The sequence below is a fragment of the Chlorocebus sabaeus genome, chromosome 8 (assembly GCF_047675955.1).
Source record: "Chlorocebus sabaeus isolate Y175 chromosome 8, mChlSab1.0.hap1, whole genome shotgun sequence".
In the NCBI taxonomy this organism is placed as follows: domain Eukaryota; kingdom Metazoa; phylum Chordata; class Mammalia; order Primates; family Cercopithecidae; genus Chlorocebus; species Chlorocebus sabaeus.
In genome coordinates, this window is record NC_132911.1 from 146,566,616 (window position 1) to 146,638,291 (window position 71,676).

General features: G+C 48.1%; 2 protein-coding genes across 3 annotated transcripts; both read right to left on the reverse strand.

Moving 5' to 3' along the window:
- Positions 1-8,551: 8,551 nt before the first annotated feature.
- CYP11B1 (cytochrome P450 family 11 subfamily B member 1) lies at positions 8,552-16,147 on the reverse strand. Of its 2 annotated transcripts, XM_073018439.1 has the most exons (9): positions 15,867-16,146; positions 15,325-15,480; positions 13,294-13,493; positions 12,941-13,144; positions 12,500-12,654; positions 11,964-12,130; positions 11,447-11,525; positions 11,170-11,367; positions 8,552-10,698 (listed from the first exon to the last, which is right to left on the reverse strand). In XM_073018439.1, the coding sequence occupies exons 1-9, from the start codon at positions 16,103-16,105 to the stop codon at positions 10,585-10,587; spliced, it is 1,512 nt and encodes a 503-aa protein (XP_072874540.1). In that variant the 5' UTR covers positions 16,106-16,146; the 3' UTR covers positions 8,552-10,584. The 2 variants fall into 2 exon arrangements, with proteins under 2 accessions (XP_072874540.1, XP_072874541.1); XM_073018440.1 differs by lacking the exon at positions 15,325-15,480 and having other exon boundaries at positions 15,867-16,147.
- Positions 16,148-44,741: 28,594 nt separating this feature from the next.
- CYP11B2 (cytochrome P450 family 11 subfamily B member 2) lies at positions 44,742-52,128 on the reverse strand. The gene is made up of 9 exons (XM_008001709.3): positions 51,856-52,128; positions 51,314-51,469; positions 49,224-49,423; positions 48,877-49,080; positions 48,435-48,589; positions 47,455-47,621; positions 46,975-47,053; positions 46,698-46,895; positions 44,742-46,263 (listed from the first exon to the last, which is right to left on the reverse strand). The coding sequence occupies exons 1-9, from the start codon at positions 52,092-52,094 to the stop codon at positions 46,150-46,152; spliced, it is 1,512 nt and encodes a 503-aa protein (XP_007999900.3). The 5' UTR covers positions 52,095-52,128; the 3' UTR covers positions 44,742-46,149.
- Between the last annotated feature and the right edge of the window lie 19,548 nt (positions 52,129-71,676).

Here is a 71,676-nt window from a genome sequence, read left to right on the forward strand (position 1 = left end):
CTATGATGGCAAGTATTGTCCTTTTGTCTCCATGTTTAGAACTCCTTTGAGTATTCATTGTAGTCTAGTGGTAACAAATTCCCTTAGCATTTGCTTGTCTGGAAAAGACCTTATTTCTCCTTCATTTATGAAGCTTAACTAGCCAGAGTTATACAATCCTTGGCTGGCATTTTTTTTTTTCATTAAGGAAGCTAAAAATAGGCCCCCAATCTCTTCTGGCTTATAGGATTTCTGCTGAGAATTCTGCTATTAGTCTTATGGATTTTTCTTTACAGGTGATTTGACCCATTTTTCTAGCTGCCCTTAAGAGTTTTTTTCTGGTATTGGCATTGGATAGTCTGATGACTATATGCCTTGGTGATGTTTGTCTTGTATAACATCTCACAAGTGTTCTCTTAATTTTTTGTATCTGGATGTCTACCTCTTTAGCAAGTTTAGGGAAATGTTCCTGAATTATTCCCTCAAATATGTCTTCCAGGTTGCTTAGCTTCTCTTGTCTTTCAGGAATGCCTATAAGCTGTAGGCTTGGTCACTTTACATAATCTCATATTTCTCAAGGGCATTGTTCATTTTTTATAATTCTTTTTTCTTTATTTTTGTCTGACTGGATTAATTCAAATGTCCTGTCTTCAAGCTTGGATATTCTTACTTCTGCTTGGTGTACTCTATTGTTAAAGCTTCCAAATGTACTTTGAAATTCCTTAAATGACCTTTCCTTTTCCACAAGTTCTGTTGGGTTTTTGTTTCTAAGATATTTACCTTTTTCTTCATTTCCTGGAAGGCTTTGGCTTTCATGGTTCCTTTCTGTTGGTTTTTAACCTTCTCTTGGATCTCATTGAGCATCCTTACAGCCTATACTTTGAATTCTTTACCTGTCATTTATGAGTTCTCATTTTGGTTGGGGTCCATTGATAAAGAGCTAGTGTGATCCTTTGGTCACAACATTCTGATTTTTCATGGTGCTAGAGTTCTTATGCTGGTTCCTTCTCATTTGGAGAAGCTGACACTTCTTATTTTTGAATTTATTTTCATTCTGATTTTTTTTCTGTATTATTCCTCCCAACTCTTGGGGGCGTGACTGTGGAGTGCATTGGGCAGGGTCTTTTGGCTTCCCTTCTGGTCTTTGGCTGACCAAGGTATCTCTGCACCTTGGTCAGCAGGTTTTATAGTGAGCTGTGCAGTTTGACCTGCAGGCCAGTAGGTGGTAGTTATGGGTAAGAATCAGCTGCAGCACAAGTGGATGGGTATGAACCAGACCTTTGTCTACTGTGAGGCACTCTCTGTTGTTTCAGGTGATGGGCCGGACAGTGGAGTGCCTGGCGCCCTGAACTATCTGTTCAGTGGATGGGGGACACAGCTAGGCAGAGGTGGATCCCCTGGCTTGCCCATAAATACCCCAATGACAAGCACAGGCACCTGGGGGATTGTACCAGCTGTATGTCCTAGATAGGCAGGAATGCAATCTGTTTCCCTATCATAGCCCTGTGCCAGGGCTCATGACTTTCAGTGCAGATGCACACTGTTGTCTATCTCCAGGCCACAGCTTAACAGCCACAGAAATGCCTGTCCCACGGCTCTCTGCGGGAGTGGTTTTGGGATAAAACCTCCACTCAGCCCGATACAGACAGCTTTGTGACTCACCTGTTCCCCAGGGTGGTAACTGCTGCTCTTCCACATAGAGATGGGCAGGCAGGTGGGGAGGGCCTCTGCCTTTCAGCCTGTGTGGGTGGGTTTCAGTTGCAGTGATGTCAGCTGGTTGGGTCAGCCCATCTCAGGCCCTGGGGGAGTGGTCAGGTACCAGCAGTGCCACAATAGGCTAGGTAATTATCTAATTCCTAGATCCCTAGATGGCCAGTGAATGGCGTATGCGAGTGCTGACAGGACTGGACCAGGATCTGGCCGGCCCAGAGTTCAGGTGCTGGACGTGAGAGGGAGGGGTAGACTGGTCCCTGGTCACTAGCCAAACTGTCAGGTGCGAGCAGGCAGAATGCTGAGGCAGTGAGCCTGAGGGCAGATAATAGGCCTGTGGGGGCTGTCAGAAGGGCGCCAAGCTGCAGCTGAGAAGGTCAAGCGAGAGCTGATGCTTGTGCTGTGGCTCTTTCACTAGGGAAGGCAGACCCCCCAAGCTGGGACACTGGAGACTGGCAACTGCAGAGTGCGTGACCCATCGCACTTCCCTCCCACAGAAGCGGTGCTGGATTTTGCTGTTTGGGGCATGTGCAGGTGCCTGGCCTCCCTGCTCCCTCCCTGGACCATGGGAGGCAGGGGTGGAGGCAGTTGTGGCAGTGACTACTGCATGATCCACAGGGCTTATCAGTGGTTTCTGGGGTTTGGGATCTCAGGAAAATGCTGAGCTATGGGGTGGCTGTGCTGGGACCCTGTTGCCAATGCAGGCACACCCCATTTGGTGGGGAGCGGAAGCCATGCAATGCATAGTCTGCCTGCTCCTCCATAGCACGGTTGCAGCATCTGTCTTTGGGGAATGCAAAAGTGCCCAGCCTCCCTCTCTGGCATGGCAGCAGCTGGTATTAAACTGTTCAGGGATCAAAAGCCTGTGGGAATCCACACAGGTTTGAGGGGTGCCTCTGTGCTGTCTCCAGGCAGCTCCCTGGAGGTCTGGGGGACTTGAGTGGGCTTTCCCATGTCTAGTATTTTAAAGGTCCATGGCAGAGGTGTGGACACCTGGGTCTCTCACTTGCCCACTACTTGCCCCACATTAGGGAGCCTCTCCCAACTCTGCCCTTGCCAGCTCGGAGGGTGCCATCTTCGCTCTCCTAGCCTGTCTGTGATTCCTGTCATTTCTCTGTTGAATTTCAGTGTTCTCTCTTAGATGATCTACTTGAAGTGTAAATGTTTACTCATGATTTTGATTCCTCTCTGGGAGAGAAGTGCCCAGTGGCTGATTGCAGTCAGTCATCTTTAAGCACTTTATATTTTGAGGACATTAGCACTTTATCTGTTATGTATTTTGCAAATATTTTCTACTAGTTCATCAGTTGTCTTTTGATTTGTTTACATTTTTGCCATGCAAGAGACTTTTTTGTGTTGTCAGATTTATCAAGCTTTTATTTATTGAAAAGCCTTTTCCTATACCCAAGTGTATTAATTTGTTTTCACACTGCTATAAAGAACTACCTGAGACTGGGTAATTTATAAAGAGGTTTAATTGACTTACAGTTCTGCGTGGCTGGGGAGGTCTCAGGAAACTTACAATCATGGTGAAAGGTGAAGGGGAAGCAAGGACCTTCTTCGCAAACCAGCAGGAGAGGGAGAGAAACAAGGTGGCAGCGCCAGACACTATCAACACCTGCATCTTGTGAGAACTCACTCACTGTCACGAGAACAGCATGGGAGAAACTGCTTTCATGATTTAATCACCTCCCACCAGGTCCCTCCCTTGACATATTTGGATTACAATTTGAAATAAGATTTGGATGGGACACAGCCAAACCATATCACCAAATGTATTAGTGAAAGTCCTCTAGAGAAACAGAAGCATTAGTTCCAATGGATCTCCCTCTCTCTCTCTCTCTCTCTCTCTCTAAATATATACTATTTGTGTGTGTGTGTGTTTGTGTGTGTGTGTGTTTGTACATGATTTGGGGGGCTGGTAAGTTCAAAATCTGTAGGCCCAGTCAGTAGGTTGGAACCTCTTGGGCAGGAGTTGATGCTGCAGTCTTGAGGTAGAATTTCTTCTTCTCCAGAAAACATTAATTTGGCTTTTAAGCCCTTTCAACTGATTGGATAAGATCCACCGCATTTTTTAGAATGATCCTAATCTTCTTTACTCAAAGTCAATTTACTGTTGATGTTAACCACATCTGAAAATACCTTCACAACACAGAGTGATATGGTGTGGCTGTTTTCCCATCCAAATCTCGCTTTCAGTTGTGATCCCCCCTGTTGGAGGCGGGGCCTGGTGGGAGGTGACTGGATCATGGGAGCAGAGTTCCCATGAATGGTTTGACACCATCACCCCTTGGTACTGGACAATGAGTGAGTTCTCATGAGATCTGGTTGCTTAAAAGTGTGTAGCACCTCTCCATGCTCTCTTACTCCTGCTCCAGCCATGTAAGACTTGCCTGCCTCCTTTTTACCTTTCGCCATGATTGTAAGTTTCCTGAGGCCCCTCCAGAAGCTGAGCAGAAGCTTCTATCCTTTCTGTACAGCCTGCAACACCATGAGGCAATTAAACCTCTTTTTAAAATAAATTACACAGTCTCGGGTATTTCTTTATAGGAAGGTAACAACAAACCAATACTCATAAATCATGTTTGATTGAGTTACTGGATACTGTATCCTACTTAAGTTAACATATACGATTATCATAGCCATTAGGACAGAAAAGTTGTATTGCTGATTTTGCCAGCTGAAAGCAAATTACTTCTGGTGGTCATTACTAATAGAAATTTAGAAAAAAAAGCATTTGTCAGTCAATACCTGCATAATAGTGTCTTAGTCTATTTTCTGTTGTTTATAACAGAATACCTGAAACTGGGTAATTTGTAAATAAAAAGAGATTTATTTTTCACAGTTATGGGGTCTGAGAAACTGTCAGCTCGAGGTGAATCTGGTGAGAGTCTTATTGCTGGTAGAGACTCTCTGAAGGGTCCCAGGGTGGCATAGGGCATCACACAGCGAGGGGCTAAGTGTGATTGTGTGTGCTAGCTCAGGTCTCTCTTCCTCTTCTTATAAAGTCACCAACTTCCCTTGCATGACAGCCCATTAATCCAGGAATAGATTAATATATTAATGGGGGCAAAACCCTTCATAGTCTAATCACCTCCCAAAGGCACCACAAATAAACACTGCCACTTCTGGGTTATGTTTCAACATGAATTCTGGAGGGGACATTGAAATCATAGCAACCAGGTACCAGGAGACATATTAATTTACTATAATAATGAAATGATATCGGGCACAGAAACTGCACTTGGAGTCACCATCTGGCTAGCTTTACCGTACTTTATTGTCATTCTAGAAGATCCGTCTGTCTTCTGCACAGTCCAAATAATCTAGTTGAATGGGAGTATGGTGGGAATCATCATCCCTCCACTCTTCAAGTCCTTGATAGTGACACCACCATTTGTAATTTTTTCTGCAAACGCAATATTGCTTTTTATTTACTGTTCTCCTGGGCAGAAGCAATTCTAGTAGCTTCCATTTGGCTCCTCCTACAGTAATAACCCTTGCTTCACAGGTCAAGAGACCCTTGTGGGATTTTGTTCAGGACCTGAGTATGTCTATTCCAATAATGCATTCTGAACTGAGGGAAATAAGCACTGGATGGGTTTCAGGACCCATTGGATCCACAGTGAGATGGACCTGAGCTAAAATTCCATTAATCATCTGAGTTCTATAATCCCTTTTATTTGGGCTCTCCTGACATTAGTGTCAGTTCAGAGCCTGTATTTAGAAATTCCTGAGAAGTCTGACAATTGCCCTTTCCCCAGTGCAAAGTCACTCTGGTAAAAGGCTGTGAGTCTCTTTGGGGCAGGATGTGGGAAAGAGTAACAGTAGAAATTATTGGCAGTGTCGTGGGGTCTTTCCTCAAGAGGAACTGGCCTACCCTTTCATTCAAGCGGTTCTGGGTATGTAAACTGGCTCAGTGTGGGAATTGATTCAGGGACCATGACTCTGCTTTTATGATTCTGGCTCAACTTCTGTCCACTTGACTCAGAACTCCTGTGCTTATACAGATCAAATAAGGATTTAGTGGACTCCATATCTATTTATTTGGCATCTAGGAACACCGTGATCAACTAGACAATGCCATTTGCCTCTGCCAGGCAGACTCTTCTGAGTGCAGCTTTGACCATGCTGTTCATTACTGCAGCCATACCAGCTTATCTGGTTATTAAGGCTTGCCACATGGCCCTGCTGCACCCCTCCCACTGCAATTATTTCCACTGCCTTGATGGATCCGAGTTAAGCGACAGCAGTTCTCACTATAATGCCTGATCTACAGAGAAGAGTGCCCACAGAGCTCTTCAAGGATAAAAAAAAATACTCCCTTCCCAAATTTATTTCTGACAGTCATGGTGAAAGATGTGTCCTTGGGCCTCCAGGGATTGGTGACCTCCGTGGATTGGCGCAGATCTTGTATGATCAGTCTGCTTTATCATTTCCATCTCCTTCAGGCTTTGGATATGTTCTTCTATGGTGAACTAAGATTGTCCTGGCATTCATTTCGTGTGGGCCATCTTTTGTTCATATTTCAGCCAACCAACCAAACTATTAGAGCCCATTTCTAACTCTCAAGCTATCCAGAAGCTCTGCTTGGATGGTCCATATCAATTAATTCAGCCTGAATCTAACTTTTCTTTTGTTCAACCATGATCCCACCCACTTAATATTCATTTCCATTTGTGTTCCCCTGATGCATCTGCATGTTTGGAAATGGCACATGGTTGTTTTAGAGTATAGCACAGCTCCTCCTGGGTCACACTTTTACCTCATCTTTTGGGGCCTGCTGGTACTTAAGTGAAGCTTTAGGTCTAGAAGGAAAGAGAGATGGTGGAGTAGGTTCTGAGACAAATCAACAGTGTCTTACAAGGCAGCTCCCTCAGGGACGCCGTTACAAGTTCTTCAGGCAAAGCAGATTTTCTGCAATCCTCAGGGACATGTTCCCCTGTGCTGCCTCAGGCTTGTGCTCTTCTCCACACAACACTCACACACCTTTACCTAGGAGAGTGAGAAGGCTGGAGCTGGGGAATTCTTTTCTAGCCAGAGGTGGACGTCTCCAAGGATAACTCTTAAGGAAGAAGAGAGCCCAACAGTCCCTCTCTATCAGTAAAAGGGCTGAGATATGTGAGCAGGGCTCTTTTCCAAAAAAGACTGTGCTCTTTTCCAAAAAAGACCCTGCCTGCTATGTTGGATATCTGGGTCCTGGCTCCTCCAAACCCTATTGCCAATCCTTTTTTTTTTTTTTTTTTTAGAAATTCCACTGCTGGATACATGTACAGGAAAACTTTCAGAATATGTGCAAGGAAAACTGCAAAATGCTATTGAAAGTGAAAGCACCCATACCAAAGAGTCCCCAGAGAGCTTCTTTATTTCTTTCCATCATGTGAGGACACAGTAAGAATGTCCTATCTGTGAATCACGAAATAGACCCTCCCCAGAGACCAAATCTGCCAGCACCTTGATCTTGGATGTCTCAGGCTCCAGATCTGGGAGCAACGAATCTCTGTTGTTTCCGAGCCACCCAGTCTGTGGTAGTTTGTTATAGCAACTTGAATAAACTAAGACAGAAGATTGGTACTGAAAAATGGGGGTGCTGCTGGGTAATTGGGTAGAGGCTAGAAGGGTTTTGAAGTGCATGCTGGAGAAAGCCTATGTCACCATGAGCAGGCCCTGAAGGATGCTTCTGGTAAGGGCTCAGAACAAGAGGAGGAGGGCTGTAGAGAAAGCCTCCATCTTCTTAGAGAATATCTAAGTGGTTAGCGACAGAATATTACTAGAAATATATATGATAAAAGCTATTCTTATGGGGTCTCAAACAGAAATAAGGAACATGTTATTAGAAACTGGAGGAAAGGTAGTCCTTGTTATAAAGTGGCAAAGAACTTGGCTGAATTGACTTTATGTCATAGTGTTTTATGTAGAGTAGAACTGGTGAGTAATTAAATAAGATATTTGGCTGAAGAAATTTCTAAGCCAAGTGTTTAAGGTGCAACTTGATGCTCTTGAATGTTTATAGTAAAATAGAAGAAGTGAAAAATAAATTGAAGATGGATTTTTTTTATAATCAAAAGGGAAGCAGAACTTAAAGATTTGGGAAATTGCCAGTCTGTCCATATTGCAAAATATGAGAAAGCATGTTCTGGAGAGAGCACCAAGGGTGTGGCCAAGGGACCATTTGATAAGATTATTATAGATCAACCAAGTGTTGTTCACCAAGACAATGGAAGAATGACCCTGGAGTCATTTTAGAAATAACTGGGGCTGCCACTCTCACCACACACCCAAAGCGCAAGAGTCTGGGGGGACAGAATACTTTTAAAGGATGGACTGCATTTTTCTGTAAAACCTTGGCACTCACTCCCTTGTGCTACCTCAAGACTCTGCTCCCCAGATGCTGGAGTTCTGCTCATTGACCACCCCAGGTGGGCTCCAGTGAGCTTATGTCTGTCATGTTGCCACAGTGGCTGCCCCTCCAGAGGGCACAGGTAGTAAACATTGGTGGTGTCAGCATAGGGTCATTTCTGCTGGAGTGAAGGTTGCATGAGCTGTGGGGTGTGGAAGCCTTCACCTGGATATCAAGGGATAGAGTGGCCCAGAACTTCAGGCACAAGACTGAGGCAGAGGGCTGCTCTGAAAGCCATGCCTAGTGGAGCCAGCGGAGCAGGACAACCTAGGATCCCAGGCAGGTGGAGCTACCCGTGCCTGATTCCAGTCTGGGAGACCTGCAGGAATGCAACTCCAATTCATGAGAGCTGCAATCCAGGCTGCACCCAGCAAAGCTGTGGGGGCAGAGCATCCTGAAGCCCCGGGAGAAACAATCCCTTCACCACTATGTTCAGAAGATGGAAAATCCAGTCAAAGGAGATTATTCTTGAGGCTTAAGGTTTAATGCTGTTGGTCACATTCAATGTTGGAGTTGCTTGAAACTTGTTACTCCTTTCTTCTTTCCTGTTTCTCCTTTCTGGAATGGAAATGTTTATCCTATGCCTCTCCAACCACTGTATTTTGGAAGCACGTAACATGTTTGATTTCATAGGTTCACAGCAAGAACAGTTGGACTCAGGATAAATTGTACCTTGGGTCTTATCCGTATTTGACTCAGATAACATTTAAATTACACTTTGGACTACAACTTTAAAGTTGATGCTAAAATGAGTTAAGATTATTTGGGGTTATGGGGGAGAAATGCATGTATTTTGTATATGAGAAGGATGTAGATTTTAGAGAACCAGAAGCAGAATAGTTTAATCTGAATTTTTGGGTCTGCCTCCAGAATCCATAGGCTGAAATCTAGTCACCAAGGTGATGGTAATAGCAGGGCAGGGCCATTGAGAGGGTAATGGAATGCAGGCAGTGGCCTCTTGAATGGAATTGGCATCCTTATAAAAGAGGTCTCCCGGAACTGTCTTGCCCTTTTCCACCATGTGAGGAAACAGCAAGAAGGTTTCACCTGTGAAACAAGAGGTGGGTCCTCACCAGACACAGAACCTGCTGATACCTTGATTTTAGCTTTCTAAGCCTTCAGAACCAAGAGAAATAGAATTCTAATATTTGTCAGCAACCCAGTCTATGGCATTTTCTTAGAGCAGCCTGAATACATTAACACCAAGAATTCTACCTAGGTGTGCTCCCAACTTGGGGCACTTCCTCTCCCTGTACTGGCTGAGTCCTGCAGGGCGTCCTGGAACTACAGATCACCACTGGAATGATGCCATAGGGGTTTCCCCTTTCATGGGGGAACAAACGCTCTGATCCTCATCAGCCACCAGGAGCTGGCTGCGGTTATCTTTACCCTGATGAAAATCCTTGGAGATAAAGACAGTCTGGCTGGGCGCGCACTCAACCTGGGCGCTTCCTCTCCCTGCACGGGAGCACTGTGGAGTGGCCCGTTCAGGAGGGGTCAGCTCTCTCTGCTGGGTTAGGAGCACATGAGGCCCGAGGCAGGTTCATGTTGGGAACTGCAGCCTCCCTGTGCCCACCGCAGGTCGTGGCACGTGGCATGGCTCCATGTCAACCAGAGGAATGAGTGAATAAAAGGCATCTGAGTCCTTGTTGGCCCAATTCTGTCTCTCCTGTTGCCAGAAACATTTCTGGAACCACACCCAAGATTCCCACCCCACATGACCCTTCCGTCTCCTCACAGCATCCTCAGGACCTTCCCCAGGGGACAGCACGGGAAGCAGAGGCCCCAACACTCGCTGCTGGAACGAGGCCTGGTCCGTGAAAGACGAGGCCTGGGGCATGAGGTTGACACGATCAGCTGGGGAACACACGTCCCTCGAGACTCAGTCGTATCACTGAAAGTAGGGATGTGTCAGGACAAGTGACCACAGGGGCCTTTCTACTCTACCCAGCAGGACCCTGCTCCAGGTGACAACTTTCAGAGAGCTCAGGGCAGGCTCGAGCTGCCTGGGAGGCAGGCTGCAGGAGGGAGCTTGACTGCACTCTGAGGTGCTGGGATCCCGCTTAATGACTCTGACACAGTCTGCACAGAGGCCGTGGCCGGGGGAGAGGAACAGGGACATGTGAGAGTAGGCAGGAGGGCAAGGGACAGAATCACGGTGCCCTTGCATGGCCACACGAGGAGCCTGGAGCCAGCGTTGGGAGGGATGGGGGCACACTGCCCAGAGGACACTGCTTGCTGGAGAAGGGGCCAGGTGGGGCTGGGAACAAGGTCAGGCCCTGTCAGAAAGATCCTCCCCAGCTGGGCCCTGGCATTGCTGCTTAACCTGGAAAACTCTGGTCCTGGAGGCCCTCAGGAGTTCCATTTGTGCTGGGGCTGGTTAGACAGAGGGGTGGCTCAGGATGCTGTGTGTGTGGGAGAGAAGAGGGGTGGCCTGGGGTCAGGCAGAGAGGGAGGCTGGTGGCCAGGCTGGGACCCTGGATGCAGAGATGTGATTAATTGATGGCCCTGAAGGTGAGGAGGGGGAACGTGCTGGGCCTCAATATGAAGCTGTAGACCATCTTTATATCCTCTTGGGTTAGTGTCTCCACCTGGAGGTGTTTCAGCACCTAGGACAGAAGCCGGGTTGCCATCTGGCGTGTTGCACAGCCCATAGACGTGGTGCAGCCTCCTCAGACCCGCAGAGTTGCAGGGATTATGCTGAAGGGGGAACAGCAGCCTGGGCCCCAACCTGTTTCATTCCTGACCAGTCCCATCTTACAGCCCAGACCCAGAATGTATCCAGCCCAAGTATTGCCCCAGCCCCACTATCCTGTACAGGCTCCACCCAACTTCCCCAGTTCCCACCTGACTCTGTCTAGCAGCAGCCTCACCCAGATGGTACCCTCCTCACCATACTAACTTCTGCCCAGGACCTTACACAGCCTCAACCTCGCCCAGGTTCTCCCAGTAACCCCCCTGCCCGGTCCAGGAAACATGCAGGCCACGCCCACTCTGCCGAGGCCACTTCCACATTGCTCAAACCCCGCCCATGTTGCCCAGACCCCTCCCAGGCCCCTCCCCAGCCCCGGCCTGCTCACATGGTGCAGCAGCAGCAGCATCTCCGCTTCTGCCAGGCGCCGCCCCAGGCACTGGCGCATGCCAAAGCCAAAGGGAACATGGTAGAAGTTCCTGCCGGAGCCCCTGATGTCTAACCAACGCTGGGGGTTATAGCGCTCAGGCCTCGGGAACAAGGCGGGGTTGCGACCCAGCGAGTAGAGGAACACGCGCACCAGTGTCTGCGGAAGGTGCAGAGCAGGGATCAGGGAGTGACTGGGGAGGGAGGTTCTCAGCTGAAGGGGTGTGGGGCTCACTCACCCCAGGTGGGATGTGGTAGTTCTGAAGCACCAAGTCTGAGCTCACCACTCGCTCCAAAAACAGACCCACAGGGTAGAGCCTGGAGGTGGGGGCATCCACAGAAAGGGTCCTCAGCTGGACGGGGCTTCCCGTGCCCTCTGCAGCCTTCCTACCCGAGACCCACCACTAGAAGTCCCCGGCCCACGGGAAGCCCAGGTCGTGAGGAAGTGCTTCCTGGCACCTGCTGAGCCCGGCCAAACCTCCCCTAACTTGAGCAGCCCCAAGGACATGAAGAAACAACCATTTGAAGCTGACACCCAAGCCCAGAAGGACATGCCCCACGTTAATCCCAGGGCATTGAAGAGAGATCCCAGAGGAAGAAGAGCTCCCTGTCCTTGAGGGAGAGGAAGAGCAGGTGCAGGGGGAATGGGCTGCTGGGTGACGCTGCTTATCAGCCCCGCTTCTGTCTGCCACCACCCAGTGGGGGCTGCTCTCCAGCAGGGGCCAGGGCCACAGGGAAGGCTCAGCTAGCACCCACCTCAAGGTCTCCTTGAGGGCCGCCCGCAGCAAGGGCAGCTCGGTGGTTGCCTTCTGGGGATGTTCACTGATGCTGGCGGCGGCGGCCAGGCTCTCCTGGCGCAGGGCCTGCTGCACGTTGGGGTTCCGAGCCAGCTCAAAGAGTGTCATCAACAAGGGAAACACAGTCTGCGGGAGCCACAGCTGCAGGATCAGACCTTGCACAGGGGGACTCAGCCCCCAGGACACCCCTCCCAGGACAACCTCCCTGTGAGGGCTGGAGACATGCATGCCCTGAGCACGACAGAGCCCTGGGGCCCAAGACTTCAAATCCCAGTTCCCATCCAAACCCCTTTCCCTGAGTCCTCCAGAGAAAGGAACCCCCATTCCAACCAAGGCAACCTGCAGATGTGTTTATCACATCACAATATCAAGGAAGAAATGTGGGGCCCGTAGCCTGGGGATGGGGCACGTGGGTGCCGTGTGGCATTGGCAGGCACTGCCTGGGAACCAGACTTGGCATCACCCTCTCTGGGTGGGGCTGGTTGCCGGCCTGACCGTGTCCACGCTCCCTGCAGTGAGTTCCATAGAGTTGGCCTTGATGGCATCTGGCGACAGTTCCGCATTCAACAGGAGTTCCGCCACGATGCTGGTGTACTGCTGAGGGCGGCTCAAGGCCAGTTCCTGGTAGATTTTCTGGATACAGTTGTCGCCTGTCCGGGGAGCGGGACACAGCCCTCAGACCTTGGTGCTGGGAAGCGTCCTTCAGTGTCCTCCTCCTGCCCAGCCTGCCCCAACACACGAGTCTCCCTGCTCTCACACCAAATTCTCCGAATCGGCCCAGCCCAGCCCCAGACTCACACCAATCTCCCTGGCAGGACTGTGAGGAACCCCTGGCCCCTCCCTGTGACCTCCATTCCCCGCTGGGTGGTGGAGAGGGAGAAATTGGGCCCCCATGGTGTCCCTTCCCCATAGCACTGCCTGGGTCCCTGGCCTCACCGTACTGGAAGATGCAGTCCCAGGCCTCAAAGTGCTCCTTCCACACCTTGGGGCTGGTCCAGCGAGACAGGCTCCTGGGCATGAACATGAGCTGGACGGTGGATTTGAACATGACCTCCAGGGCATGGAGGAAGCTCAGGCTGGCAGAGCTGGGGCTGTGACCAACCAGGCCCAGCCGCTCTCCAAAAAGAGCTAAGTTGCTGGCTGTGGGGAGGATGCACTGCTGAGCACAAGGAAGCCTCCTGGGGAGGCCTCCTGGCTGCCTCCCCTCACTCCCTCCAGCCCCCTGTCCCCGTCCCCATCCCTGGCCACTCCAGGGTCTCTGAGGCTGGACCTTCCCACCTGGCCCACACCTTCTATGGTGTAGTGGAAGATGCTGGGCTGGACGTCCAGGGTCAGGCTCCCCCGAGCGTTCTGCACCACCTTATTCCTCAGGGCCTGGGAGAAGTCCCTGGCCACTGCATCCACCATCGGGAGGAACCTCTGCACGGCCTTGGGCGACAGCACATCTGGGTTCAGCCGCAATCGATTGAAGCGCCATTCAGGCCCGTTCCTACAGAGTCCAGGGCAGAGCTTGTGAGGCCGCCCCAGCAAGACACAGTCCCTGACCCATATCCCATCCTCCTTGTCCCCGAAGGGAATCGGCCTGCAGGGAGCTGACTGGGGGCCCTGGTGGAAGCTGCCTGTTTGTGTTCGAGCTGCAGCCTTTTCTTAGGGCAGCCTCCAGGTGCTGGGCAAAGGCCACTCAGGTCTAAGCAGTGGTGAGATGGTAGCTTTTGCCTGCAGGTGCTGATGGGGTAACTGAGGTCATTCCTGGGACCTGGCACCCCGAGTTGGGCACCACCTCACCCATGCAGGCCCTCCCTGTGGTAGGGGGGAGGGATTTTCTGCAAGAAAGGAACTGACCCCTGTTGTCAAGCTTGCCCTCCTCACCCACACCGTGTCCTGAGGGGAGAGACTCTGGCTGCCCTCTCCTCTCCGCCCTTCCCTGTCCTGGGCACAGTGCCTCTGGGGCAACAGCTCCTGTGAAGTGTCTGCATCTTCTGCAGGGCAGGAACCGAGCTCTGTGCTTCACACCATCCTCACCCACAGCCCAGAATGCGTTGGGTCTCCATGGATGCCCCCAGGGAATGGTGAGGTAGAATTTCCCCTGTCAGCCAACTTTCTACAAAACTCCTTTATGTCCAGCTGGCTGCTGTCCCAAGTTGACAGTGATGACAGGCAGAAGACGCACATGTACACGTGTGCCCGTGCAAGACCTCAACACACATGTGTGAAGAGACACATGTACATGTGTGCACACACACTACACCCATGCCGGCACCTGCACATGCACACACAGAGACAACCGTGCACACACACCACACATCATACATGCACACACAAACACTTGTGTACACGCACATGCACACACAGCACATGTGCATATGCAGGTACAGAGGAACACACAGCATGTGCACAGATGCAAGACACGCACACACACAGGAGCACTCTCCTTCCTTCTGTTATGCGCACCCAGCCTCCTGGACCTGCCTTCCTGGGTCCTGACTCCCTCCCAGATGTTGTCTATAGGCCAGCCTCAGTGAAGGTTCCTACCCAGGGTGCCCTTTTACCTAAATCCCGCTATTCCCAAGAGCATTATCCTCCTGCCGTGGAGTGGGGGCTCTTGCCACTGTGACATCCTCGTCCAGTCCTTTCCCCGTCCTAATGGCAACATCCCTGCAGGTGACCCACTCCAAGCACCAGCCTCTCCCTGTCCACCTGACCAGGCACCATCCTCTCCACGGGCCAAGAGAGGATGGCCCTCTCCATGGGTCAGTGCCATCAACCGCCCCACTTCGTGCCTTGCTTCTGAGAACAATGGAGCCACCAGCCACCTGTGTCCCCACCTGCCTCCTGCCCAGGGCTGTCCCCATCAAGAAAGTTTGCTGGGACAGCAGGGACCACGAGTGCCCTGAGGCAGGCTGCAGCCCCGGTGAACACCAGGCTCAGCACTCACAGCCTGTGACCTGGGCCAGTGGGAGTCCCCTTCTCAGGGCCTCAGTTTTCTGACCCGTGGGAAGGAGAGTCCTCAGCCCGCAAGAGAAAGAAGCCGCCGAGGTCGGTGCAGAGCGGGTTCTCACTACACAGAATGGCTCATTGCTCTGCGTTCTCTCCTCTGCGGAGGTGCCCGTGCCCATTTCTCCACCACTGTCCTGCTTCCCGCAGCTGCAGGGCAGACGTGACCCCATGGGATGGCCATCCTCCGGGCTGGGTGCTCACCCTCACGGCCCACCACAGAGGCCCAGGGCGGATATGTTTTCACGTCCTGCCTCTCTTGCATCCTCTCCGTGCCCAGGCTGCCCACCCTGCTCCCAGCTCTCAGCTCCCGACTCGCCCCTCACAGCAAGAACACGCCACATTTGTGCCCACGATGTTGTCTGTAGGCCACCCAGGGCTCCAAGCTCATCCTGTGGGGATGCAGGCTATCCACCTGCTGCAGCTTCTCCACGTCTTCCGGAAGCATCACACACACCATGCGTGCTCCTCCCAAGTCATACCTGTGGGGCCAAGCACAAGGCCCTGCTGGACGGGGTCATGTCCCCCCAGCCCCACTCTGCATTCCCAATCCAAAGTGTCTCCTGTCCACCCTCCCCGCTCCGGGATTAGCAGCTTCACAGCTGAAGCCCTCCGGCTGGCTCCTCGGAACCTCCCAACTTTAGTGCCTCTGAGTCCTGCCCTCTCTGCAGCGAGCTGGGGTTTGCTCTGCACCATCCTCTGCACTGGCAGAACCACAGACCAGCACGTGCAGCACTCCCTCCCCATCCTCCAAAGGATGCAGAGTGCCGGGGCCTGCTGGGAACAGCAGTGCTGTGTGCCCGGCAGGGTCCTGGGCAGCAGGGGCAGGGCTCTGGGTGTTCCCGGCGAGGGCCAGGGAGGGCTTTACCTGAAAATGGGCCCCAGTTCCTGGAAGGTCTGGTGCACCTCCAGGTGCAGGTGCTCATAGCCCTGCTCCCTCCAGATCTGCAGCAGCCTCAGCCACCTGCTGCCTGGACGCCGGGGCATGGCTTCAAAGGGCAGCACTGTCCTGGAGACCCGGGTGGCTCTGGTGCCCAGTGCCCGTGCCCTTTGTAGGGACAGCCAGGGTGCTGCCATGCACACCTCTGCCTTTGCCCTAAGTGCCATTCCAATGCTCCCTGCACCCTGTTCAGCCCCAGTCCTTTATCTTGCTGGTGCCCTGCATCAGAGAGGGATCACGTCATGGGAGAACTGGCCCTGGACCTGCCTGAGAAACCGAGGGCAGAGGTCAGGGCTGGAGGCGGGGACTGATTGAGGGTGCCTGAGGGTAGACGGAGCGGGGGGCGGAGCAGGGGGGAGAGGGGAGGAAGGACTCTCCCTCCTCCTCCAGGGCTGAGAGGAGCAAGATGGATGGGGCCTTTATCTTATCCAAGAGCCTTGGATTATTCATCTCCTTGCAAGGTTCATAGCAAAAAACAAGGGAATGAGTTGACATTAATTGTATTAAACCATATGTATTTTTTTACTTTTTAAAATTTTTATTTCATTAACTTTTAGTTGACAATTAAAGTTGCATGCATCTATCCTGTACAACATGATGTTTTGAAATATGTATATTGAAGGGGTGCCCTGCCCCTCCATACCTGTGGGCGTTTCTTGTTAGGTGGAACGAGAGACTTGAGAAAAGAAATGAGACACATTTCTCTGATGGCCAGTGATGACGAGCATTTTTTCATGTGTCTCTTGGCTGTATGCATGTCTTCTTTTGAGAAATGTCTGTTCATATCCTTTGCCCACTTTTTGATGGGGTTGTTTGTTTTTTCTTGTAAATTTGTTTGAGTTCTTTGTAGGTTCTGGATATTAGCCCTTTGTCAGATGAGCAGATTGCAAAAGTTTTCTCCCATTCTGTAGGTTGCCTGTTCACTCTGACGGTAGTTTCTTTTGCTGTGCAGAAGCTCTTTAGTTTAATTAGATCCCATTTGTCAATTTTGGCTTTTGTTGCCGTTGCTTTTGGTGTTTTAGACATGAAGTCCTTGCCCATGCCTATGTCCTGAATGGTACTACCTAGGTTTTCTCACACCAGTTAGAATGGCAATCATTAAAAAGTCAGGAAACAACAGGTGCTGGAGAGGATGTGGAGAAACAGGAACACTTTTACACTGTTGGTGGGATTGTAAACTAGTTCAACCATTGTGGAAGACAAGTGTGGCGATTCCTCAAGGATCTAAAACTAGAAATACCGTTTGACCCAGCCATCCCATTACTGGGTATATACCCAAAGGATTATAAATCATGTTGCTATAAAGACACATGCACACGTATGTTTATTGTGGCACTATTCACAATAGCAAAGACTTGGAATCAACCCAAATGTCCATCAGTGACAGACTGGATTAAGCAAATGTGGCACATATACACCATGGAATACTATGCAGCCATAAAAAAGGATGAGTTTGTGCCCTTTGTAGGGACATGGATGCAGCTGGAAACCATCATTCCCAGCAAACTATCGCAAGAACAGAAAACCAAACACCGCATGTTCTCACTCATAGGTGGGAACTGAACAATGAGATCACTTGGACTCAGGAAGGGGAACATCACACACCGGGGCCTATCGTGGGGAGGGGGAGGGGGGAGGGATTGCATTGGGAGTTATACCTGATGTAAATGACGAGTTGATGGGTGCTGACGAGTTGATGGGTGCAGCACACCAACATGGCACAAGTATACATAAGTAACAAACCTGCACATTATGCACATGTACCCTAGAACTTAAAAGTATAATAAAAAATAAATAAAATAAAATAAAAAGAAAAGAAATGAGACACAGAGACAAAGTATAGAGAAAGAAAAAGTGGGCCCAGGGGACCGGCGCTCAGCATACAGAGGACCCACGCCGGCACCGGTCTCTGAGTTTCCTCACTATTTATTGATCATTATCTTTACCATCTTAGAAAAGGGAAGTGGCAGGATAATAGGAAGATCGCAGGGAGAAGGTCAGCAGTAAGACATATGAATAAAGGTCTCTGTGATATGAATAAGTTTAAGGAAAAGTGCTGTGCCTTGATATGCATATGAAAACATCTCCATAAACCTTTCTAGTGCATAAAGAGCAGCATTGCTGCTAGCACGTCCCACCTTCAGCCCTAAGGCGGTTTTCTCCTTTCTCAGTAAACAGAACATACAATCGGGTTTTACACCGAGATGTTCCATTGCCCAGGGGCTGTCAGGAAACAGATGCTTTTCTCTATCTCAACTGCCAAGAGGCCTTCTTTCCTCTTGTACTAATCCTCCTCAGCACAGACCCTTCACGGGTGTCAGGCTGGGGAACGATCAGGTCTTTCCCTTCCCACGAGGCCATATTTCAGACTATCACATGGGGAGAAACCTTGGACAATACCTAACTTTCCTAGGCAGAGGTCCCTGTGACCTTTGGCAGTGTGCGTGTCCCTGGGTACTTGAGATTAAGAAAATGGTGATGACTTTTAACCAGCAAGCTGCCTTCAGGCACTTGTTTAACAAAGCACACCCTGCACAGCCCAAAATCCGTTAAACCTTGAGTCACCACAGCACATGTCTCTTGCAAAGACAGGGTTGGGGGTTGGGTCACAGATTAACAGCATCTCAAATACAGAACAAAGTGGAGCCTCTTATGTCTACTGCTTTCTATATAGACACAGTAACAGTCTGATCTCTCTTTTTTCCCCACATATATAAAAGCTGAAATATAATTTCAGCCACAATCAAACTAAATAATACGTTTATTAGCTCAGATACTTTTTTGTGTGTTTAGAATACATCAAGTCTACTCCCTTAGAGATTTTCAAGTCCATGGTTATTAACCATGGTTCCCTTGTGGCATCATCAATGTCTTGGCCTTTTTCCCCCTGGCTAACTGAAACTTTGTATCCTTTCACCTGCTGACCAGTGCCTCCCCACCGCAGCCCTCCACGCACCTCTGCCTCCCTGCCGGCAACCGCTGGTAGCCACCGTTCCACTCTCTGCTTCTGTGGGTTCTACTTTTTTAGATTCCACATATAAGTGAGATTGTGTGTTGCCGTTTGCCTTTTTTGTGCCTGGCTTATTTCACATAACCGTTTTCCAGGTTCACCCATGTTGTCACAAATAATAGATTTCCTTATTTTTTAAGGCTGAATTAAAACCTTTGTGTCTATATTCCACATTTTCTTGATTCATCTGTGGATGGACACTTACGGTGATTCCATGTCTTGCCTATGGTGAACAGTGCTGCAATCAACATGGGAGTGCAGGCACCTCTTCAGCATACTGATTTCATTTCCGTTATCTGTATAGACTCACCATGATATGGGTGGGTCATATGGTAATTTTATTTTTAAGTTTTAAGAGACTTCCATTCTGTTTTCCCTAATGGCTGTGATAATTTACATTCTCATCAACAGGATACTAGAATCCCCTTTGTCCACATCCTCACAACACTGTCATCTTCCCCCTTTTTTGTAGAGGCCATTCTAACCAGTGTCAGGTGATACTTCCTCTTTTTCTTTTTCTTTTTTTTTTGAGACAGAGTCTCACTCTGTTGCCCAGGCTGGAGTTTAGTGGTGTGATCTTGGCTCACCACAACCTGTGCCTCCCAGGTTCAAGTGATTCTCCTGCCTCAGCCTCCTGAGTAGCTGAGACTACAGGCACGTGCCACCATGCCTGGCTAATTTTTGTATTTTTAGTAGAGACAGTGTTTCACTGCGATGACCAAGCTGATCTCGAACTCCTGACCTCATGATCTGCCTGCCTTGGCCTCCCAAAGTAGTGGGATTATAGGCGTGAGCCAGTGATATTTCACTGTGGTTTTAATTTGCATTTCTCTGATGATTACTAATGTTGAGCACCTTTTCACATACCTGTCAGCCATTCATACATCCTCTTTTGAGAAATATACTTGACTTTGAAATATACTACAAAGCTATAGTAACCAACACAGATGGGTATTGGCGTAAAAACAGACACATAGATTAATGGAACAGAACGCAGAGCCCAGAAATTAATCCATGCATTTAAGGTCAATTGATTTTTGACAAAGATGCCAAGAACATACACAGGGAAAAGGACAGTCTCTTCAACACATGGTGTTGAGAAAACTGGGTATCCACAGGCAAAGAATAAAATTAGACCCTTATTGCACTAGACTGTTCTTGCATTGCTATAAAGAAATATCTGAGACTGGGAATTTGAGAAATAGATTGAGAAACAGATCATTCAGGTCCTTTGCCCATTTTTTAGTCCAGTTACTTGTTTTCTTGCTATTGAGTTGAGTGCCTTATATATTTTGTATATTAAACCCTTATCAGTTATAGATTTGCAGGTACTTAGCCCCCATTTCTCTTCACTCTGTGGATTGCTTTCTTGGTTGCCCAGAAGATTTTTTTTTGTTTGATGTATTCTATTTGTCTATCATTGCTTTTGTCACCTATGGTTTTGTGTTAATACCCAAAAAAAAAAAAAAAAAATTTTGCTAAGACCAGTGTTATGGATTTTTTCCTCCGTGTTTTCTTCCATGATTTTTACAGTTTCAGATTTCACATTTAAGTCTTTAATTCATTTTGAGTTGATTTTTCTATATGGTGGGAAGTAAGTGATATCTTAAAAATTTTAAATATGGTTTGGATGTATATCCCCTCCAAATCTCATGTTGGAATGTGACCACCAGTGTTGGAGGTGGGACCTGGTGGAAGGTATTAGATCGTGGGGGCAGATCCCTCATGAATGGCTGAGAGTGTCCCCTTAGTAGAGAATAAGTCATCTGAGTTCACACGAGATCTGTTGTTCAAAAGAATTTGGCACTTTCCCCCTCGCTTTCTCATGCCCACTCTCATCATCTGGTACACCAGCTCCCCCTTTGCCTTCCTCCATGATTGTAAGCTTCCTCAGGTCTCTCCAGAAGCTGATTAGATGCCAGCGCCATGCTTCCTTTATAGCCTGCAGGACCGTAGCCAGTTAAACCGCTTTTCTTTATGAATTACCCAGAAATTCCCAGTCTCAGATATTTCTTTATAGCAATGCAAGAACAGTCTAGTGCAATAAGGGTCTAATTTTATTCTTTGCCCATGGATCTCCAGTTTTCTCAACACCATGTGTTGAAGAGCCTGTCCTTTCCCCGCTGTATGTTCTTGGCATCTTTGTCAAAAATCAATTGACCTTAAATGCATGGATTAATTTCTGGGCTCTGCATTCTGTTCCATTAGTCTATGTGTCTGTTTTTATGTCAATACCAATCTGTGTTGGTTACTATAACTTTGTAGTATATTTCAAAGTCAAGTAGTGTGATGCCCCTCAGCTTTGTTCATTGTTGCTCAAAATTGCTTTGGCTAATTCAGGATTATTTTGTGATTCTCCAACAATTTTGGGATTGTTTTTTCTAGTTCTTTGAAAACTGTCTTTGGAATTTTAATCAGAATTGTATTAAATCTGTAGATTTTGCGGGGTGTATGGACATTTTAACAATATTAATTCTTCCAGTCAATGAATACTGGATTTCTTTACATTTTTTGTGTCTTCTTCAATTTCTTTATTTTTATTTTTCGTGTTTAATTTTTGTGAATACATAGTAGGTGTATATATTTATTGGGTGTATTAGTCCGTTCTCATGCTGCTATGAAGAAATACCTGAGACTGGGTAATTTACAAATAATACAATCATGGTGGAAGGCACCTCTTCACAGGGTGGCAGAAGAGAGAATGAGTGCAAGCAGGGGAAATACCAGACACTTATAAAACCATCAAATCCCATGAGACTAACTCATTATCATGAGAACAGCATGAGGGAAACTGCCCCCATGATTCAATTACCTCCACTTGGTCCTGCCCTTCACATTTGGGGATTACGGGGATTACAATTCAAAGTGAGATTTGGGTGGGGACAGAGAGCCAACCCATATCATGGGATATATGCTTTGATACAAGTATGCAATGTGTAAGAATCACATCATAGAGGATGAGGTATCCATCTCCTCAAGCATTTATCCTTTCTGTTACAAGCAATCCAATTTGTATTAGTCCATTGTCACATTGCTATAAAGAACTACGTGAGACTGGGTAGTTTATGAAGAAAAGAAGTTTAATTGACTGACAGTTCTGCATGCTGTACAGGAAGCATGGCTGGGAGGCCTCAGGAAACTTTACAATCATGGTGGGAAGTGAGGGGGAAGCAAGCACGTCTTACCATGGCAGAGCAGGAGGGAGGGAGGGAGGGAGAGAGAGAGAAAGAGAGAGAGATGGGGAGGGAGGCGGGGGGAGAGAGAGAGAGAAGGGGGAGGTGCTACACACTTTCAAACAACCAGATGTCATGAGAACTCTATCACGAGACAGCACTGGGGGAATGATGCTAAACCATTAGAAACACCTTCATGATCCAGTCACCTCCCACCAAGCCCCTCCTGCAATAATTTATGATAATTTACATTTCCATCAACAGGGTACAAGAGTTCCCCTTTGTCCACATCCTCACTAACACTTTTCAATTTTGGGGACTGTCAATCATGGGTATTAAAATTAGACATGAGATTTGGGTGGGGATGTAGAGGCAAACCATACCATTTTGTCCCGGCCTCTCTCAAATCTCATGTCCTTCTTACATTTCAAAATACAATAATCCCTTCTCAGCAGTCTCCCAAAGTCTTAACTCGCTCCATCTTTAACCCAAAAGTCCAACGTCTCATCTGAGACAAGGCAAGTTCCTTCCACCTATGAGCCTATAAAATAAAAAACAAATTAGTTACTTTGGGGTATACAGGCATTGAGTAAATGCTCTCATTCCAAATGGGAGAAATTGGCCAAAACAAAGGGGCTACTGGACCTATGCAAGTCCCAAATCCAGCAAGGCAGTTATTAAATCTCAAAGCTCCAAAATATTCTCTTTTGACTCTATGTCTCATGCTAATGCAAGAGCTGGGCTCCCAAGGCCTTGAGCAGCTCCAACTTTGTGGATCTACAAGGTGACTGTTTTCACAAGCTGGCGTGGAGTGCCTATGGCTTTTCCAGGTGCATGATGCAAACTCTCAGTGGATCTACCATTCTAGGATCTGGAGGATAGTGGCCCTATTCTTAGAGCTCCACTGAGTAGTGTCCCAGTGGGAACTCTGTGTGGGGGCTCCAACCCCACATTTCCCCTCTGCACTGCCTTAGTAGAGGTTCTCCATCAGGTCTCTGCTCCTGCAGCAGACTTCTGCCTAGACATCCAGGTGTTTCCATACATCCTCTGAAATCTAGACAGAGGCCCCCAAACCTCAACTCTTGCCTTCTGCACACCCACAGGGCCTCACTGATTAAAACTCGCAAAGGTTTGGGGCTTGCATCCTCTTAAGCAATGGCCTGAGATGTACCTTGGCCCCTTTTTTAGCCATGGCTGGAGCTGGAGTCACTGGGTTGGAGAACACAATGTTCTGAGGCTGCACAGATCATCGAGGTCCTGGGCCTGGCCCACAAAACCATTTTTCCTTCCTAGGTCTCCAGGCCTATGATGGGAGGGACTGCCACGAAGGTCTCTGAAATGCCCTGAAGGCATTGCCCCCATTGTCTTGGTGATATGGTTTGGCTGTGTCCCCACCCAAATCTCATCTTGAACTGTAGCTTCCATAATCCCCATGTATCATGGCAAGGACTCAGTGGAAGGTAATCGAATCATGGAGGGAGTTACCTCCATGCTGTTCTTGTGATAGTGAGTGAGTTCTCACAAGATCTAGTGGTTTTATAAGGGGCTCCCCACCCCCACCCTTCACTGTGCATTTCTCCTTGCTGCAGCTGTGTGAAGAAGGATGTATTTGTTTCCCCTTCTGCCATGATTGTAAGTTTCTTGAGGCCTCCCCAGCCCTGCAGAACTGTGGGTCAGTTAAATCTCTTTTCTCTAAAAATCACCCAGTCTCAGGTATGTCCTTATAGCAGCATAAGAAAAGATGAATGCATTTGACTATTAACATTTGGCTGTCCTTTACTTATGCAAATTTCTGCAGCCTTGAATTCCTCCCTGGAAAATGGGTTTTCTTTTCTACCGCATGGTCGAGCTGCAAGTTTTCCAAGCTTTCATATTCTCCTTCTCTTTTAAATATAAGTTCCAGTTTCAGATAATCTCTTTCTTCATGCATATGAGAATACGCTTTTAGAAACAGCTGGGTAACCTCTTGAATGCATTGCTGCTTAGACATTTCTTCTGCCAGATACCCTAAATTATTCCTCTCAAGTTCAAAGTTCCACAGATCTCTAGAGCAGGGGCATAATGCCACCAGTCTCTTTGCTAAAGCATAGCAAGAGTGACCTTTATGCCAGTTCCCAATAAGTTCCTCATCTCCATCTAAGACCTCATCTGCCTGACCATCTCTGTCCATATCACTATCAGCATTTTGGTCAAAACCATTCAACAAGTATCTAGGAAGTTCCAAACTTTCTCTCATCTTCCTGTATTCTTCTGATTCCTCCAAACTGTTCCAACCTCTGCCTATTACCCAGTTCCAAAGTCATTTCCACCTTTTCAGTTATCTTTATAGCAATGCCCCATTTCTCTGGTACCAATTTTCTGTGTTAGTCTATTCTCACACTGCTATAAGGAATTATCTGAGACTGGGTAATTTATAAAGAAAAGAGGTTTGGTTGACTCACAGTTCTGCAGGCTGTACAGGGAGCATAGCTGGGAGACCTCAGGAAACTTACATTCATGGCAGATGATGAAGAGAAAGCAGGCACATCTCACCATGACAGAGCAGGAGAGAGGGAGAGTGAAGGGGGAGGTGCTACATACTTTCAAACAACCAAATCTCATGAGAACTCTATCACGAAACAGCACAAGGCGGATGGTGCTAAACCATTAGAAACCACCCCTCTGTGATCCAAGCACCTCCCACCAGGACCCTTTTCCAACACGTGGGAATTACAGTTTGACATGAGATTTGGATGGGGACACACAGCCAAACCATCTCACAATTATACTCTTTTAGTGACTTTTAAATGTACAATTAAATTGTCATTGACTATAATCACCCTGTTGTGCTATCAAATAGTAGGTCTTGTTCATTCTTTCTATATTTTAACCATTCTTACCTCACTACCATTCCCAGCCTCTGGTAATCATCTTACTCTCTATCTCCATGAGTTCAATTGTTTCCATTTTTAGATCCCACAAATAAGTGAGAACATGCAATGCTTGTCTTTCTGTGCCTGGCTTATTTCAATTAATGTAATAATCTGCAGTTCCATCCATGTTGGTATAAATGACAGGATCAAATTCTTTTTCATGGCTGAATAGTACTCCATTGTGTATATTTCCCACATTTTCTTTATCCTTTTATCTGTTGATTCACACTTAGGTTGCTTCCAAATCTTGGCTGTTGTGGACAGTGCTGCAATAAACATGCAAGTGCAGATCCCATATACCAATTTCCTTTCTTTTGGGTATATACCTAGCAATGAGATTGCTGGATTGTATGGTAGCTCTATTTTTAGTTTTTTGAGGAATCACCACACTGTTTTCTATAGTGATTGCACTAATTTACATTCCCACCGACAGTGTAGAAAGATTCCCTTTTCTCCACATCCTTGTTAACATTTGTTATTGTCTGTCTTTTGAATATAAGCCATTTTAACTGGGGTTAGATAATATCTCATTGTAGTTTTTATTTGCATTTCTCTGATGATAATGATGTTGAGCAGCTTTTCATATGCCTGTTTGCTGTTTGTATGTCTTCTTTTGAGAAATGTCTATTCGAATATTTTGCCCATTTTTAAATTGGATTATTAGATTTTTTTTCCTATAGAGTTGTTTGATCTCCTTATATATTCTGAATATTACTCCCTTGTCAGATGGGTAGCTTGCACATATTTTCTCCCATTCTGTTGGTTGTCACTTCATCTTGGCAATCATTTCGTTTGCTGTGCAGAAGTTTTTTAACTTGATGTAATCTTATTTATCCATTTTTATTTTGGTTGCATGTGTTTGTGGGGTATTACTCAGGAAATCTTTGCCCAGATCAGTGTCCTGGAAAGTTTCCCCAATGTTTTCTCGTAGTAGTTTCACAGTATGAAGTTTTATATTTATGACTTTAATCCATTTTGATTTGATTTTTGTATATGGTGAGAAACAGGGGTCTAATTTCATTCTTCTGCATATGGATATCCAGTTTTCTCAGCACCATTTATTGAAGAGACTGTCTTTTCCTTGGCACCTTTGTCAAAAATGAGTTCACTGTTGTGTATGGATTTTTTTCTTAGCTCTCTATTCTATTCCATTGATCTATGTGTCTGTTTTAATGCCAGTACCCTGCTGTTTTGCTTACTATACTTCTGTAGTATAATTTAAAGTCAAGTAATGTGATTTCTCTAGTTTTGTTCCTTTACTTAGGGTAACTTTGGCTATTCCAGGTCTTTTGTGGTTCCATATAGATTTTAGAATTGTTTTTTCTATTTCTGTGAGGCATGTCATTGGTATTTTGAGAAGGACTGCATTGAATCTGTAGATTGCTTTGGGTAGTATGGACATTTTAACAATATCAATCCTTCCAATCGACGAACATGGAATATCTTCCCATTTTTTGGTGCCCTCTTCAATTTCTTTCACCACTGTTTAATAGCTTTCCTTACAGAGATTTTTCATTTCTTTAGTTAATCTCAGGTATTTAATTTTATTTGTGGTTATTGTAAATGGAATTACTTTTTATTTCTTTTTCAAATTGTTCACTGTTGGCATATGAAAATGCTACTGATTTTTGTAAGTTGATTTTGTATTCTGCAACTTTACTGAATTTGTTTATAAGTTCTAATAATTTTTTTTTGTGGAGTCTTTATGTTCTTCCAAATATAAGATTATATAATCTACAAACAAGGATAATTTCACTGCATCTTTTCTAATGTGGATGCTGTTTATATCTTTATCTTGTCTGATTGCTCTAGCTAGGACTTCCAGTACTATGCTGAATAACAGTGGTGATAGTGGGCATCCTTGTCATTCTTTAGATCTTGGAGGACGGGCTTTCAGTTTTTGCCCATTCAGTATGATACTAGCTGTGGGTCTGTAATAGATGGCTTTTATTATATTAAAATATACTCCTTCTATGCCCAGTTTTTTGAGGGTTTGTTTTTATCATGAAGGGATGTTAAATTTTATTAAATGTTTTTCAGCATTAGTGGAAATGATCATACAGTTTTTGTCCTTCATTCTGTCGATAGGATGTATCACACTGATTGATTTGCATTTGTTGAACCATCCTTGCATCCCAGAGATAAATCTCACTTGGTCGTGATGAATGGTCTTTTTAATGTATTGTTGAATTCAATTTGATAGTATTTTGTTGAGGATTTTTGCATCAATATTTATCAGAGATATTGGCCTTTAATTTTTTTAATGTGTCTTTGTCTGGTTTTGGTATCTGGGTAATACTGGTCTTGCACAATGAGTTCAGAAGTATTCCTTCCTCCTTTGTTTTTTGGAATAGTTTCAGTAGGATTGGTATTAGCTTTTCTTTAAATGTTTGGTAGAATTCAGCGGTGAAGCCATTGAGTCCAGGGCTTCTCTTTACTTGGAGACATTTTATTATGGAGTAAATCTCATTACTTGCTATTTGTCTGTTCAGGTTTTTTATTTTTTCAAGGTTTAATCTTGGTAGGTTTTTATGTCTTGAAATGTGTCCATTTCTTCTAGATTTTCCAATTTATTGGCATGTAGTTGCTCATGGTAGCCACTAATTATCCTTTGAATTTCTCCAGCATCAGTTGTAATATCTCTTTTATCGTTTCTGATTTTATTTATTTGAATCTTCTCTCTTTTTTCTTAGTTGGACTAAAGTTTTGTCAATTTTGTTTATCTTTTCGAAAAAAAAACCCCAATCTTTTGTATCATTTTCTTCAATTTCATTTATTTATGTTCCTTAGGTTTTATTTGAAGTTTTTCTTCTTTTTTGAGATAGGCACTTACAGCTATAAAGTTCCCTCTTAGTACTGCTTTTGCTGTATCCCATAAATTTTTTTATTTTTTTTCCTGTTACCATTTGTTTCAAGAAATTTTTCAATTTTCTTCTTAATTTTTTCATTGACCCACTGGTCATTCAGGAGGATATTGTTTAACTTCCATATACTTTTATAGTTTCCAAAATTCTTCTTGTTATTGATTTCTAGTTTTATTTCATGTGGCCATAGAAGATGCTCAAGATTATTTCAGTTTTTCTGAATGTTTTAAGATTTGTTTTGTGACCTAACCTATGGTCTATCCTTGAGAATGATCCACGTGCTGAGGAAACGAATGTGTATTCTGTAGCTATTGGATAAAATATTCTGCAAATATCTATTAGGTCCATTTGGTTTATAGTGCAGATTAAGTCTGATGTTCCTTTGTTGATTTTCTGTCTGAAAGATCTGTCTGATAGTCAAAGTGAGGTATTGAGGTCTCCATTTACTATTGTATTGGGGGTCTCTCTCTCTCACCACATTTGGGAATCTGCTAAGCTTCACCTGAAGCCAGCAAGTCTCAGATTCTCACCTAAAACCCTTGATGAAGAACCTGGGTATGGCTGCTTGTTATTTAAGTTCCAAGATCTCTTCGGTTAGCAAGTGATGAATCCTGCCAGACTTGGTTCTTCCCTTCAAGGCAGCAGGTTCCCTTCTGGCCCAAGGTGTGTCTGGTAATGTCATCTGAGAGCTAGGGCCTGCAAAGGGGACCTCAGGACTCTGACCAGTGCCCTGTCCTGCTGTGGCTAAAGCTGGTATCCAAGATGTAAGACAATGTCCTCCCCACTCTCTTCTCTCTTCTCCTCAAGTAGAAGGAAGAGGTATCCTTTCGAGCTGCAAGCTGTGCAGTCTCTGGTTAGGGGAGGGGTGTAATGCCAGCACTCCCTTAACTGCCCCAGCTATTGCCTAAGTATCTCACGTGCCCACCAGTCCACTGGCACTGGGCCCAGTTCAACAGCAGGAGTTGCAGTTCTTGTGGCCTAGACTGCCTTTCAAGTTTATTTAAAGGTACTTTAAAGGGGACCTCCGAAGTCCTGAGGTCCCCTTTATTTAGAGGTGCTCTAAATAAACTTGAAACTCTAGTCTGTGGTAATGAGGCTTGAGGCAACTCCATTTTGTACCACTGGGATCAGCAATTTTCCTCTGGCTAGGGCTGGGTTTTTTGTTTCGTTTTGTTTTGTTTTTGCTTGTTTGGTTGTTTTGTTACTAACCCTCAGAACCTGTGAACTAGGGCTGGTTTAATGCTCCCTCCATGGGCAGGCATCCGCTGAGTTTGGTCTGGTTTTGCTTTCTGCTCTAGTAGGGTAGCACTGAGTTGAATGCCTCACAATTGCTGCACTCTCCCTCCCCCAGTGCACTGAAATGCACTCCACATCACACCACTGCTGTCAGGTGGACAATTGGCTCAGCTTTCTATTCCACCATCTTGCTTCACCTCCTCTCCCCAATTGCTTTTAATAAGGTTTTATAGTTTTCAGTGCACAGGTATTTCACCTCCTTGGTTAAATTTATTCCTAAGTTTTAAAAATTTTGTAGCTATTATTAATGGGATTTTTTCCTTTTTTTTTTAAGAGATGGGATCTTGCTCTGTCACCCAGGCTGTAGTGCAGTGGCACGATTACAGCTCATTACAGCCTTGAACTCCTGGGCTCAAATGATTCTTCCACCTCAGCCCCACCCCCTAACTCCCTGAGTAACTGGCATAACAGGCATGAGTCACTGTGCCCGGGAAAATTGTTTTTTTTCCATTTCTTTTTTTTTTTTTTTGGCGGGGGGGATAGTTTGTTACTAGTATGCAGAAATGCTATGAATTTTTGTCTGTTGACTTTTTTAATCCTGCAACTTTATTGAATTTATTTTAGTTCTATCAGGTTTTTTTTTGTTTTTTTTTTTTTTTGGTTGCTGTCTTTAGGGTTTCTGTTTATAAGATCACTGCCATCTGCAAATGAGGACAGTTTAATTTCTTCCCTTTTAATTTACGTGCTTTTTACTTCTTTCTCTTACCTAATTGCTCTATGTAGTACTTCCAGCACTGTGTTGAATAGAAACTGCAAGAATGGACATTCTTGTTTTATTCCTCATCTTTCAGGAAAAGCCTTCATATTTTCACCATTGAGTATGATATTAGCTGAGAGATTTCTATATATGGCCTTTATTGTGTTGAGGTACATTCCTTCTATACCGAATTTGCTGGGAGTTTCTATCGTGAAAGGATGTGAACTTTATCAAGTGTTTTTCTGCATCTATTGAGATGATCCTAAGGCCATTCATTTTCTTAATGTAGTGAATCACATTTGTTGATTTGCACATGTTGAACAATTCTTGCATCACTGAAATAAATCTCAGTTAATCATAGTGAATGATCCCTTTAATATGCAGTTGAACTCAATTTGCTAGCATTTTGTTGAGGAATTTTGCATCTATGTCCATCGGGGACATTGGCTTGAAATTTTATTTTCTTTGATGTCTTTGTTGAGCTTTGGTAGTAAGGTAATGCTGGCCTTGTAAATGAGTTTGGAAATATTATCTCCTCTTCAATTTTTTGGAAGAGTTTGAGAAGTTTGTTGTTGTTATTGTTGTTTTTAAGGTCTGGTAGAATTTAGCAATGAAGCCATCAGGTTCTGAGCTTTTCTTTAATGGGAAATTTTAAATCACCAATTAAATCTCCTTACTTGTTACTGGTCTGTTCAGATTTTGTGTTTCTTCATAATGAAGCCTTGGTAGGTTGTATGTGTCTAAGAATTTATCTATTCTATAATGTGTTGTCAATCAATAATTCATAGTAGAATCTTATAATCCTTTGCATTTCTGTGGTTTCAGTTACAATGTCTTTTCTTTCATTTCTGATTTTACTTCTGAGCCTTTACTTCTGATTTTACCCTCAGTTTTCTTTTTTTCTTATTTGATGTAGCTAAAGGATTGTTGATTTTGTTTATCTTTACAAACAACCAACTCTTAGTTTTGATGATTTTTTGTATTGCTTTTGGAATCTTTATTTTGTTTACTTCTGCTCTGATCTTTTCTGTTTCCTTCCTTCTGCTAACGTTGTTTTTGTTTTTGTTTTGTTTTGTTTTTTTTAATCTGGTTCCTTTGGGTGTAATGTTACATTGTTTATTTGAGATTTCTCTCCTTTTTTCGTGCAGGCATTTGTTGCTATAAACATTCCTCTTAGAACTGCTTTTGCTGCATTACATACATTTTGCTATATTGCGTTTTCATTTTCATTTGTCTCAACATATTTTAAATTTTTTATTTAAATTTCTTTGACCCATTGGTTGTTCATGTTGTTTAATTTTTATATATTTGTGAATTTTCTGTAATTCTTACTGTTATTGATTTTTTAGTTTTGTATCATTGTTGCCAGAAAAGATACTTGATATGATTTTAATCATCCTAAATTTAAGACTTGTTCATTCATCTAACATATTACCTACGTAGGATGATGATCTGTGTGCACTTGAGAAGAAGGGGTACTGTGCTACTGTTGGATGGAATGTTTTGTAGATGTCTGTTAGATTCAGTCGGTCTAAAATGTATTCAATTCTGATTTCTCCTTATTGATTTTATGTCTGGATGATCTGTTTATTCCTAAAAGTGTTGTATTGAAGTCCCACCTCAGCCTCCCAAAGTGCTGGGATTACAGGGGTGACCTACCACGCCTGGCCTGATTCTATTTGTAAAGAGCTTTATCGAGAAGTTATTCACATACCAAATAATTCACTTACTGAAAGTATATGATTAAATGTTGGTAGTATAGTCACAAATATGTACAACTATCACTACCTCCAATTTTAGAAATTTCTGTCATCTCCAAAGAAATCCAAGACTTCAGCAAAAAAGCAGTGGGTATCTCTAAATGTGTGACCCACCAGAGTAACACTGAAAAATCAAGCAAAAACTGCACAAATTAACTTTGTCAGGGCTCTGGAAAATAATTAATTGTTTCGAGCAACCATGTAAATGCTACATGAAGAAAGTGACAACTCATATTGTAGAGAAGCTTTGCCATATTTTTACTTGCCCTGAGTTTGCCCACCCCAGATCAGTGGCTGTCTTTGAAGATGGCAGCTCAAGCTACCAGTGTGGGATGCTGAGGTCTGGATACAGAAGGATCAGGGCAGCGCTTATTCCCCAAAATTGTCATTATTTGTTCTAACCTTTCTGTGAACTACCTGAGGAACTGATGCAAGGACCTTGCCTTTGTTTTGCCTAACTTGGAATTTATTCAAGTGGAAAAGTAGCTAAAATATTGTAGCTATCAAAAATACTGTAAGGCAGCTGAGTAACCTGATATCATCAAAGGAAAAAGGTTCAAATTGAGGAAAGAAAAAAAAATTTGTCAAAACACTAGAAGAAAAAGCTTGGAAGAGTGTTTCTTTGAGAAACTAAAGGATTTGAAATGCCAACCTGTACTAGGAAATCTGGAAAAACCACAAGCTCCAGGGCAGGACACATGCTAAGACAGTGTCTAATTATAATCATCCTGGCTGTCTTCCCAGGAGTGCCTCAAACACAGACCCAAACTGCAAAGACAAAGGCAGTACGATTATTTTTCTTGTCTTTTTAATTTTCCCCCTTCTTTTCTTTTTTTTTTTTTTTTCTTTCTTTTCTTTTCCTCCTGGTGTCCAAGGAGAAAATCTCTCTCAAATTTGTCAAAACATCAGATTAATGCAAGCTAAAGAAATAGTCTCCACTATTGCCTTATAATCCTTTGTATTTCTGTGGTAGAAATAAAAAGTAGAAGACCCAGAGAAAACAAATAGAAAAATTATAGAAGTTGTCTTATTTATTAGTACTTGCTTTATACATAAATGGTTCAAACTCTCCATTGAAAAGGCAAAATGGATAAAAATTGTGATCCACTGCATGCTGTCTTCAACAGATTTACATCATATCCAAAGATGCAAATAAGTTGAAAGTGAAGGGTAGAAAAATGATATTTCATGGGAATAGTAACCAGAGAGCTTAGATGGCCATGCTCACATGAGACAAAATAGCCTTTATGTAAAAAATGTTACAAAAGACAAAGAAGGTCATTATATATTGATATAATAGTTGTGATGGTTAATTTTATATGTCATTAACTAAGCTATGGTATAGTTTTGGTCAAACACTAGTCTGGATTTTGGTGGAAAGGTATTTTTAGGTTGTACCATCATTTAAATAAGTAGGTTTTGAGTAAAGCAGATGATCCTCCAAGTATCCTCCTGCAGGATCCATCCTGTGGTTATCGTCACAATTCAAGCATAATTGGAATATTTATACTCAACAACTGGCAGAATCCCCACACTGGTTCCCTCTTCTATGCAGTGAGGGATATTATGGTGGAAAAGACCAAGTAGAAGCCATTAGAACTGCATCTACCAAGAAAAATAGTCAACCAAAAGCAGTAGCATTCCTAGAAGAGTGGCAGAGATGAGTGCTACCAGTCAGAACCTGAAAAGCGCACAGGTGAAGATTCCTGCCACATCCGCATTTGACTCTCCTGTTTTGCCTGTGCAGAAGACAGATGAATCCTGGAGAAAGGCGGATTTTTATAAGATTAACCAAGCCACCACTCCAATTGCAGTTACTGTACCAGATGTGGTTTCATTGCAGCAAATGAATGCATGCCTGGTACATAGTGTGTAGCTACCGAGCTGACAAATGCACTTTTCTCCATTTCTACCAGCAACAAACACCAGAAGCAGTTTGCTTTCAGCTGGCAAGGTTAGCAGTATACCTTCGCTGTCCTCCTCAGGGATCTATTAACTCTCCAGCCTTGTTATAATTTAATTTGTAGGGATCTTGTCATAATTCACTTTGTAAGGATCACCTTTCCTTTCTGAAAGATGTCACGCTGATGGATTACATTTACAACATAATGCTAATTAGACCTAGAAGCAAGACATACCAATTGTTCTAGACTGATTATTAAGACATTTGTGTGAAAACACACCGGGGCCTGTCACGGGGTGGGGGTAGTGGGGAGGGATAGCATTAGGAGATATACCTAATGTAAATGACGAGTTAACGGGTGCAGCACGCCAACATGGCACATGTATACATAGGTAACAAACCTGCACGTTGTGCACATGCACCCTAGAACTTAAAGTATAATCATTAAAAAAGAGACATTTGTATGAAAGTGTGCTGCTGTGATTTGAATGTGTCCCCTCCAAAATCCAGTTGTCGCCGATTTGATAGTATTAAGAGCTGGGGCCTTTGAGAGATGGTTAGGCAATGCGGGCTCCACCCTCATGAATGGGATTAGGTCCCCTTGTAAAGGGGCTTGGCAGAGGGGATTTCGTCGCCCTTATGCCCTCTGACGTCTACCATGTGAGGACACATTGTTCCTCCCCTCCAGACGATGCAATGTTCAAGGTGCCACTTGGACACAGAGACCCAGCCTCCACCAGACACTGACTGCTGGTGTCCTGATCTTCGACTCTCAGCCACCACAACTGTGGGAAAATAAATTTCTATTCTTTATAAGTCACTCAGTCTTTAGTGTTTCTGTTATAGTCCACAAAATGGACTAAGACAGATGGGAAATAAGCCCAAGAGAAATTCAGGTCCCTTCTATGGCCACGAAATTTCTAGAAATCCGGTGGTGTGGGGCATGTCTAAATATCTCTTCTAAGGTGAATTACAAGCTGTAACATCTGGTCCCTCCTGCAATCAAAAAGGAGGCACATTGCCTAGTAGACTCTTAGGACTTTCATGGTAAACATATTTCTCATCTGGGTATGATCCAGCCCACTTTCTTTTGACCTAAAGTGCTGCTACTTATGAGTGGGACCCAGGACAGTGGAAGGCTCAGCAACAGGTCCCGGCCGCCGTGCAACCTGCTCTGCTCATTGTGCCACATTTTCTAGCAGATCCAATGATAACTGAAGTGGCAGTGGCAGATAGGCAAGCTTTCTGGAGCCTTGGTTGGGACTGGTAGGTTAATCACAGCACAAACCGCTGGAATTGCAGAACAAAGCTCTGTCATCCTGTGCTGATAGCTACTCTCCTTTGAGAAAGAGATTTTGCTTGCTCCTGGCTCTTAGTAGAGAATAAACACTTTACCAGGGGCCACTAAATTACCACATGACTGTCCTTGATTCGTGGGGTGTTGCATAAGCCACTAAGCCTTAACATACCCCAGAAGCACTCTGTCAGTGAATGGAATGGAAGGAGTATGTTCGTGTGGCCTCAAGGAGGCCCAGAAAGCACAAATAAGTTATATGGAGAAGTGGCCCTAATGTCCATGTTGTCCACAATCCTGCTATACCATCTTCTGTCTCCCAGACTGCACTTATGGCCTTATGTGGTTACCTGTATTTAGCTGGCAGAGAACAAGAAAACTAAAGTCAGGTTTAGAGATGGTTCTGCAAGAGATGTTGCTGTCATCCCAAAACAGACAGCTGCAGCACTGCAGCTCGTTTCCAAGATGTCCCTGAAGGACAAAGGCAGAGGAAAATTCTCCCAGTGGGCAGAACTTTGGGCACTGAGCCTGGTTGTTCATTACGCTTGGAGGGAGAAATGGCCAGGCATGCAATGATATACAGATTTATGGGCTTTTGCCAATGATTTGGCTGGAGGTCAGGATCTAGGAAGCAACATGACTGTAAAATTGGTGACTAGAGATTTTGAGGAAGAGTCATGTTGATAGATCTCTCTGAACAGGCAAAACAGGTGAGGATCTTTGTGTCCCATGTGAATGCTTATCAAAGCGTGATCTCAGTAGAAGGGGATTTTCATAATCAAGTAGATAGGATGACCTATTCATGAACACCAGCCAGTCGCTATCCCCAGCCTTGCCTGTCATTGCCCAATGTGCTCCTCAATTAAGCAAACATGGGAGCAAGGAAGGGGGTTATGCTTGCTCAGCAATGTGGTTTTGCACTGACGGTGCCAAATCGGCTACAGCTCCTGCTGAGTGCACGGTCTGCCAGCAGCACGCACCAACAGATAACTCGCAGAGTGATACGCTCCCTGGGGAGAGCAGTCAGCAACCTGGGGGCAGGTCTATTACAGCCAGCCTGTTTCATCATGGATGGGAAGCATTATGTTCCTTTTGGGATACATATATACTTTCTTTGGATATGCATTTTTTTCTGCATTCAATGCTGCTGTCAAAACTACGTATTTTTATTTCATCTCTTATAACTTTATATAAAATAAGATGTGTTGACTATATCATAGTATTTATTGTGCAGAAAGTCAAGAAGAATAAACACCACCAAGGGTTTTTGCACCTTCTTCTGGGGAGAGGATTAGGACAGTTGTATCACGTTAGGTGAAGTATGACCTTGTTTTTATTTTTATTTGAAGGTTGAGTATGATTTAAGGAGCTGTGTGTGGGTGCCAAGATGAGAAGAATGGAGTGTGATGCTTGGTTTTAGGTTTCCATCTGGCTAGGCTATGCATGAGTCTGCTGTGGCTGCCATAACAAAGTGCCATGGATTGGGTGGCTTAAATGACAAACGTTTATCTCTCACAGTTCCAGATGCTGAGCAGTCCACGATCGTGGTACCAGAAGGCTCGGTTTCTCCTGGGCCTCTCTACTTAAGACTGTAGATGGTTGCCTTACCTCTGTGTGCTCACGTGGCCTTTTTTCCCTGCATGAGCACTCCTGGTATCTCTTCCTCTTCTAATAAAGACACTAGCCCCACTGGATTGAGACCCCATACCTGTGACCTCACTTCACCCTAATTACCTTCTTAGAGGCTCTACCTCCAAATAGAGTCACATTTGGGGCTAGAGCTTCGACATATAAATGGGGACGGGCACAATTCACTTCATAAAAGTCAAAAACCAGTCAAGTTGTTGCTGAAAAGAAATTTTTTAGATATGAATAAGATTTAAATCGGTAGACTTTGAGTAAAGTAAATTATACTCCAGAATGAGGATATGCCTCATCCAAACTAGTAAGTCCTTTAGAGGACGGCTGGAGGTCTCCTGAGGAAGAAGGAATGCTGCCTCCAGACAGCATTTGAATCAAGATCTCGACATTAGCTTTTCTCTGCATCTTCAGACTATTAGCCTGCTCTGCATATTCTGGACTTCCCAGCAGAAACACTCTGATGAACCAATTCTGTAAAATAAATCCCTCTCTCATCTTGATTCAGTATTTCTGGAGAACTCTGGCTTATTCCAGAGAATATTCATCAAAAAGACATAACAACTGTAGACATATACATATCAAACCACAGAGTCCCAAAATATATTCAGAAAACCTTGGGGAAGGGGTTCCAGATGGCCAGCTAGAAGCAGCTAGTGTGTGCCACTCTCTGGAGAGGAAACAAGGTAGCCAGGAAACACTAGCTCTTCAAGTGCATCATCTGAGAGACCACACTGGGCCTCAATCAGGAAGCAAGGGAACCCACAGAGAACAGAGAGGACTGAAGCTCGCCCCATGCTAATGCTTACCAAAGTGTGACCTCAATGGAGGAGGATTTTAATAATCCGGTACATACGAGAATCTGTTCTTGAACACCAGCCAGTCACTATCGCCAGCCACCCCTGTCATCACCCAGTGTGCTCATGAATTCAGCAGACATGGGAACAGGGAAGGAGGTCACCGGTTTGGAGCCAGGAGGAGCTCTCTAACTTAGGGAAAGGCTGAGTGAGTGAGAGTCCACAAGGGGTCCACACCTCCCTCTTGGACCTTTGCAATCCTGGGCATGGGATAATCTCTCTGATGCCCCAACCCCCAGGCCTCCAGACTGACACAGGGAGCTAGCTGGAGTTTTGCAGAGGCACCATTTAAGCCCACATGGAGCCCCACAGGTCTTGGATCCCCGAATAGCCTTGTGCCAGCTGCCATAGCCCCAATGGAGCCCACAGCTGTGGTGCCAAGGAATGGCCAGACTGCTGTGCTTCTCCTCACCAGGCAAGGCTCTGCTCAGGCTTCCAGCACAGTGACCCAATCCCCACCTGAACACTGTGGGAGCACAGCTCTGTGTTCTCCTGGCATGCACCCAGACTGCAGCCCACGTGATGTTCCCCAACCCCCATTGTTCCTTGCCAGACAAAGCTCACTGGCTTGGGCTTCCAGTACAGTAACCCCACCCCCGCCTGGACACTGTGGTGGGTTGTTCCTCTGTGTTCCTCTGGGTCAAAACTCCCAGAGGTAACAGACAATGCTTGGCACCCTTGCATGCCCCCAGCAGTGAAGTTTAGCATTGCTTGGGTAGGAGGGAAGTGTCAGCATGCCACATATCCCACAGCCACCAGTCTCCGTGGACCCAGCTGAGGGGTCCTGTCCTCCCCAGTGAAAGGTCCACAGCATAGCTGCCCTGCCCCTGCCTGAACATTTTATCTGCAGCCCAGAGACTTTCTGAAAACCCAGCCCCTACAGGTCTGTGATCTTCCTTCAGCCTCCCACCACCTAAGCATTCTGCCTGCCCCTGTCTGAGAGTTTGGCCAGTGACCTGGGAACCATCCTGTCCCCTTCCTTATCACAGCCAGCACCTGAACCCTGAGCTAGCCTGACATAGGTCCAGCCCCTTTAGGACTCATGAATGCTGTCCAGTGGGCCATCCAGAGGTCTGGGAACTGGGAAGCTACCTACTCCATTTCAACTCTGCTGACACCTGACCACTTCCCCCAAGGCCTGAGGTCAGACCAGCCCAACCAGCTGACACCACCACAACCAACACCCACCCACACAGGCCCAAGGTGGAGCCTTTACAAGAAGCAGCAGCACTGCCACATGGAGACCAGGGGAGCAGCACTGCCACATGGAGACACCCCACTAACATTAGACAGATTATTAGAGCAGAAAACTAACAGAGGAATTCTGGACTTAAACTTGACACTTGAACAATTGAACCTAATGGGCATCACAACCTCACTAACATCTTTTTTTTTACTTACTAATTATAGCCTTTCTGACTGGTATGAGATGGTATCTCACTGGTTTTGGTGGTTTTGATTCGCATGTCTCCAATGATCAGTAGTCTGAAGCATTTTTTCATGTATTTGTTGGCTGCTTGGGTGCCTTCTTTTGAGGAGTCTATGTTCATGGCCTGTGCCCAAGTCAGGTAGTGTTTGAAGTCAGGTAGTGTCATGCTTCTGGCCTTGTTCTTTTTGCTTAGGATTGTTTTGGCTGTTTGGACCCTTTTTTGGTTTCATATAAATTTAGAGTAGTTTTTCTAATTCTGTGAAAAAAGACATTGATAGTTTGATAGGGATAGCATTGAATCTGTATATTGCTTTGGGCAGTCTGGCCATTTTAACAACTTTGCTTCTTCTGATCCATAAGCATGGGATGTTTTTCCATTTGTTTATATCATCTATGATTTCTTTCAGCAAATGTTTTGTAGTTCTCAAAGTACCCAATGCTAGGCTCTTGGAAAACACAGTCAATAGAGCTTTCATTTCCCTGATATGTCCCCCAAATTTAATTTAATTTAATTGATAGAAATATATTTTCCTCAAACAACTCTTTTTCAAATCCTAGTCTGTGTAACAATTGGTAAATTAGCAAAGTATATGTAAAGATTAGTGGCATTTGTGTGTAACCAAAGAAAAAGGGTGGTTGTGACATGGATCATACTGTCATATGTCCCTGAAGAACGTGGATCATGTCCCTGACATGGATCATACTGTTGTTCCAGGCCTTAACCTCTTCTTACTCCAGGCTGCTTGACTGACTCATCTCACACCAAGTTTTAAAATTTTTCAGTTTCCCTTTCTTATTTGTAAAGGGGCATATGTGTCACCTTCATGTATAGGAAAACTTATTATGTTGACTCCCTCATCTTTGTAAATTTTGGGTCTTTGTTTGCCAACCCTCCTCATCCCAGGAGGGTTGGCCACCAGACTGGGGGGTGAATTGTTTCCTGGGGATCCATTAACCATGGATTGTACCGTGGGTCAGGCATCTGCTCATCCGATACAGGACCCATTTGAGCCTAAACCTTCATCAAAACAAAAAATATAAACAAAAAATCTGTTAAATGGAATCTGGAGGGCTCAGCCCTCCTAATGTGGACCTCAGCATTTGTCCTGCTGGGGCTGTGCTGAGGACCACGTGCCTTTGAGTTTGGCTGATAAAAGCCTTATGACCAAAAGGCCCCCATGGCTTGACCTTCATTAACCACACAACTTAGGCTCAGGACCATGGCAATTGACCAAATAAGTGGGCCTGCCCTACAGAGCAATTAATGCTGGAGCTCAGCCTCAGGCTCATTATAAAACCATAGAGCTATAAACACAAGACCCACATCAACTCAAGCAGGTGTCCACTAAAAAGAAAATGCCACTCACACGTCCCAGACGCCATCACTCTGGCCCAGGAGAACACTCAGGAGATGACATCGCCTTGGAGGACCTCACCTCAGCTCAAGAACTTGCCATTGGAGAAGATTTCTCCCCCAACTCAGGACACAACTTCATCCCAGGCTCTAAGATCTCAGCTCCCCAGCAATGCCCATGGACTGCCTTTCCTAATCCAAAAGTAAAGCAACAAGTGAACACACATAGCTCACTCCATTTTCTGTTTAAAGGGCCTTTACCGATTCCTGCACATGGGGGAGGATAATTTTAGAGCACTGAGTTAATAATACAAAAACAGCAGTCATGTAGTTTTTTAAACTAACTCTGAGATCAAAGGAAAAACATGTAAATAGCTAACTGTGTTTTGTTAAAGATTCACAGAGGCGTTGAGACCTGACCAAGGACAAAGAAGTTTTCAACCTCCTCAGACGCTTGCTGGCTCCCTGGAGTCTGTGGTCGTGGGTCACCTCTCAATCACACCTCCCTCCTCTTCCCCTTTCCCTTAACTAAAAAGAGCCTACAATTTGCACTGTATTAAGATGGTCTTGGTGACACTAGTCTGCCATCTCCTCAGGTTGCTGGCTGTTGAATACCCCTGCTTTTCCTCCCACCAATTCTTGTCTCTCGAGTTTGGTTTTCATGCAGCAAGCAGCCGAGCCTGGGTTCAGCTACACGAAGGCATGAACTGGACACAGGACATGGGTTGCTTTTCTTTCTTTGGTTTTAGCAATTGTAATGAGTTTCTGCAGCTTGCTGACTGCTTAGCCTATCACGTTAGTTTGCTTTGGCTGCAATAACAAAGTACCTGAACTGGGTGGCTTAAACAACAGAAAGTTGTTTTTCACAATTCCAGAGGCTAGAAGACTAAGACGAAGGTGTTGGGGGGGATGGTTTCTGCTCAAGCTTCTCTCCTTGGCTTACAGACCACATCACAGCGACACCCTCTGTTTGTGCCTGGGTTCTAATCCCTTTTCCTCATAGGACACCTGTCATATTGGATTAGGGTCTATCCCAGTGACCTGGTTTCACATTGTTTATCTCTTTAAAGACTCGGTCTTCAAATACAGTAATATTCTGAGGTCCTGGACTTAGGAGTTCAACACAGAAACTTCTGGGAGACACAACTCACCTATAACACCCATGGTCCTTGTAAAATCCCTGATCTTCAGGACCACCCACACCCCTACACTCCCATGCCCAAGGGACACCTGGAAAAGGTTGATACTCTCTGTGCCACTCTGAAAATTAATGGAGAGTATTGCTTTCCCCAGAAGGTACTTGTCTCACATCAACATCTTACCCCCAGGGAAAGGACCACTCACTCTCCAGGAACTTCTCCTACTAATCCTCTTCAGGATCCTGCCATGACCTTCTGCCCTGCATCTCTAACCATCACAACCACTCTTTTTCCTTGGTTACACACAAATGCCACTAATCCTTACATATACTTTACTAATTTACCCATTGTTATCCTCCAAAAATATAGTTGATCAACTTACTACCTTGACACAAGCAACACACCAAGTAGTATTATTCAAATATATGTGTAGTTGTCAAGTGCACTGAAATCGTGTTGTACAAATTCAATGCAATTCCCATCAAAATACCAACATCATTCTTCACAGAACTAGGAAAAACAGTCCTAAAACTCATATGGAATCAAAAAAGAGCCCCCATAGCCAAAGCAAGACTAATCAAAAAGAACAAATCTGGAGGCATCACTTTACCTTATTTCAAGCTATACTATAAGGCCATTGTCACCAAAACAGCATGGTACGGGTATAAAAGTAGGCACATAGACCAATGGAACAGAATAGAGAACCCAGAAATAACCCCAGATAGTTACAGCCAACTGATCTTCGACAAAGCAAACAAAAACATAAAGTGGAAAAAAGGCACCCTATTCAACAAATGGTGCTGGGATAATTGGCAAGCCACATGTAGGAAAATGAGAATGGGTCCTCATCTTTCTTTTTTTTTTTTTTTTTTTTTTTTTGAGACGGAGTCTCACTCTGTTGCCCAGGCTGGAGTGCAGTGGCCGGATCTCAGCTCACTGCAAGCTCTGCCTCCTGGGTTCACGCCATTCTCCTGCCTCAGCCTCCCGAGTAGCTGGGACTACAGGCGCCCGCCACCTCGCCCGGCTAGTTTTTTGTATTTTTTAGTAGAGATGGGGTTTCACTGTGTTAGCCAGGATGGTCTCGATCTCCTGACCTCGTGATCCACCCGTCTCGGCCTCCCAAAGTGCTGGGATTACAGGCTTGAGCCACCGCGCCCAGCCGGGTCCTCATCTTTCACCATACACAGAAATCAACTCAAGATAGATCAAAGACTTAAATCTAAGACCTGAAACTATACAAATTCCAGAAGATAACATTGGAAAAACCCTTCTAGATATTGGCTTAGGCAAGGATTTCATGACCAAGAACCCAAAAGCAAATACAATAAACACAAAGATAAATAGCTGGGACTTAATTAAACTAAAGAGCTGTTGTACTGCAAAAGGAACAGTCAGCAGAGTAAACAGGCAACCCACAGAGTGGAGAAAACCCTCACAATCTATACATGACAAAGCACTAATATCCAGAATCTATAGTCAACTCAAACAAATTAGCAAGAAAGAAACAAACCAACCCGTCAAAAAGTGGGCTAAGGACATGAATAGACAATTCTCAAAAGAAGATATACAAATGACCAACAAACATAAGAAAAAATGCTCAACATCACTAATGATCAGGGAAATGCAAATCAAAACCACAATGCGATACCATCTTACTCCTGCAAGAATGGTCATAATCAAAAAATAGAAAAAATAGATGTTGACATGGATGCAATGAACAGGGAACACTTCTAACTACTGGTGAGAGTGTAAACTAGTGCAGCCACTGTGGAAAACAGTGTGGAGATTTCCTAAAGAACTAAAAGTAGAACTACCATTTGATCCAGCAATCCTATTACTGGGTATCCACTCAAAAGAAAAGAAGTCATTATACAAGAAAGATACTTGCAGACGCATGTTTACAGCAGCACGATTTGAAAGTGCAAAAATGTGGAACCAACCCAAACACCCATCAATCAATGAGTGGATAAAGAAACTGTGTGTATATATGTATATATATATGAATACTGCTCAACCATAAAAAAGAATGAATTCATAGCATTCACAGTGATCTGGAATTATGCTAAGTGAAGTAACTCTGGAATGGGAAACCAAGCATCGTATGTTCTCAGTCGTAAGTTGGGGCCAAGCTATGAGAATGCAAAGGCCTAAGAATGATACAATGGACTTTGGGAACTCAGGGAGAAAGGGTGGGAAAAGAGTGAGGGATAAAAGACTACAAATAAGGTGCAATGTATACTGCTTGGGTGATGGCTGCACCAAAATCGCACAAATCACCAGTAAAGAACTTACTCTTGTAACCAAACACTACCTGTTCCCCAATAACCTATGGAAATAAAAGCAATTTTAATGAAATAAAAGAAAATCATGTTGTACATACGAATATATACATAATCACACTTTTAAATACACTTTGCAACCCCACCCAGATACTGTTAGAGACTCTGGAAATTTCAAATCTACTTCATTGGCTAGTAGCATATTCACGGAGAGCCGAACTATGGATCTGTAGGATTTGTAGGTAGCCGAGCTACGGACCACCTACAAAGATCCCCTGTGCTTCGTGCTCCCTCCTTCTACTCACATGTCTATTTAAAGTCTTCCTGCTGTTTAGGGCATCTGACACCCTGCTCTGTAATGTCTCATCTCTCATGACCCTGGCGCTTTCTCAATATGGCATCCAAGCATCACCAGGCCAATCATGTAATCATCCTTTTTATTTTCTGTGCTTCTGATGCCTTTCTGGGCTTGCATCCTGGAGAGGATGCCCTACCGGGACTGGCCAATTACTACAGATGGTCAAGGTCCCCCCAGTGAATGCCTTTCCTGTGAAGTCTCACCAGGGCAAGCCCTGTGCCAGCTACCTTCTCCATGGGGCTCGCATACTCCAGGCCACAGTTCCCCTGCACAGATGCCCCCAGAGTCAGGCACCAGACAGCCAGCGACAATCCCCGTGACTCGGAACCCTGGGTAATCATGCAAAGCAATCAGTCCCAAGCCTGCCTACCCTGCTTTCACTGGTTCCTCCCCCAGGAAGAACTAAAACCTCTGCCTCCAGATTGACCCGGATGCTTGCAATGTGGTCATGAGGGCAAGAACAGCCCTGCCACTGCACGCTGTCAGTAGCAGACTGTTTTTCAACCACAGTAGTCTCCGGGCCTGTGGACCTCACCACAACTGAGTAAGAATTAAGCCTACATTTAAAGACCACAAAAAGTTATGTATGGAACAGAGTTGCATGGAATTACACACACACACACACACACACACACACACACACACAGGCACACATTTCACTGGTAAGTTCTGAATAAGCTCAGTGAATCGTGCCACTGTCAATATTTTGAAGACTGTTCTCTATAAATGCAAGCTGCTGACAGTGGAAGGCTGTGTGAACGGTGTAGGGGACCTGTCTGTATATATATGTCAACAAATTGGAATGTATCTATAATAATTTTCAGATAAAAGGCTTTAAAATATTTTTCCAAGGTTTATTTTAGGATCCCATGATCTGGTGCTGACTAGGGAGTTGGACGGGTATCTGTGAGAGCCCCATAAACAAGAAAGCCAATTCTGAGGTGTGCACCTCGCTCCTCCCTTATTCCTTTCCCAGGCTGCGCTGCATTGCCGAGGGAGGGGAAGCGAACTGCAATCACAGGGTGACTGGCCTGAGGCCCTGAGTCCTGGAACTACTGAACACACCTGGAATGATTACCTAAGTATTTCCCCCTCCAAGGGGAAACAAATGCTCTGATCCTCATCAGCCACCATGAACTGGCTGCTGAGATCTTTGCCCCAATGAAAGTCCCAGGGGATAAAGAGGATCTGGCTGGGCGCTTCCTCTCCCTGCACGGGAGCACTGTGGAGTCGCAAGTTCAGGAGGGGTCAGCTCTCTCTGCTGGGTTAGGAGCACATGAGGCCCAAGGCAGGTTCATGTTGGGAACTGCAGCCTCCCTGTGCCCACCGCAGGTCGTGGCACATGGCATGGCTCCATGTCAACCAGAGGAATGAGTGAATAAAAGGCATCTGAGTCCTTGTTGGCCCAATTCTGTCTCTCCTGTTGCCAGAAACATTTCTGGAACCACACCCAAGATTCCCACCCCACATGACCCTTCCGTCTCCTCACAGCATCCTCAGGACCTTCCCCAGGGGACAGCACGGGAAGCAGAGGCCCCAACACTCGCTGCTGGAACGAGGCCTGGTCCGTGAAAGACGAGGCCTGGGGCGTGAGGTTGACACGATCAGCTGGGGAACACACGTCCCTCGAGACTCAGTCGTATCACTGAAAGTAGGGATGTGTCAGGACAAGTGACCACAGGGGCCTTTCTACTCTACCCAGCAGGACCCTGCTCCAGGTGACAACTTTCAGAGAGCTCAGGGCAGGCTCGAGCTGCCTGGGAGGCAGGCTGCAGGAGGGAGCTTGACTGCACTCTGAGGTGCTGGGATCCCGCTTAATGACTCTGACACAGTCTGCACAGAGGCCGTGGCCGGGGGAGAGGAACAGGGACATGTGAGAGTAGGCAGGAGGGCAAGGGACAGAATCACGGTGCCCTTGCATGGCCACACGAGGAGCCTGGAGCCAGCGTTGGGAGGGGTAGAGTCAAGCTGTCCAGAGGGCACTGCTTGCTGGAGAAGGGACTAGGTGGGGCTGGGGACAAGGCCAGGCCCTGCCAGCAAGATCGTCCCCAGCTGTGCCCTGGCATTGCTATTTGGTAAACCTGGAAGGCCCCAGTCCTGCAGGCCCTGGGGAGTTCCATTTATGCAGGAGCTGGCTGGACAGAGGGGTGACTCAGGAAGCTGCGCACGTGGGAAAGAAGAAGGGTGGCCTAGGGTCAGGCAGAGGGAGGCTGGTGGCCAGGCTGGGACCCTGGGTGCAGAGGCACGATTAGTTGATCGCTCTGAAAGTGAGGAGGGGGAACGTGCCGGGCCTCAGTATGAAGCTGTAGACCATCTTTATATCCTCTTTGGTTAGTGTCTCCACCAGGAAGTGTTTCAGCACCTAGGACAGAGGCTGGGTTTCCATCTGGCCTGATCAGCAGCCCATGGACCTGGGGCAGCCTCCTCCCATCCTCCCAGGTGCAGCAATTATGCTGAAGGGGGAGCAGCAGCCTGGGCCCCAACCTGTCCCATTCCTGACCAGCCCCACCTTACAGACCAGGCCCAGACTGAATCCTACCCAGGTCTTGCCCAAACCCCATTATCCTGTACAGGCTCCACCCCACTCCCCTAGTCCCCACCTCACTGTTTAGAAGCAACCTCACCCAGACCCTTCACTGTCTTGCTCAGCATAGATCCTCCCTGGTCACGCCGACCTCAACCAGCCAAGGCCCCATCCGGTTCCCAGATGTCAATCACACCATGCAAGCCCCACCCCCAGGGTGCAGGCCCCGCCTCTGCTGCCCAGGTCCCACCCCCGCCCCCCGGCCTGCTCACATGGTGCAGCAGCAGCAGCATCTCCGTTTCTGCCAGGCGCCGCCCCAGGCACTGGCGCATGCCAAAGCCAAAGGGCACGTTGTGGAAGTTCTTTCCAGAGCCCCTGATGTCTAGCCAGCGCTGGGGATTGTAGCGCTCAGGCCTCGGGAACAAGGCGGGATTGCGACCCAGTGAGTAGAGGAAAACCTGCACCAGTGTCTGCGGAAGGTGCAGAGCGGGGATCAGGGAATGATTGGGGAGGGAGGTTCTCAGCTGAAGGGGTGTGGGGCTCACTCACCCCAGCTGGGATGTGGTAGTTCTGAAGCACCAAGTCTGAGCTCACCACTCGCTCCAAAAACAGACCCACAGGGTAGAGCCTGGAGGTGGGGGCATCCACAGAAAGGGTCCTCAGCTGGACGGGGCTTCCCGTGCCCTCTGCAGCCTTCCTACCCGAGATCCACCACTAGAAGTCCCCGGCCCACGGGAAGCCCAGGTCGTGAAGAAGTGCTTCCTGGCACCTGCTGAACCCGGCCAAACCTCCCCTAACTTGAGCAGCCCCAAGCCCAGAAGGACATGCCCCACGTTAATCCCAGGGCATTGAAGAGAGATCCCAGAGGAAGAAGAGCTCCCTGTCCTTGAGGGAGAGGAAGAGCAGTTGCAGGGGGAATGGGCTGCTGGGTGACGCTGCTTATCAGCCCAGCTTCTGTCTGCCACCACCCAGTGGGGGCTGCTCTCCAGCAGGGGCCAGGGCCACAGGGAAGGCTCAGCTAGCACCCACCTCAAGGTCTCCTTGAGGGCCGCCCGCATCAAGGGCAGCTCGGTGGTTGCCTTCTGGGGATGTTCACTGATGCTGGCGGCGGCGGCCAGGCTCTCCTGGCGCAGGGCCTGCTGCACGTCGGGATTCCGAGCCAGCTCAAAGAGTGTCATCAGCAAGGGAAACGCCGTCTGCAGGAGCCACAGCTGCAGGGTCAGACCTTGCACAGGAGGACTCAGCTCCCGGGACACCCCTCCCAGGACAACCTCCCTGTGAGGGGTGGAGACATGCATGCCCTGAGCACGACAGAGCCCTGGGACCCTGGATCTGAAACCTTGATGACCACTTGGGCCAGTTTCCCTGACTTCTTCAGGGAAAGGTGACCCCCATCTCCACCAAGGCCCAGGTTCCCTGCAGCCTTTTCAGGGTGGGTTCTCACAGCCACCATTAGGGCAGGGGGGCCAAACCTCAGCATCATCCAGGGAGTCCTGGAGCCCCAGCTCCCTCTGCTTCCATTGGGTTCTCCCCACGGGGCACCCACAGTCCCCTCTGCACTGGCTGGAGCCTGTGCTGCTGTCTTCCTCACAACCCTGCCCTCCCATGGATCTCCATTTCTGGCCCCAGGTGACCAGGCACACTGGGAAGGGTGCCCTGTGGAGTCCTTCAGCCACCTCTCAACCCTCCTTCTCCTCATACACCCAGAGCTTTCCAATGGGGACTGAGCTGCTGTGTGTCCAGGGCCTCGTCCAGCTGTCTTCCAGCCTGGAGCACATTTCCCCACACAGGTGACTGCAAACTCTGTCTCCTGTGAGGGGGAGCTCCCATTTCCCCTCCCCTGCAAATCTCATCCCTTAATAAATGGAGGGGGAAGGCTGAGGGCAACAGCAGTGTGGGGCCCGTAGCCTGGGGATGGGGCATGTGGGTGCCGTGTGGCATTGGCAGGCACTGCCTGGGAACCAGACTTGGCATCACCCTCTCTGGGTGGGGCTGGTTGCCGGCCTGACCGTGTCCACGCTCCCTGCAGTGAGTTCCATAGAGTTGGCCTTGATGGCTTCTAGTGACAGTTCTGCATTCAACAGGAGTTCCGCCACGATGCCTGTATAGTGCTGAGGGCGGCTGAAGGCCAGTTCCTGGTAGATTTTCTGGATACAGTTGTCGCCTGTCCGGGGAGCGGGACACAGCCCTCAGACCTTGGTGCTGGGAAGCGTCTTTCAGTGTCTTCCTCCTGCCCAGGCTGCCCTAATACCCAAGTCTGCCTGCTCTCATCCCAAATTCTCCGGATCAGCCCAGCCCAGCCCCAGCCTCACTCCCAATCTCCCTGGCAGGAAGGTGAGGAATCCCCAGCCCCTCCCTGTGGCCTCCATTCCCCGCTGGGTGGTGGAGTGGAACAAATTGGGCCCCCATGGTGTCCCTTCCCCATAGCACTGCCTGGGTCCCTGGCCTCACCGTACTGGAAGATGCTGTCCCAGGCCTCAAAGTGCTCCTTCCACACCTTGGGGCTGGTCCATCGAGACAGGCTCCTGGGCATGAACATGAGCTGGACGGTGGATTTGAACATGACCTCCAGGGCATGGAGGAAGTTCAGGCTGGCAGAGCTGGGGCTGTGACCAACCAGGCCCAGCCGCTCTCCAAAAAGAGCTAAGTTGCTGGCTGCGGGGAGGATGAACTGCTGAGCACAAGGAAGCTCCGGGCCTCCGGGCTGCCTCCCCCCACTCCCTCCAGCCCCCCGTCCCCGTCCCCGTCCCTGGCCACTCCAGAGTCTCTGAGGCTGGACCTCCCCACCTGGCCCACACCTTCTATGGTGTAGTGGAAGATGCTGGGCTGGACGTCCAGGGTCACGCTGTCCCGGGCGTTCTGTTCCACCTTCTTCCTCAGGGCCTGGGAGAAGTCCCTGGCCACTGCATCCACCATCGGGAGGAACCTCTGCACGGCCTTGGGCGACAGCACATCTGGGTTCAGCCGCAATCTATTGAAGCGCCATTCAGGCCCGTTCCTACAGAGTCCAGGGCAGAGCTTATGAGGCTGCCCCAGAAACACACAGGCCCTGACCCATATCCCATCCTCCTTGTCCCCGAAGGGAATCGGCCTGCAGGGAGCTGACTGGGGGCCCTGGCGGAAGCTGCCTGTTTGTGTTCAAGCTGCAGCCTTTTCTTAGGGCGGCCTCCAGGTGCTGGGCAAAGGCCACTCAGGTCCAAGCAGGGATGAGATGGTAGTTTCTGCCCGCAGGTGCTGAGGAGGTAACTGAGGTCATTCCTGGGACCTGGCACCCCAAGGCTGGCACCACCTCACCCATGCAGGCCCTCCCTGTAGTGGGAGGAGGGCTTTTCTCCTAAGGAGGAGGTGATCTCTGGTATCAAGCTTTCCCCATCTCGCCCACACAGTGTTCGAGGGGAGAGCCCCTCGCTGCCCTCTCCTCCCCGCCCTTCCCTGCCCTGGGCACAGTGCCTCTGGGGCAGCAGCCTCTGCCTGTCTCTGTGAAGCGTCTGCATCTTCTGCAGGGCAGGAACCGAGCTCTGTGCCTCATGCCATCCTCACCCACAGCCAGAGTGTGTTGGGGCTCCACAGATGCCCCCATGGAATGGTGGGGAGGAATTTCCTCTCTCAGCCACATTCCTGCAAAACTCCTTTATTTATGTCCAGCTGGCTGCTGTCCGAGTTGACAGTGATGACACACAGAAGACGCACATGCACACGTGTGCCCGTGCAAGACCTCAACACACATGTGTGAAGAGACACATGTACACGTGTGCACAGACACTACACCCATGCCGGCACCTGCACATGCACACACAGAGACACCCGTGCACACACACCACACCTCATACATGCACACACCCAGACACGTGTACACGCACATGCACACACAGAGACAGCCGTGCACACACACCACACATCATACATGCACACACAGACAGGTACACACACATGCACACACATGTGCAAATGCAGGTGCAGAGTAACACACAGCATGTGCACAGATGCGAGACACGCACACACACCGGAGCACTCTCCTTCCTTCTGTTATGCGCACACAGCCTCCTGGACCTGCCTTCCTGAGTCCAGATTCCCTCCCAGATGTCGTCTGTCAGCCAGCCTCAGTGAAGGCCCTGAACCACAGGTGCCCTTTTACCTAAATCCCGCTATTCCCAAGAGAATTCCTTTCCCGCCATGGAGTGGGGGCTGTCGCCACTGTGACATCCTCGTCCAGTCCTTCCCCCATCCTAATGGCAACGTCCCTGCAGGTGACCGACTTCAAGCACCAGCCTCTCCCTGTCCACCTGACCAGGTGCCACCCTCTCCACGGGCCAGGAAACATCCTCCCCAGTGTCATCAACCGCCCCACCTCGTGCCTTGCTTCTGAGAACAATGGAGCCACCAGCCACCTGCGTCCCCACCTGCCTCCTGCCCGGGACTGTCCCCATCACGAAGGTTTACCGGGACTATAGGGACCATGAGCGCCGTGAGGGAGGCTGCGGCCCTGGTCAACACCAGGCTCAGCGCTCACAGCCTGTGACCTGGGCCAGTGGAAGTCCCCTTCTCAGGACCTCAGTTTTCTGACCTGTGGGAAGGAGAGTCCCCAGACCGCAAGAGAAAGAAGCCACCGAGGTCGGTGCAGAGCGGGTTCTCGCTACACAGAAGGGCTCATTGCTCTGCATTCTCTCCTCTGCAAAGGTGCCTGTGCCCATTTCTCCACCACTTCCCTGCTTCCCCTAGTTGCAGGGCAGACGTGACCCTACGGGATGGCCATCCTGTGGGCTGGGTGCTCACCCTCACAGCCCACCACACAGGCTCAGAGTGGATGTGCTTTCGGGTCCTGCCTCTTTCACCTCCCCACCACACCCAGGCTGCCCACCCTGCTCCCAGCTCCCAGGTTGCCCCTCACAGCAAGAACACGCCACATTTGTGCCCACGATGTTGTCTGTAGGCCACCCAGGGCTCCAGGCTCATCCTGTGGGGATGCAGGCTATCCACCTGCTGCAGCTTCTCTACGTCTTCCGGAAGCATCACACACACCATGCGTGGTCCTCCCAAGTGGTACCTGTGGGGCCAAGCACAAGGCCCTGCTGGACGGGGTCATGTCCCCCCAGCCCCACTCTGCATTCCCAATCCAAAGTGTCTCCTGTCCACCCTCCCCGCTCCGGGATTAGTGGCTTCACAGCTGAAGCCCTCCGGCTGGCTCCTTGGAACCTCCCAACTTTAGTGCCTCTGAGTCCTGCCCTCTCTGCAGCGAGCTGGGGTTTGCTCTGCACCATCCTCTGCACTGGCAGAGCCACAGACCAGCACGTGCTGCACTCCCTCCCCATCCTCCAAAGGATGCAGAGTGCCGGGGCCTGCTGGGAACAGCAGTGCTGTGTGCCCGGCAGGGTCCTGGGCAGCAGGGGCAGGGCTCTGGGTGTTCCCAGCAAGGGCCAGGGAGGGCTTTACCTGAAAATGGGCCCCAGTTCCTGGAAGGTCTGGTGCACCTCCAGGTGCAGGTGCTCATAGCCCTGCTCCCTCCAGATCTGCAGCAACCTCAGCCACCTGCTGCCTGGACGCTGGGGTATGGCTTCAAAGGGCAGCACCGTACTAGGGGCCCGGGCGGCTCTGGTGCTTAGTGCCTGTGCCCTTTGCAGGGACAGCCAGGGTGCTGCCATGCACACCTCTGCCTTTGCCCTGAGTGCCATTCCAATGCTCCCTCCACCCTGTTCAGCCCAAATCCTTTTATCTCACCCGGGAACCTGCCCTGGAAACAGATCACGTCATGGGAGAACTGGCTCTGGACCTGTCTGAAACTCTCAGAGCGAAGGTCAAGGCTGGAGGCCCCCAGCCAAAGGTAGATGAAGGAGAAGTCAGGTGCCTAATCCACTATTGCTGCAAGTCCTGCTGGTCTGAGGATGCTGAGAAGATGCGTGGGGTCTGGACGGGGGTCCATGCTGGTGGCAGGTGGTGGGACATGGCCTCTCCTTTCTCCAGAACTGAAAGGAGCAAAATGGATGGGGACTTTATCTTATCGTGAGATGAGAGGGGGCCTTGGATTCTTTTAATAGACTTTATTTTTATACCACAGATTTAGTTCATTGCAAACTTGATCCAAAACTGCAGAAAATTTCCATGTAGCCCCTGCCCTGACACAGGCACATCCTGCACCACGGGAGCTGGTTCCATGTGAGGAATCTGGATACGCTGTTATCAACCAGGGGCCTGGATTCACATGGGGTCTCCTCCTGGTGGTGAACATTCTGTGGGTTTTGACGAATGTACGTGATTTGTATCCCTCCTTGCAGGATCCTACGAGTATTTTCACTGCCTTAAAAAAAGGGAAGGAAAACCCATGCTCTGCCTGCTCACCCGTCCTGCCCCAGCCTCTCGCATCTCCGATCTTTTCATCGTCACCATGCTTTTGCCTTTTCCAAAATGTTGTATAGTTGGAATGACATAGTCTGTAGCCTTTTCAAAGTGACTTATCTCAGTTAGTGATATGCATTTCAGGTTCCTCTATTTCTTTTCATGGCTTAATAGCTCATTTCCTTTTTTTTTTTTTTTTTTTTTTTCCCTAGAGGCTGGGTCTCACTTCTTTAGTGGTTGCCTTACAGTTTGCAATATACACTTAAAATTCATCCTCCAAGTCCACTTTCATATAACACTATACAGCTTCTGAGGTAACGCAAGCACTTTACAATCATCAGATATTCTTAAGCAGGGCATAGTTGCTCGTGTCTGTCATCCCAGCACTTTGGGAGGCCGATGCGGGTGGATCACCTGAGGTCAGGAGTTCGAGACCAGCCTGGCCAACATGATGAAACCCCGTCTCTACTAAAAATACAAAATTAGCCAGGTGTGGTGGCGCATGCCTGTAATCTCAGCTACTTGGCAGGCGAGGCAAGATGAATGCTTGAATCAGGGAGGCGGAGGTTGCAGTGAGCCAAGATCATCCCACTGCACTCTAGCCTGGGCAGCAAAGCAAGACTCCATCTCAAAATAAATAAATAATAAGATATTTTTAATTCTACTCACCCATCCCTTGTATCATTGCTGGCCTTCATTTCACATATACATAACTATGATCATCAAATATACATTCTGACTTTTATTTATGTTTGTTTATTTATTTATTTATTTATTTTTGAGACAGAGTCTCACTCTGTCGCCCAGGCTAGAGTACAGTGGCGTGATCTCGGCTCATTGCAACCTCTGTCTCCCGGGTTCAAGCAATTATCCTGCCTCAGCCTCCCAAGTAGCTGGGATTACAGGCATGCACCACCATGCCTGGCTAATGTTGTATTTTTAGTAGACACAGGGTTTCACCATGTTGGCCAGGCTGGTGTCGAACTCCTGACCTCAGGTGATCTGCCCACTTCGGCCTCCCAAAGTGCTGGGATTATAGGCGTCAGCCACCGTGCCCGGCCTATTTTTGTTGTCATTGTTTTGTTTTAGCAAACTCTTAGATCAATTAAGATTAAGAAAAAATAAAAGGCTTCGTTTTCTCTTTACTGATTCCTTCTGAAATGCTCTTCATTTCTTTATGTAGATCAGGGTTGCTGACCTGTATCATTTTCTTTCTCTCTGCAGAACTTTTAAAAAACATTTCTGGCAAGTCAGTTCTATTGGCAACAAATTGCCTCCATATTTATTTACCTGAGAAAATATTTATGTTCACTTTTGAAGGATAATTTCACAGGATGCAGAATTCTAGGTTAATGTATTTTCTTTTTTCTTCTAACACTTGACATGTTTCCCTCCACTATCTTCTTGCTTGCGTGGTTTCTGAGGGTAAGTCAGATATAATTCTCAGCTTTGCTCCTGTATAGACAAACTGTGTCCCACCCAACCCCTGGTTTCGTTTTCAGCTTTGATTTTTCTGAAGTTTGAATATGATATGCTTAGGTGGAGATGTTTGTTTTGTTGTTTTCCGCGTGGTGTTCTCTGAGCTGCTTGAATCTGTGGTTTGGTGTTTGACATTAATCATTATTGATTCACATATTTCTTCTGTTCCTTTCGTTTTTCCTCCTTTCAATGTCCCCATTTTGTGTATGTTACACATCAGTAGTTGTTTCACAGTCCTCGGTGTTCTGTTCCATTTTCTTCAGTCTTTCTTCTCTTTGCTTTTCAGCTTCCAATTTCCATTGACATATTCTCAAGCTCGGAGATTCCTTCCTCAGCAGTGTTCGGTCTACTCGTAAGCCTATCTCAGGCACCCTTTGTTTCTGTCACAGTGTTTTTGATCTCCAGAATTTATTTTTTTACTCATCCTTGAAATGTTCATCTCGATGTCCACCTTCCCCATCTGGTCTTGTGTGTTGTCTACTTTTCCACGAGGGTCCTTAGCATCAGAGTTGTTTAAAATTCCCGGCTGATCATTCCAGGTTCTTGCCATATCTGAGCCTGGTTCTAATATTTACTCCATCGCTTCAAACCATGGCTTTTGCCTTTTAGTATGCCGTATCGTTTTTTTTGTTAAACCCCGGACATAATATACTGCATAAAAGAAACTGCTGCAAAAAGGCCTTTGATGACTCGGGGGTAAGGTGCGGGGAGGGGAGTGTGCTGTGGCCCTGTGAGTAGGTCTGAGATTTTCAGTGAGCCTGTGTCCCCAGCCCGTGAACATTACAAGGGCTTCTCAGTGTTTCCTTGGCTTAAATGAGACAGGATGCCCAGTAAGGGCTGGGGCTGTGTCTGGCTCTTCTGACATGTGGCAGGCGACACGGGCTGGAGTTGGATGTCTCTGATCTCCCAGAGAGTTCAGCTCTGATAAAACCCAGCAGCTTAGGCTCTGGCAAGACAGTCTCTCCGAAAGGCTGGCCTTTTTAGAACAGAATGCTCTGGCTATTTCTTCATGGCCGTTCTTCTTCTCTTGCTGCCTGACATAGACTTTTCTGATACTTGCGGTGAGGACCTAGTAGAGGTCCTGGAGGGAAAACTCACGTAAGTGGGCCCTCGTGCCCAGGTTCCCGACAGATCTTAGCTCTTACGCTTGTGCACACTGAGCCCCAGAAGCTCTTCCGGGATTGCTCGGGATTTTTTTCCTGGCACTGGCACCCAGGAAGCCTGCTCTTGGTGAGTGGCAATTCTCCATGTTCACCTGTCTGACTCTCCAGTCTTGGGGGTGGCAGTTTGCTGTGTGGTCTCACTTCTCTTAGGAATCTAAGAAGACTTACTGATTTGGGGAATTTTTTTCCTTTTTTACTTCATGTTAGGGTGAATTAACAACTTTAAGTTCCTAGCATGCTGAACTGGACGCGAAGGTTGGACCTTGGATTACTCATCTTCTTGGAGCAAGGTCCCACACAGGAAGGAAGGGCGGAGGGCTGCACTTCCAAATTACCCCACTGGCATTTCGCCCCCTCTTCGAGGCCCTATGCTGGGTGCATGGAGCAAGAACAAGAGCCCGCACGGGCCCCTCCCAGTGAGGGGTTCAGTCTTCTCGGGGCAATTCAGTGAGTCCCCAAGGGCAAAAGGTGGCACAGAAGGAGATGAAAACATGTCCGAGGCCGGGTCTGGGCTGACCTCACTGGTCCAGCTAAGGAGCAGGGAATACCCAGGAGACCACGAGAGGCCGGGTGCTGGGAGCCACACCCAGGCTGGAAGATGAGCAGCGCTTGCCTGCGTCTGTCCTCATCCAGGCAGGGGCCCTGTGACAGCGGCTCACATCCCCCTTTTCCGTCCTAAAACGTGTTGTCCGTAGTTCAGATTCATAGAGCCGTGAGGGCCTATGATGACTGAGTTGAGGGCCGCTCTCAGGGTCCCCACTGTCCCATAAACTGCCTCCAGCAGGCACACGCCAGGCACCGAACCTTGAAGGGGGATCTGCGGTTTGGTGACGTGTTGTCTCACGGAAGCCTACAGCAGTCCCAGGAAGGGAGGTCTGCTGTCACTGTCACCATTCCACAGGAGGAAACTGAGGCCCAGGGTATGGGTCCCCGGCCTCACGTCCCTTGGTGGGTGGTAGGGACCACAGAGCTGTCACTCCTCAGCACCCTTCAGATGTGCCCTCCAAGCCCTGAGCCCGGGGGCCCAGCCTGAGGCAGAGCAGCCCAAGCCCCAGGGAGGCTACACCCCTCCTGCTGCCCTGCAGTGGCTTCTACAGCGCTGTGGCCTTTTCCAGTTTCAGGGACCAGGAAATCCCGAGATCTGCTCTGCTGGGCTCCGCCCCAGCTCCTCTGACTCTAACCCTCTGATGTCAGAGCCTGGAGACTCCAGGGGGCCCATCAAAGCCCCAGGGACCCTCAGCCTAGACTCCGGGGTAGGGGAGCACGCCTGGTCGCTTGCCCTGCTAGGCCTGAGCTGCCTGTCCCCCCGCACTGATGCTGTCCGGCAGGGCCCCCGCCTTCCCTTGGGAGGACAGATCAGTGGGACCCGGCACTGCCTGTCCGCCCTCCCTTGGAAAGGCACTCACTCCAAGTCTAGGGGGGTGGCACCTGGCCATGGGGGAGAACAACAGGGTTCCTGATGCCCTGGGAATGGCGCCCTGGGACACCCTGAGGCAGGTCGGAGCCCTCACAGCCACACCAGCCAAGGCCAGAGTGAGGCTGGACTGCCCTGTGGTAGCTGTGGCCTGGGGCCAGCCTAGAGGAAGGGGCCTTTCATTCTCACTGCTCACACCGCCACGCGTCCCCAGGACTCCACGGGCCCGGGGAGGGTGTGCATCCCACCCCACACAGCACTGCAGAGTTCCCAGGCAAAGCTCTCACAAGGAAGACAGTGTCTGCGTGGACCCCATCATCTCGCCTGTGTCCAATGAAGTGAGACCGAGTCAGGAAACCTTTCAACTTGCACCATCCCACAGGCAGAAAGGGCCGACCGCAGTGGGAGACTTCCAGCCGAGTGGGCGATGCCACCTGGCCGCAGCCACCGTGTGGCCCGGAAAGCAGAGAGGAGCAAGTGCGGCGTCTGTCCCCTCACGGGCAGTCACCCCTCAGCATTCTCGTCAGGGCTGCAGAGCTTGCAGGCTAACTGGGGGACCGCTGGTTGGCTCCTTTTCTCTGGGTCATGCTCATAGGGACGTCCAGAGGCCCCCTTGTGCATTTTGCTGGTGTCTGGAGCCAGGGTGTGAGGACATGAAGATGGCTTGAGTTTTAGCGGGTGCCTATCGGTGGCTGCTTGGAGAACGTGTAGACTGTGGCCTCTGCCTTCTGATTATGTTTTTAACACCAAGTCAAGTCCTTCCAACTGCAGGAGGGGCCACGGCGGGCACTGCAAGGCTGAGTGGGGAATTGACTGGAGATGAAGCTGAAGGGGAAGCCGGGGGCAGCCGAAGTGTAGTTGGGGGAAGGGGTTTCCAGCTCGGGACACAGGAGGGCAGGCCTGGCCAGGAGTGGGCAGCAAGGGGGCGTGAGGCCTGGGCTGGAGGCTGCGGGGAGCCAGGTGAGGTGCTGGGAGGGTTTTCACAGGGGAGGGCAAAGATCCATTTGTTATTTTTCATTTTACTTTAATCAGTTCCCTACTCCCCATTCTTCCTCAGGAATCTCAAAGGCCTCGGCCCCTCAGCGGCTGTGATGTGCTGTGTGTCCCCGTGCGCCTCCCACTGTCGTGTCAGAGCTGGCCTTGGGCAGGCTGATGCCATTGGACTTCCCAGCACGTCCTTGGTGTGGTGGTGCAATCTGCCCGGGCACGCTGGACAGTGCTCCTGCCCGACCCTGCCTGTGTGCACCCTCCCCTCTCCCATCGGCTGGGTCTGTTCTCATCTGTTCTGGGAGTTTCTGGGCCTGTGGCCATGAACCAGCGTTTCCTGTCCCTCCTCAGCCCACCTGCAAGGAGACTGGGGACCCAGAGGACCCCAGAAGGCCCCTCCCATACAGAGGGAACTGTGGGTGCAGCTGAGGCGTGGAGGTACCAGAACAAGCACCCTCATCTTGCTCTAGACTCTGCGGCTTCCCACATGTCCTGACCTTGAAACCTGGAAGCAAATCCCGTAACTCACTTCCTGCAAGGCCTCGGTCATGTCATTGTGTGACATAGTGAAGAGGTGCAGGTCCCAAGGGCCTCTCCCCACCTCGCCTCCGGGCCCCTCTCCCTGCCCATGGGTCTGGTCGCACCCCGCTGGAGTGTGCCTCCTGGTGAGGAAATGGTTCGATAGGGCTGACCTGGGACATTTCCTCTAACTCAGCTGTAGGGCGAGGTCCCAGCCAAGTCCCAGAGGCAGCAGAGAGGGGCAGGCAGAGGGCACCCTGGTGGTGCAGGAGCCCCCACCCTGATGTTCTTCCCCGGTTAGGGGGGTGCCAGAGCCGCCTGGGGACCCCCAGGCTGCAGTCACTGGGCAAGGCCAGAGCAACTATCCTCAAATATCCTCAAATGGACACCCCCAAGGTGCACTGTGGAGGAAGAGGGGCTCCCTCTCTGGGGACAGACCAGGCCCCCGCTTTCAGGGTCTCCTGTGAACCAGGCTGGGCCAGCCCTCAGGCCTGCAGCAGAACAGTCCACCTCCCCTGGGTCTATGGGTCCTGCTCATTACAATCCTTTCTGGCCCCAAACCCAGTGTCCAAGCCTGCACCCCATGATAGTTTGAAAAGTTCTCAGGTTCCTCTCGAGCTCTGAGAAGCAACTCAAACCTCAGCCCTGACCCAGCACGCTCCATCCGCTTGCCCTGGGCTAAGTTCCAGTAGCCCTTGGCCAGAAGCCTGTGTGCCCAGCAGTCGCTGGAGCAGCGGGGCTGTCCACCTGCAGCTGTGTCTCCTGATCCCAGCCAAGAGGACCGTGAGTGTTAGGGCTGGTGCAGAAAGCAGCAGTCCCTCGTCTGTAGCCTTGCACATAATATCTCCTTTACTGCACCGATTTTACTCCTAGGGCCTTGGCATTAGTGACAGCGGTGTCACTAACACAAACAGAAAAACGCAACACAAACAGAGCAATGGGTGGGCGCGGCGGCTCACACCTGTAATCCCTGCCATTTGGGAGGCTGAGGCAGAAGATCACTTGAAGGCAAGCGTTCCAGACCAGTCTGGGCAACAAAACAAGGCCCCATCGTTACCAAAAATTAAAAATTAGCTAGACGCGGTGGTGGCACCTATAGTCCCAGCTACTCGGGAGGCCAAGGCGAGAGAAACACTTGAGCCCAGGAGTTCGAGGCTGCAGTGAGCTGTGATCACCACTGCACTCCAGCCTGGGTGACAGACTGAGACCAAAAACCCATACAAAGCAGCAAAAGGAAGAAACCGAAAATGGAGGAAACAGCAACCAAAATGCCTGTTGACTGGAGAACGTTTTTGCCCACGTGGTCCATGCACACGCGAGGTGAGTTTTCGCCACTGTGGAAATGAATTCTTTCAGGCTCACATGAAGATGAGGGTGATCAACAGTGCAGGGACTCACGGTGCAGCCTTGAAGGGAAAGAGGGAATGTCGGGAGACTGTGTCCCACGTGGTTCACATGCATTCAGTGAACCGCTTACAGAAGCAGCAAAGGCCAGAGAGAGAACACTGGTGTGGGTGCCTGTGCTGGGGAGGTGGGAAGGTTGGTCTCTGTGAACGTGGAGGAGGTGGGACTTACTGCCTGTGTGGCGGGGCTTGGGTTGGGTGGAGTGTTTGTGACGTCTCAAAGATAGGGTCTAGGAAAAGGCAGCAGGATGCCAAGTCTGGAGGCCCCCGATCAGTGGTGTGGCACAGCGACGTGTGGACAACCTTTAAGGGGGACTTGTTTGAGAAACACATAAATACATGACAGAACACTTCCACAGCCACTTTACACGATAAAACAGGCAATAAGAACCTCCATGTTTTTGCAATCATAAATAATTTGGTACACTAATGGCAGCCACAGAGTTATAACAGTTATGAGCAGACAAATTGTACTCATAAAGAAATAGGTCAAAAAGCAAAATATATAAATGCTGTTGATGAACAAAGCCAAACTCTGTAAAATATTTGAAGAAATTTATTCTGAGCCAAATAAAAGGACCATGGCCTGTGACACAGCCTTAGGTGGTGCTAAGAACATGTGCCCAAGGTGGGTTACAGCTTAGTCGTATACATCTTAGGGGAAAAGAAGTTACCAGCAAAGACATAAATCAATACATATAAGGTAAACATTGGTTCAGCCCCAAAAGACAGGGCATCTCAAAACTGGGGCTTCCAGGTCATAGGTGGATTCAAAGATTTTCTGATTGGCAGTTGGTTGAAGGATTAAGCTTTTCCTGAAGAGTTGAATTCAGCTTAAAGAATTGCTTGAGTTAGCCAGGCGTGGTGGCTTACGCCTGTAATCCCAGCACTTTGGGAGGCCAAGGAGGGCAGATCACAAGGTCAAGAGATTGAGACCAGTCTGGCCAACATGGTGAAACCCTATCTCTACTAAAAATACAAAAAAAAAAAAAAAATTAGCCGGGTGTGGTGGCGGGTGCCTGTAGTCCCAGCTACTCAGGAGGCTGAGGCAGAAGAATGGCGTGAACCCAGGAGGCGGAGCTTGCAGTGAGCCCAGATTTTGCCACTGCACTCCAGCCTGGCAACAGAGCGAGACTATGTCTGGGGGAAAAAAAAAAAAAAAAAAAAAAAGAAATGCTTGAGTTAAGATAAGGGAAGCTGTGGAAGCCAAGGTCCTTATTACATAGATGAAACCTCCAGGTAGCAGGCTTCAGGGAGAATTGGTGGTAAATGTCTCTTATTGGAACTTTAACGGTGTCAGGCTCTCTAGAAAAGACTTAGCAAGGGAAAGAGATCCTCTGCAGAATCCAGATTTCCTCTGCAAGGCACAGCTTTGCAGGCCGATTTCAAAATATGTCAAATAAGTATATTTGAGGGTAAAATACTTTGCCTTCCTTTAGAGCCTGCTATCTGTCATGTGATTCTGTACTAGAGTCAGGTTGGAATTTGGTATCTTATTGCTACAAAGAGTGTTTGTCAGTCTTAAGATCTCTGTTTTAGTGTTAATGCTGGTCCGTTGTGCCTAAACTCTGAAGAGAGGAAGGTCTAATGAGGCATGTCCAAACCCCCACCTTCCAGTCATGGCTTAATGAGTTTCTCAGATTTCTTTAGGACCCTCTTGGCCAACAGGGGGGTCCATTCAGTCGGTTGGGGGACTTAGAATTTTATTTTTGGTTTACAACATGTATCACTCTGGCTGGTGACTGTGTGCTGCCAGCTTTGTAAAAGCAGTCTGAATTTTCTGCCAAATGTATTGGGCCGAATTAAAAAAGCGAACCTAAATGGCAACACCTGGATATTCACTTGTAGGAGATTGGTCACAGCTCTCTCCCAATCTATCATCAAGGTTTGGGGATTCCATCGAAATCAATTCCCTTCTGCAAAGTCCACCAAATCTTCAAACACATTCATAAAGGGCTTCACTTTTTCCTGTCGTTGAAACACAAATGAGGAGATAAAGTTCTAGACTTTTCAATCCACCAGGGACTTGAATTGTATATACTTGAAAAAAAACGGTGGGGACAGTTTTGAAAGTGCCATCTTTAGTCAAAGTGAAGCATGCGCTAGTTTTTCTATGTCAGATTTAGTGGTAAATATAAGAAGTCTATCCTCTTCAACGTCAAATTCCTAATCAAGAATATCTCACCATGCAGTGTGTTTGTGGCACTGGAGGAGCCCCAATGACAGACAGCAAACGTCCTTGGTTCCGAAGCTCACTGAGCTTGTCAGATTCGTTTCATTCTCAGATGAAGGTCATTTTTTTGTTTGTTTGTTTGTTTCGTTTGAGGCAGAGTCTCACTCTGTCGCCCAGGCTGGAGTGCAGTGGCACTATCTTGGCTTACCACAACCTCTGCCTCCTGGGTTCAAGCAATTCTCCTGCTTCAAGCTCTTGAGTAGCTGGGACTATAGCCCCCGCCACCATGCCCGGCTAATTATTTGTATTTTTAGTAGAGACAGGGTTTCAGCGTGCTAATCAGGATGGTCTCGATCTCCTGACCTCGTGATCCGCTGGCCTCGGCCTCCCAAAGTGCTGGGATTACAGGCATGAGCCACCATGCCCAAACGAAGGGCGTTTTTTGAAGGCAAGCATGGTGCTGTGTGTGAAGGGGCAGAAGGCAGGCCTGAATGGATAATGTGACTTGGGAGATTTCTTGTATTTTTCACCTGAGTTTTCACTTCCATAGTCTTCAAAACATTCACTGCACTTGTATCTGGAGAGTGATTGTGGTCTACAAATTTTGCAGGTATATGCTGTCTATTTGAAGATCTCATTATTATTTGACTGTTTCAATTAAGCAATTTTCTGCTTTTACAGTGCCAATAATAATTAGCTTTTAAACTTTTATCTTTCACCATTAAGAAGCTTCATACACTTATGGCAGCCTTTTTGCAAGGGAACAATTCCATAGATCTCTTTCTTCCATTGTGTTGTAAGAAACATGGTAAGAAGGAACAGTACTCAACTTCCACAATACCAAATCTGTATTAGTTGGGGTTCTCCAGAGAGACAGAACCAGTAAGAGCTGGATATGGATATATGAGAGGGGTTTATTAGGGGAACTGGCTCACATGATTATGGAGGCTGAGAAGTCCCACGGCAGGTTGTCTGCAAGCTGGAGACCACGGGAAGCCAGTAGCGTGGCTCAAGCCGAAAGCCTCAGGACCCATTGTGGATGGGAGGGGATAGGTGTAACTCTCACTACAAGGTTGAAAACCTGAGAAGCCAGGGCCCACTGGTGTAAAGTCTGGAGTCCAAAGGCTGGAGAGCCTGGAGTTCTGTGTCCAAGGCAGCAGAAGAGGTCTGTCCCAGCCCTCAGGGAGACAATTGACCTTCTGTATCTGTTCTCTTCAGGGTGCCATGGATTAGCTGGTGCCCACCAACATTATAGCAGATCCTCCCCCACACAACCCCCTCAGACTCACATGCTGATCTCCTCTGGAAATGCCTCACACACACACCCCGAATAATGTGTTACCAGGTTTCCAGGTATTTCTGAATCCAGTTGAGTTGACACTTAAAGTTAGGTCCATAAGTTCACCCCTTGTCAATTTGGCACCCATGCCCATCTCCTCCTGAAACCACACTTAATTTCCAAATAATAAAAGACAAGAACAAACAGTGCTGTCTAACACGGTGCAACTGTCCTGTGTTTGGGATTCTTGGGGTTTTAGATGTTAGAGATTTTAGACTCTAGGGGTTTAGACTATGGCATTCAGTCCTGTGTCTTGGGATTGTGATCCAAACCCATGTTGACTGATCCCTTGTCCAGGTCTCTCCTTATTTTGGGCTCCTGAAGATGTGTTCTTTTGCCAGCCAGGAAATGCATCTTTGTCCACTTTTTGGTATTAATAGTAGCTGGAAGTCAAAGGATTTACAGAGTTTCTGCTCCATAATTTTGCTAGAACCTGAAGGCATTTACTGGAGCTTTTTAAGCAGCACGTGGTGTCGGGCAGCTCTCCGCAGCCACAGGAGGGAAAGACATGGCTGACTCCGTAGGTGTGTGGCCGCCTCATAATCATGGAAGTCAGGCCTCACTTTGCAAAAGAACAGTTCCAGCTTTCTTGCAGAAATCTGTGCCTATTTGCAAGAGGGGCCCTGGAACTGCTGGTTGCTGATCTTCTGACCTCATGGACTGTTGGGCAATAGTGGCATTGTCTATAAAGGTTCTAAATGGCCGAGTACACCCTTTCATTGATTCACCCAGCACATCTTTATTGGGAACTTCCTACGGGTCAGGCGCTGTGTGATATGCTAATGAAAAAGAAAATGTCTGTCCTCAGGGTGTCTCCATTCTGTAAGTCTAAACTATAGAGATATGTGCTAACACATTGATTTCCCTAATTTTGATCATGTCAAAGTAGACACAGCATAATTGTCTTGCAATAAAAGCAGCACTAAGTTAAGCTGCACCCATTGAGTGGGACAGTAGACATCGGTAATAAACATGGGTCTATAAACATGCCTATCTGTATTAGCTGAAAACGTTGCTCACCATGCGTTAAGCAAAAGGACAAGTCAGAATTATATCTATAGATGCACACGTTCATGTTCTTGCAAATAACCCACACACACATACACAACGATGTCTACAAACCAGTGTGCTAGTAGGTGTTGAGCAGAATGTCAATAATAAAGAGAAAAGTATTAAAAGCCTCTAGAAAGCAGGCTGGGCATGATGGTTCACTCCTGTAATCCCAGCACTTTGGGAAGCTGAGGTGGGCAGATCACTTGAAGTCAGGAGTCCGAGACCAGTCTGGCCAACATGATGAAACCCGTCTCTCCTAAAAATACACACATTAGCCGGGCGTGGTGGTGTGTGCCTGTAATCCCAGCTACTCGGGAGGCTGAGGCAGGAGAATCACTTGAACCTGAGAGGTGGAGGTTGCAGTGAGCTGAGATTGTGCTACAAGAGTGAAACTGTGTCCCAAACAAACAAAAAGCCTCTGGAAAGCAAAGACGACCTATAAATTTGCCTTGACAGGACCATTAAGTGTCAGAAGACAATGGAATAATATATATGTAAAATGCAAAGGGAAAATTACTGTAAACAAAGGATCTTAAATTCAGTTAAATGCTCATCTAAGAGAACAGGCTAAATGAACTATTAATGAAAAAAATCAGTTTACTCCTCACAGACCCTGTGCCCAAAAGAACTACTCGGAATTTGCTTCAAAGAAAGGAAAGTGATCCAGAGATAAGATGAGGGATCTGGAAAAGTGAGTGTAGTTCAGAAGTTGACACAATTCTGCTGATACGTGCAATTAACAATTGACTATGGAGAGGCCAAGAGCACAAGAGCTTTGAAACAGCCTGTGAGCGATAACCCTTGGGTACTTGACTTTGAAGCCAGGCTGGTCTTGAACCCCTGACCTCAAATGATCTGCCTGCGTCAGCCTCCCAAAGTGCTTGGATTACAGGCGTGAGCCACTGCGCCTGGCCGAGAAGCCCTTTGTAGTCTTTGGTACATGACCAATGACCTCACTCCTCTAATTCACAGCTCAGGCAGTGGGGTGGACCGCCAAAGCTCCGCCTGTGCAACGCTAAGGTAAACTCGGCGGTGGGTGCCGCCTGCCGGGGAAGAACCAAAGCCTGCCTCACGGTTTTGAGCACCTGGTTTAACTCCTCTGGTCCTCAGCGTTTTTCCTTAATCTGCAACATGGCCCTGGAGCAATTGTAGCAGCAACAGTAACAATACGTTAAAGGATATCAATAAGAAGCACAACTGAGTACTTACAGGCTGGGCACCACGTTACCCTTTATATCAAATACATATAAATGGCACTACGAGGCAGAACTGTGATCATTCCCTTTTTATTGGTAAACAAATGAAAGCCAAGAAAAATCAGGGCCTTTGCCCAGGGATACCCTGCTATGAAGTGGTGCCGTGGGGTCCAGACCTCCTCTTTGGCTCCACAGCCTGTGCTCCTTCTGGGCCCACGTTCGGTGCCAGGCTGGGAGCAGTTGCTGCCTGGTGGGCTGCAGGACGAGGAAGGGTGCTGAGCAGTGGCCCCAGGAGCCAGCACCCCAGGGACTAACTCTGGAATCAGTGGGTTCTACCTGGCCATGTGACTGGCACCCCCTCCCTCCACACCTCGAGAACCTGGGGGATCCTCAGTCTTTCACTGCTGGCCTGGAAAAGGTTGGGTCAGATGAGTCCTCCGATTTTCAGATCTCCAGGCCTCTCATCACCTGCAGGTGTGGGCAGCTCAGCACCTTGAGGGCCACAGGCCCGGGTGAGCATCGTGGGCAGGAAGCACCATGCTCACATGATGAAGCCTGTGGCAGGCCCCCAGGAAAGTTGTGCGGCTGCTGTGACTACTGGTCTCTGCGTGAAATTGATAATGAACTGAGCGTGGGATGAGGCTCATGCTAGATTTGCTGAACCGTGGATGGAGCCCGTGTGTGGCCCCGAAATAAGTATCCAGGCACCCCCAAGTCCACAGTAAATTGGGGGAATGCCAACAGGACTGACACCTCTTCCTCAAAGGCCTACGTCAGCTGTACCAGCTGGCCCCTGGGGGAGCTGCGCTTACACACATAAGTGAGCACCGTGGTGATGGTGCCATCGTGACCTGGCAGAGCATAGCCGCTATCAGCAACATCATCTTTACAGCACTCTGTGTGGGGAGCCCTTCCAGGCACTGCTAGAGCCAATTCTTCAATCTGTTCTAGGCCAGCACTCAGAGGGCAGTTCCTAGTGTGGCAAAGGTGGTACAGTTCTGGGGCCCCTGCCACCATGGATGGTGGCAGAGGTGAGCACTCTGACTAGCCAGGTCTGTGGCACATGTCTGGGAGGGACTCCTGAAAGCCCAGCCCAAGATCAGCATCAGCCTTCACAGAACCTGGGGACTTTCTCACAGGGCGGAACCTGGCCATCAATGCTCGCTTTTCAGGGCCTGCCGCAGGTGGCAGCAGCAGCAGCTGAGGCTCCATAGAAATGGAGACGTGTGAGCCCAGCAGACCCATGGAACCAGAACCCAAGGTCTCACAAGATCCCCACGACCTACAAGCACAGCAGAGTCTGAATGGAACCAGAACCTATGGTTTCACAAGGTCCTCTGGCCCACGTGCGTGGCAGAGTCTGAAAGCACAGGTACAAAACACCATCGCCATCAGCATCATCATCACTATCACCACCACCACCATCACCACCACACCCATCACCACCATCAGCACCACACCCATCACCATCATCACCACCACACCCATCACCATCCTCACCACACCCATCACCATCATCACCACCACACCCACCACCATCATCACCACCACACCCACCACCATCATCACCACTACACCCATCACCATCATCATCACCACACTCAACACCATCATCACCACTACACCCATCACCATCATCACCACACCCATCACCACCATCATCACCACACCCATCACCACCATCATCACCACCACACCCATCACCATCCTCACCACCACACCCATCACCACCATCATCACCACCACACCCATCACCATCATCACCACACCCATCACCACCATCATCACCACCACACCCATCACCATCCTCACCACCACACCCATCACCATCATCACCACACCCATCACCACCATCATCACCACTACACCCATCACCATCATCACCACACCCATGACCATCATCATCACCACACCCATCACCACCATCATCACCACCACACCCATCACCTCCATCATCACCACACCCATCACCACCATCATCACCACCACACCCATCACCTCCATCATCACCACCACACCCATCACCATCATCATCACCACACCCATCACCACCATCATCACCACCACACCCATCACCATCATCACCACACCCATCACCACCATCACCACCACACCCATCACCATCATCATCACCACACCCATCACCACCATCATCACCACTACACCCATCACCATCATCACCACACCCATCACCATCATCACCACTACACCCATCACCATCATCATCACACCCATCACCACCATCATCACCACTACACCCATCACCATCATCATCACACCCATCACCATCATCATCACCACACCCATCACCACCATCAGCACCACACCCATCACCATCATCACCACACCCATCACCATCATCACCACCACACCCATCACCATCACCACCACACCCATCACCATCATCACCACACCCATCACCACCATCATCATCACTACACCCATCACCATCATCACCACACCCATCACCACCATCACCACCACACCCATCACCATCACCACCACACCCATCACCACCATCACCACACCCATCACCACCATCACCACCACACCCATCACCATCACCACCACACCCATCACCATCATCACCACACCCATCACCACCATCATCACCACTACACCCATCACCATCATCACCACACCCATCACCACCATCATCACCACTACACCCATCACCATCATCACCACACCCATCACCATCATCATCACCACACCCATCACCATCACCACCACACCCATCACCATCCTCACCACCACACCCATCACCATCATCACCACCACACCCATCACCATCATCATCACCACACCCATCACCACCATCAGCACCACAACCATCACCACCATCACCACACCCATCACCACCATCAGCACTACTACACCCATCACCATCATCACCACACCCATCACCATCATCATCACCACACCCATCACCACCATCAGCACCACACCCATCACCATCATCATCACCACACCCATCACCACCATCATCACCACCACACCCATCACCATCATCATCACCACACCCATCACCACCATCAGCACCACACCCATCACCATCATCATCACCACACCCATCACCACCATCATCACCACCACACCCATCACCACCATCAGCACCACACCCATCACCATCATCACCACACCCATCACCACCATCAGCACCACACCCATCACCACCATCATCACCACCACACCCATCACCATCATCACCACACCCATCACCACCATCACCACCACACCCATCACCATCACCACCACACCCATCACCATCATCACCACCACACCCATCACCATCATCATCACCACTACACCCATCACCATCATCACCACACCCATCACCATCATCATCACCACTACACCCATCACCATCATCATCACCACACCCATCACCACCATCATCACCACTACACCCATCATCATCATCACCACACCCATCACCATCATCATCACCACACCCATCACCATCACCACACCCATCACCACCATCAGCACCACACCCATCACCACCATCAGCACCACACCCATCACCATCACCACCACACCCATCACCACCATCATCACCACTACACCCATCACCATCATCACCACACCCATCACCACCATCATCACCACTACACCCATCACCATCATCACCACACCCATCACCATCATCACCACCACACCCATCACCATCATCATCACCACGCCCATCACCATCATCATCACCACACCCATCACCACCATCATCACCACCACACCCATCACCATCATCATCACCACGCCCATCACCATCATCATCACCACACCCATCACCACCATCACCACCACACCCATCACCATCATCATCACCACTACACCCATCACCATCATCATCACCACACCCATCACCATCATCATCACCACTACACCCATCACCATCATCACCACACCCATCACCATCATCATCACCACACCCATCACCATCATCATCACCACACCCATCACCACCATCATCACCACTACACCCATCACCATCATCACCACACCCATCACCATCATCATCACCACACCCATCACCATCACCACACCCATCACCACCATCAGCACCACACCCATCACCATCATCACCACACCCATCACCACCATCAGCACCACACCCATCACCATCACCACCACACCCATCACCACCATCAGCACCACACCCATCACCATCATCACCACCACCACACCCATCACCATCCTCACCACACCCATCACCATCATCACCACCACACCCACCACCATCATCACCACTACACCCATCACCATCATCATCACCACCACCACCACCACCATCATCACCATCACCACCACCACCACACCCATCACCACCATCATCACCACTACACCAATCACCATCATCATCACCACCACCATCACCATCATCACCACCATCACCACCATCACCATCACCACACCCATCACCACCACCATCATCATCACCATCACCACCACCACCACACCCATCACCACCATCACCACCACACCCACCACCATCACCACCACACCCATCACCACCATCATCACCACTACACCCATCACCATCATCACCACCACCATCACCACCATCATCATCACCATCACGACCACTACCACACCCATCACCACCACCATCACCACCATCATCACCATCACAACCATCACCACCATCACCACCATCACCACCATCATCACCATCACAACCATCACCACCACACCCATCATCACCATCATTACCACCACTGTTACTGGATGGGAGGTCTTGACTGTGAGCTGTCCAGGTTCTTGGCATGTGCAACAAATAATTGAACAAAACACACAAACAAAGCCACCAAAAGGCATAGTAACACAAGCACAGATTTATTGACATGAAAGTACACTCCGCAGAGTGAGAGCAGGCTCTAGCAAGCAGCTCAGGAGCCCTGACTGCAATGTTCTTTAGGGTTCTTTTATTTATTTCTTTATTTATTTTGAGACAGAGTTTTGCTCTTGTTGCCCAGGCTGGAGAGCAATGGCACGATCTCTGCTCACTGCAACCTCTGCCTCTCAGGTTCAATCGATTCTCCTGCCTCAGCCTCCTGAGTAGCTGGGATTACAGGTGTGCACCAACACACCCAGCTAATTTTGTATTTTTAGTAGAGACAGGGTTTCTCCATGTTGGGCAGGCTAGTCTTGATCTCCCAACCTCAGGTGATCTGCCCGCCTCAGCCTCCCAAAGTGCTGGGATGACAGGCATGAGCCACTGTGCCCAGCCAGGGTTCTTATTAAGCTAAAAGAATTTGATAACACCCATAGGTGCCCCTTAGAGACTTCCAATTAGCTATACCCTATGAAGGATTGGCCCACGGCCCCAGAACCACCTGGAACCTGCCACACCCCAAACCAGCTGGAGAGTCCTGGACTCAGTCTCCCTGCAAGTCTCACCCTGAGCTTCCGATTGGCAGAGCCCAGTCACATGACTGCCCTTAGTAGCAGGGGAGCCTGGGAAGTGCAGTTTTCTAAGTCTCATTTTGGGGAAGGAGGGTTGTGAGGGACAAGAAAAATAAGAAAACGAGTTAATCAAAATCTGAAAACAGAAGTTATACCATCTGTCACTCACATCACAGCCACAGTTTTCTCAAGGTTGAAAGTGTTTGGGGTTCCCGCAGCTTTTCCACTTTCTTGCTAATCACAAGATGAAGGCCTCACTCTGCTGGCTTCACCACAGGGCCCAGGTGGGGTGAGACGCAGGGGTCCTCCCCATCAGGTCAGGCAGGGGTAGGCTGGGGCAGTCCTGAGGCTCCTGCATCACCCAGTGACCACCTGCCTCCTGTCTGTGCCCACCCCATCCCCAGCCTGAGCCTTAAAAGGCCACAGCTGCACCGACCGTGAGAGCCACACCTGCCCTATCACATAGTGTGCAATGAATAAATGAAAGTCAATATAATGAAACCTGAGAACTGCCATTCCCATTTCAAAACCCTGGCCCCACCGTTGTCCTCAGTCTCACACCATACCTCACTGCCACGGGACCCTGCCATCAAAGAGGCATAAATTAATTACCTACCAAACACCGCTGCCCTGACAGTCTTCACAGTGAAATCTGAAAAATAAACAACTGAAAGAAATTAAGCTCTGTAGGCAGGAGGTAGGTACTGGATCCTACAAATTCCTAACAGTTCAACCCTACCCCCATCTCAGCCTGAGGAGTGGAACCCACACCAGCTCCATCCCGTGCAC

Bases quoted from the DNA above. Each gene is read 5' to 3' on its own strand.
- CYP11B2 (XM_008001709.3), bottom strand. From the start codon at position 52,094: ATGGCACTCAGGGCAAAGGCAGAGGTGTGCATGGCAGCACCCTGGCTG. The intron at 49,081-49,223 runs GTGTGGGCCAGG...TCCTCCCCGCAG, and splicing joins CTTCCACTACACCATAGAAG to CCAGCAACTTAGCTCTTTTT. The intron at 48,590-48,876 runs GTGAGGCCAGGG...CTCCCCGGACAG, and splicing joins GGACAGCATCTTCCAGTACG to GCGACAACTGTATCCAGAAA.
- CYP11B1 (XM_073018439.1), bottom strand. From the start codon at position 16,105: ATGGCACTTAGGGCAAAGGCAGAGGTGTGCATGGCAGCACCCTGGCTG. The intron at 15,481-15,866 runs GTAAAGCCCTCC...TTGGCCCCACAG, and splicing joins GAACTGGGGCCCATTTTCAG to GTATGACTTGGGAGGAGCAC. The intron at 13,494-15,324 runs GTGAGGGGCGAG...TGGACTCTGTAG, and splicing joins AAATGTGGCGTGTTCTTGCT to GAACGGGCCTGAATGGCGCT.